Genomic DNA, 72,089 nt, shown 5'->3' with positions numbered 1-72,089 from the left:
CATCAGATAAGAAGAGGGTGCCTAGGATAAAGTCTTAACGAATTCCTACATTTAAAAACCAGGAGAAGGATGAGGTCAAGTAGGGTGAGCAGTTCGATTGTGCACTGGATTTAGAACAAGGAAGTGATTGGTAACGTTAGCAAAAGCTGTTTCAATGGAAGTATGGGAATGGCCAAAACAAAGATGACCTTAAAAAATGATCATATTCACTCCTTCATTATTTGTTAAAACCTATGATCTGGTCTGGAAATAAAAGGGTGAACGAGACCAAATGAGTCCTTGCCTCCATGGTGCTAACAGTCCAGTGAGACAAAATAATTGCAAGTTATTTGTTGTGTAGATTACAACAAACTGGAATATTCCTAAAGAGATGAGAATACCAGACCTCTTTACCTGCTTCCTGAGAAATCTGTATGCAGGACAAGAAGCAACAGTTAGAATCAGACATGGAACAACAGACTGGTTCAAATTTGGGAAAAGAATACATCAAGACTGTATTTTGTCACCCTGCTTATTTAACTTATATGCAGAGTACATCATGAGAAATGTCAGGCTGGATGAACCACAAGCTGGAATCAAGATTGCAGGGAGAAATATCAACAACCTCAGATATACAGATGATACCACTTTAATGGCAGAAAGTGAAGAGAAACAGAGAGTTTATTAATGAAGGTGAAAGAGAATGAAAAAGCTGTCTTAAAACTCAACATTCAAGAAACTAAGATCATGGCATCCAGTCCTACCACTTCATGGCAAATAGGGAAAATGTGGGAACAGTGTCAGATTTCATTTTCTTGGGCTCCAAAATCAATGCAGACAGTGACCGCAGCCACAAAATTAAAAGATGCTTGCTCCTTGGAAAAATAGCTATGTCAAACCTAGACAGTAAGCAGAGATGTCACTTTGCCGACAAAAGTCCATATAGTGAAAGCTATGGTTTTTCCAGTAGTCATGTATAGATGTGAGAGTTGGACCATAAGGAAACCTTAGTGCTGAAGAATTGACACTTTTGACTTTGGTGCTGGAGAAGATTCTTGAACTGCAAGGAGATCGAACCAGTCAATCCTAAAGGAAATCAACCGTGAATATTCATTGGAAAGATTGATGCTGAAGCTGAAGCTCTAATATTTGGGCCACCTGATGCAAGGAGCTGACTCATTGGAAAAGATCCTGATGCTGGGAAAAATTGAAGGCAAGAGAAGAAAGGGGTGACAGAGGATGAAATGGTTGGATAGCATCACTGACTCAATGGACATGAGTTTGAGCAAACTCGGGGAGATAGAGATGGACAGAGAAGCCTGGCATGCTGCAGTTCATGGGGTCACAAAGATTCAGACAAAACTTAGCAACTGAACAACAACAACAGCAATGTTATGTATTGGAGAGAAAACAAAAGTAAAATATATATGTAGGTACATACATAAATGGGAAGGAGGGTAAAGACAGCGGTAACAATTAAACTGAGCCATGAAGGATGAGAATGAGCTAGCTGTCCAAGGAGGTGAAAGTAATAAGGGAACATTGACTTCAGACACAGTGAACAATGAGCATGAAGACTCAATACATTAAAAAAGAAAAATGTCTTGTCATCAAGGAATTTCTAGAAGACGATGATGCCTAGAGTTTAAAGAGTAGCAGAAACTTAGGCTGGGTCAAATCATGAGCTTTGTAAGACACAATAAAATGTTTGCATTTTACTTACTATATTGGTTTACTAGCACTGTCATAACAAAGTACCATAGACTCGACGGCTTAAAAAATAAAAGCAGAAATCTGGAACTTCCCTGGTGGTCCAGGGGTTAAGACTTTGCCTTCCAATGCAGGGGATGCAAGTTCAATTTCTGGTGAGGGAGATAAGACCCCACATGCGTCCGGGCCAAAAAACCAAAACATAAAACAGAAGCAGTATTGTAACAAATTCAATAAAGACTTTAAAAATGGTCCACATCAAAACAAGATTTATTTTCTCACAACTCTGGAAGCAAGATGTCCAAGATAAATGTTGTGGGCAAGGTTCTTCTGAGGCCTATCTTCTTGGCTTATAGGTGACCAGGTTCTACTTGTATCTTTGTGGTCTTCCCTCTGTATCTGTCTCTGTTTTAATCTTTTCATATAAGGACACCAGTCATATTGTAAAAGGGCTCACTCTGGTGATTTCTCTTCATTTCGTAGATGTTCCCCAATTTATTCAACTAATACCATAACTGATGAATCCATTGACATGTGGATAATGCAATGATGAATATTGTTGCATGTGCATTTTTTCAATAATAAAATGATAGCTGAGGTATAACATAAAAATACAAAAATCATATGTGCATAGCTTGATAAACCATAAAAAAATCAATAGACTTAGGAAACATCTCCCAGCTGAAGAAAGAGAAGTATGTCAGCATCCCACAAGGCCCCCTTGAGTCCCTCCTAATCACTACCCTTTCCCTGTTCCCCAATCTTAACCATTATTTTGATTTCTAGCACCACAGGTTATTATTGTCTATTTTTGCACTTTGTATACATGGATTCCTATAATATGTATTATTTTATGTATAGATTCTTTCATTCAACCTTATAAATGTGTGATTGATTCATATTGTTGTAGCATTGATTCACTAATATTTATTGCTGCATACTATTCCACTCCGTGAGAATACCATATTTTTTTCATCAATTGGAAGACATTTTAATTTTATTTACTGAGGTATAGTTGATTTATAATGTAATATGAGTTTCAGGTGATAACATAGTGATTCAAAATTTTTACCTATTATGCTCAATTTAAAGTTATAAAATATTGGCTATACTCTCTGTGCTAGCCAATATATCCATGTAGCTTATTTATTTTATACATAGTAGCTTGTACCTCTAATCCCTTGTCCCTATCTTGCCCCTCCTCTCTTTTCTCTCCCTAGTGATAACCACTGTTTGTTCTCTATATCTGTAAGTCTGTTTCTACCATTTGTCCAATTTTTTAGACTCCACATATAAGTGATACAACCTACAGTATTTGTCTCCCTATGGTTTATTTCACTGAGCATAATACCCTCCAGGTTCATCCTTCTTATTTCAAATAGCAAAATTTCATTCTTATTTATGGCTGAGCAGTATTATATTGTGTATATATACTACATCTTCTTTATCCGTTCATCTATTGATGGACACTTAGGTTGCTTTCATATCTTGGGTATTATAAATAGTGCTGACATGAGCACTAGGGTGCATGTATCTTTTCAAATTAGTGTTTTCATTGTCTTCAAATATATACCTAGGATCACTAGACTACTATCATATGGTAGTCTATTCTTAGCTTTTTTGAGGAAATTTTACACCGTTTTCCATAGTGACTGCACCAATTTACATTCCCACTAACAGTTTACAAGGATTCCCTTTTCTCCGTATCTTCTACAACATTTGTTAATTGTGGTCTTTTTAATGACAGTCATTCTGACAGTCATGAAGTGGTATTTTGTTGTGGTTTCAATTTACATTTCTCTTATTATTAGCAATGTTGAGCATCTTTTCATGTACTGTTGGCCATCTGTATGTCTCCTTTGGAGAAATGTCTATTTAGGTCTTCTACTCATTTTTAATCTGATTGGTTTTTTTGATAATGAGTTGTTTGAACTGTTTATACATTTTGGATATTAACTCCTTGTTGGTCATATCATTTGCAAAGCTTTTCTCCCATTCAGTAGTTTGTCTTTATTTTGCTGATACCTTCTTTTGTCATGAAAAAGATTTTAAGTTTAATTAGGTCCTTATGCATGCACTTATGGTCAATTATTTGTTTATTTTTGCTTTTGTTTCCTTTGCCTTAGGAAACAGATCAAAAAAAAAAGTTACTAGGCTTTATTTCAAAGACTATTCTATGTTTTATTCTCTGGGTTTTATGGTTTCAGGTCTTAGATTTAAATCTTTAATCCACTTCATGTTTATTTTTTAATATGGTGTGAGTGAAAATGAAGTTACTCAGTCATGTCTGACTCTTTGCGACCCTATGGACTGTAGCCTACCAGGCTTCTCTGTCCATGGAATTTTCCAGGCAAGAATACTGGAGTGGGTTGCCATTTCCTTCTCCAGAAGATCTTCCCGACACAGGGATTGAACCTGGGTCTCCCACACTGTAGGCAGACGCTTTACCGTCTGAAAGTAGTCCAACTTGAATATTGTTCATGTGGCTCCAGCTTTCCCAGCATCATTTATTGAAGAAGTTGTCTTTTCTCCATTGTATATCCTTGCCTCCTTTGTCATAGATTAACTGACCATACGTGCATGCATTTGTTCCTGGGCCCTCTATTTTGTTTCACTGATCTATGTATCTGTTTCTGAGCCAGTTCCATACTGTTTTGATTACTGTAGCTTTGTAGTATAGTCTAAAGTCTGGAGTGTGATACCTCCAGCTTTGTTCTTTCTCAAGATTGCTTTGGTTCACCCTAGTGACTTTATTTTAATTATCTCTCTAAAGACCCTATCCCCAAATACAGTCACATTCTGAGGTTGCAGGAGTGAGGGCTTCAACATATGGATTTTGGGGGGACACAATTCAGCCCATAAAACCTAAGCAAATAGGTATACCATTAAAGGGATTTAAGCAAGAAAATAACATAATCCAATTTATATTTTAAGAGCAGTGTGGCTACAGTATACAGAAGAGATTGGAGAAAAGAAAAGCGGTAATAAGAAGACAAGTTAGCAGATTATCTCTGTAATCCAGACCCCAAAATAGACATTGTTAACCTGGAGCCTATAGATAGGCTTGGGAGGGAGTGATCCACAATTTCCTTGATGCTATATACAGAATCATATGAGGGTGCATATGTACCCATAACGTGATTTAGTCTCAAAGCTCTGTTACATCCAAGAATCACAGTGCAATGCCAAAAATAAATTTAAAAATTAAGAAACCCCATGTTTTACTCATATTACTTAAAGGGACTCAAATTCAATGCATAAAAGCACTTACTAAAATACCTTCCACTCTCCTGCCCATTTTAGTCCTCTTCTACAGTTAGCTATACCAGGATCTCTCTCCTCAAAACTCCCAGGGTAAAACATTCTTCCACCAACACTTCATTGCCCAGAGTGCTTTCTCTTCTCTACATCCCTGCTTCCCTCCCTCTTTAAGAACTTTATCAAGTAGACCAACATAGCTTCTATTCTGCAAAAAATTAATTTTTGAAGGAAGAGAAAGAAAAAAATCACTTCACTTCACTTAAAGGCTGAGGAATCTATTTGCAAGGCAGGAAGGTGGTGAGAAAAATATCTGAACATTCCAATATTAATCATTTTTGTCTTATGCATTTTCTAACAGTCTTGGCGTTCATCATAATCTGAAAGGTTTTGTTGAATTTGTTAAGAATTATCAAAAGAACAAGGGAGAGAGCTGGAGGGGCAGGGGTAGGGACAGCATTGTGATTCTCAGGAACTGAGCAAGGCCATGTGACTATTCTCTCACAGTCAGACTGGCCCATAAGGAGGCTACCACCATGACTATCCACTCTACCCATACTGCACCCCCAAACAACCAACTGGACCAACTCTGCACTGATAAGACTTCAAGCAAAGCTAACAGATTGGCTGAGTATTGCCTCAAAGGGCAAGTTCGTTGCAATTAAATGTATTCTGCTTTGAACATGATCCATTAGTAAACTCTGAGTAAACTGCCAATTTGGGTCATTCAAATCAGAAATAAGTGATCTTTTCATTCCAACCAATTAAAAAGTTAATAAAGATATGTAAACAGTGGTTCTATCAGACCACAAACCTGCTGTGTACACACCATAAAAAGACTCTGTGGTTAGACACAAAAGAAATGAAACACAGAGTATAAAAGATAGAAATAAAATGTGCCCTACCCTCACTTTCCTATCCCAGTTAATTTCTACCCAACCTTCAAGTCCCAGCTAAGGGTTTATCTCTTTTGTGAGCCCTTACTCCAGGCTCAAGTGAATGTCTTATCTGTTATTCCACAGAATCCTGTTAGCTCTGTCATTTTACTACCACAACATAATTAAGATTACCTGTCTTCTCTACTCAATTGTGAGCTTCTACAGATCAAGGACAAGATTTTCTTTTTTGTTTTATGAGCACCTAGCACAGTGCCTCGGAGAAGGCAATGGCACCCCACTCCAGTACTCTTGCCTGGAAAATCCCATGGACGGAGGAGCCTGGAAGGCTGTAGTGCATGGGGTCGCTAAGAGTCAAACACTACTGAGCGACTTCACTTTCACTTTTCACTTTCATGCATTGGAGAAGAAAATGGCAACCCACTCCAGTGTTCTTGCCTGGAGAATCCCAGGGATGGCAGAGCCTGGTGGGCTGCCGTCTATGGAGTCGCACAGAGTAGGACATGACTGAAGCGACTTAGCAGCAGCAGCAGCACAGTGCCTGGTACAAAGCAGGTAAATATTCACTGAGAAGGCTGGCATCAAACTCTATGCTGTTTCTAAAAGAGAAGCAGACTGACAGTTACAAAGAACAAACTAGTGGTTACCAGTGTGGGGAGAGGCAATACAGGGACTGGGGACTTTTTTTAAAGGGGTTATTATGGGATTATATGAAATCGTGTATGTGAAACTTTGGAAAACTGTAAAGCACTATAGAATTTTTTAATCAATTAAATTAAGAAATAAAACTACACATACAAAACATTTGTGCTGTTTCTACTCTATTACTCTGCTTCCTGGAATAAAAAGATCTAAATGATTTGCCTATCGTTTACCACCTGGGAAATTTTGCAGAGATGCTAGTTCTACACAGGAATTGGAGATATCCACAGCCCAAATTCCTGACTAAGGATTAAGTAGTTGAGCCCCATTTTCTTGAAAAGCAGTGGGAGACAAAAGCAGAAAGCTGATGGAAGCTAGTAGAGGAATTATGGAAGGGACTGTTCACCCATTCTTCAGTCATCTGTGGAAGCATGTTCTCATATTACTCAATCTTTTAAAGGGAACTTCCCAAACTGCTTCTAACCATATACCATCCAAAGTTTCCCTCTGAATCATTCAAGAGACATCCAGATGTGGGTTGAACAGCTCTAATTTATTGCAATAGTGTTTTTCTTAAGTATCACGTGTGTTACAACATCTCAATAAGGCTGTTTGCGGTTTGACCCTCTGAATCAGGATACAGAGAAGGTCCAACATCTGAGATTCATTTAATGGAAGCAAAAAAAAATTGAACCCTTCGATGAATCCACCTGCACTAGAATCACCTACCATGCTGTGCAAAATGCAGATTCTTGAGTCTGCCTCAGATCTCGTGAATAAGATTCTTTGAGGTTGGAGGTTAGAGATCTCCCTTCTTAATAAGCTCCTAGATAATTTCATCATCAAAACTCAGCTAAGAAATGGCATCATCAGGAAAGTCTCTTTTGGACCCTCACCCAGCTTACAAGTGACCCCAACACCTCTTATCATGCTTCCTGCATTATCTGTCTCCCCTGCTACAATGGGTTCCAGGAGGGCAGAAGCTTCATCTTCAGGTTCACTGCTGATCCCCAGGGCTTTGAATAGTGTTGGTGAACTAAATAAAGGATTCTTATTTACTCTAAAATGAACAGACAGATGCTAGGGTTAAAGCTCCTATCCAGAGTATATAAGGTTCTCTGGGATCTGGCCCCTGACTACCTCTCCAGGCTTCTCCTTCCCAACTCTTTGTTCACACTCAACACTCCAAAAACATTTGGTTTCTTTTTGTTCTTTGCACAACCCTTTTCTTCTCTATGCTTTTGCCCAATTTTTCTGTTCTTATCCTAAACCCCTATCACTATGTGCAGTCTCCTCCATTCATACCATCCCCCATATGCAACTCCTTGGCACTATCTGGATTATTCCCATTCTTTCCTAAGTTTCTACTGAGGCTGCTCCCCCTTGCAGTAACTTTCCCAACATCCACAACAGTCTTTCTTCTCTGGGATCAGGGACAGCTATGCATATTTCCACCTTTACCCTTACCACACGGTTTAGTAATTACCTCTCTCTCTGTTGGTCTTCTACATGAGACTATGAATTTCTTGAGGATGTAGCCCATATCTCATTAATCTATCCATCCATTTTTATTCCAGTTCTTGGCATAGAGTAGCTGTTCTACAAATTACTGTTTAATGAAGGAATGAACAGATTGAGCAGACAGAGCCAAATCCTCAGACATAACCGTTAACTGAAACAGGAACATGTGTATCTGAACACAGGCAAACTGGGAACTAGAATGGTTGATTCCATTAGGACACCAAGAGTTGAAGGCCTCTATGCAAAAAGTCATCTTATCAGATTGGCAAAAAATGTTAAAGACAGAAAGAGTCGATATGTATGGACCCTAAAAACCAGACAGAAGAAGTGGAGAATTCCAAGGTTTATTAAACAACTTACAGCCAGAAACTAACTCATAAGCCTGGATGCTGGTCAGAGCAAATTACTCGGCAAAATGGTGGCCAGGGAACACGGAGAGGGACTTCACTGGTGGTACAGTGGTTAAGAATCCACCTTCTAATGCAGAAGACACAGGTTCAATCTCTGGTCCAGGAACAAAAATCCCACATGCCTTGAGGCAACTAAGTCTGCATTCCAAAAACCAAGCCTGCACATCACAACTAGGGAGAAACCCATGCACCACAATGAAGATCTCATGTGCCACAACTAAAATCTGATGCAGCCAAAAAGAAAGAGAGAGACAGGGGGAAAAAAAAAAAAAAAAAACATGGAGGGAAGTAAAGAAGATGGGGTGAGAGTGGGTCCAAGAGAAAATCCATATGGTAATGAGTCAGTCATGATGCTTTCTGGGTGAGTTAGCTTTCCCCTGTGGCTCAGCTGGTAAAGAATCCACCTGCAATGCAGGAGACTGGGTTCGATCCCTGGGTTGGGAAGATCCCCTGGAGAAGGGAAAAGCTATCCACTCCAGTATCCTGGCCTGGAGAATTCCATGACTGTATAGTTCATGGGGTCACAAAGAGTTAGACTTTCCAGCGACTTTCACTAGCCCTCAGCTGCTCTGGTGAGCCTGCAATAACATCTTCAAGTGACAGTGCTCCCCTAGATAGGGTCTGAAATGACTTGTCACTAAATACTAGTTTAAAGGAATGAAAATCATATTGTGGTTTTTACTAAAAGCCCAGGGTTTTCGTTTCTCATTGCTGCTTCAACAAAGTACCACAAATTTAGTGGCTTAAAAATAAAAAATTCATTATCTTGCAGTTTGGGAAAAAGTTTAAGTGAGAGTCATACAGAGCTAAAAGTCAGGCACTAGCAGAGCTGCGCCTTCAGGAGGCTTCAGGGGATCATCTATTCCTCGCTTTACCAGCTTCCAGAGGCTGCCCCCATTCTTTCGGGGCATGCTCTTTCTAGCAATGGTATCACTCTGACCTCTGCTTCCATTGTCACAGCTCCTTCTCCAACTCTTTCACTCTGACCCTCCTGCCTCCCTCTTTTAAGAACCCTTGTGGTTATACTGGGTCCATGCAGATAATCCAAGATAATTTCCCTACCCCAAGATCTTAAACCAGTTATGATCTTAACATTTGCAAAGTGTCTCCTGTCATGTAAGGGAACATATTCCCAGGATTAGGACATGAACACTTTGAGAGGACAAGTATTCTACATACCACACTCATTCATAGAAAAAAAATTATTTTAAAGAATGAATCAGGTTTTGATTTTTTAAAGAAAAAACAGGAAATATACAGCTCTCAATTCCCTATCAGTGACAAGCAACAAAGAAAATGACACAAAAAACCTGTAAAGCAGAGGACAGAGGAAGGAAAATTATAATTGTGTAATAATGTATAGTTTCAAAAGGTTTTTCTCAATTAAAAATTCAGATATAAATGTGACACTGTCATTCCTAAAAGAAGATAACAATTGGACACCACTCCCTGCTTTTTCATTGGTTAGCATCTTTCCTTTTCACGTCCCCTCTCTCTGTGCGCAAGGACATGCTCCTGATACAGATGGTAACTGCTAAACGTATTGATGCCAACAATACATGTAGCACAGAGAATCAATTGAAAGACATGTAAAGGTGAGATAGAAAAGGAGTCAACCCAAGGCATGAAAAGGAAAAGAGTCTTTTTTTTTCTCCACAAAGGAATGTTTTAAATGCTTTAAAAGGGACCTCTGAATTTGATTAAAATTATGAATACTCTAGGATTTTGTATTTATAAATTATTGAAAATAAAAAGTAAAATTTTTAATGTCATACATATATGATCATAATTTAAATGTACATTTCTGACCAGTTCAGACAAAGGCAAGTAACAAATTTTTTAGTAAATAGTGGCAGATGGTGCTAGTAAGAGCCAGTGCTAAGGAAATCAGGACTGCAAGGATTGTCACCAAAAGCAATGTAATTTACCCTCCTTCCGGTCACAAGAAAAGGAAAGTTATTATCAGCAAATAGTTGGTAATGTTGACGGACACTCAGTATATGTCTTTAATTTGTCTAGTTTTCCTCCTTGGATATAATAAAAGAGAAACAAAAGAAAAGTTCAGACTACTTGTCTAAGTCATAATTGAGGGTCCACTACAATTTTTTTAAGATAGCTTAATTTATTCCCACAAAACTATTCTCACAAAATTTTGAACATATTGAAGACTGTTTTGTTTAAATCAAGAAAGATGCCAGCATGTTTATCAGCACTAGAAAAGAGCTAAAAGTATAATAGAAGAGGAAGTAATACTGACTGGAGACACAGAGACCATGAGGGAAATGTCACTTCAATCCAAGAGAAAGTTCTGAAACAGCAAAGGTAGTGTACTAGCTTCCTGTGGCTGCCACAACTAATTACCACAAACTAAATGACTAAAAACAACAGAAACGTATTATTTCACAGTCTCACATTTCTGGAAGCCAGAAGTCCAAAATCAAGGTCTCCGGAGGTTCCAAAGGAGAATCCTCCCTTGTCTCTTCCAGCTCCCAGTGGCTGACATCATTTCTTGGCTTCTTTGGCTTGTGGCCACATCACACCAATCTCTGCTTCTGTGTCTACCTTTTATACTACCTTCTCCTCAGTGGATCTGTGTCCTCTCCTCTTCTGTCACAATTCTCCTTCTTCTCTCTTATAATCTCATCTTAAGATCCTTAGTTTAATTATATCTGCCATGGCTTTTTCCATATACAGTAACATTCAAAAGTTCCAGAGATTTGGATGTGAACACATCTTTTGGGGACCACCACTCAACCCATCAACCCATCATAGGTAATAATTGTGAAGAGAGAGGTCTGAGAATTATTTGAGAGGTATAGTCAGCAGAACTTGATGATTAATTGTCTGCAGGGAATGAAGTGGAATAATGAGTTGGGAATAACTTTTAACTAAATACCGAGGAATAGAAAAGCTGGATGGAAGAACCCTTTTAAGGAAGAAGATGGCTTCTTTTTAAAATGTTGATTCTGAGGTGTCTAGATGTGCAACAGATAATAAGAGCTATGCATCTGAAACTCAAGAGAGAGAGCTGACTGGAGATAGAAACTTGGGAGCTTGTGAGCATATAAGCTGTCATTAAAAACCTCAGAGAGGATAATATTACTCAAGAAAGCAATAGGTAGCAAGAGTAATAGAAGATTGGCAATAGGCACTTAATGGTAAACAGGTATAAATAATTTCAGGAGAATATACAAGGAAAAAATTCTGGAAATGGAGAAAAATAAGCAATGTCAAATGGAATAGAAAGAAAAAGTGAGATGAGTAAAGTACTGAAGCAGATGATAGAGGAAGATACCACATGGGTCTCCAAATGAAAAACAGTCCAATCAGAAAAGGCCATGAACATAAAAAAGCCATGAACATTTCACGAATGCTCAGAGAACAGCAAGGTGGCCAGAGCGGTGTGGCCAGAGTGAACAAGAATATAAGTAAGAAAGAGGTTGAGAGCTAACAGGAGTCCTTTACCTTAACACAAGTAGAAATTTTCCAGCCATTCATTTTATTCTAAGTGAAAATGAAAAGATATCAGATGGTTTTCTGTAGAGGAAAGACATGATCTGACTTATATTTTAGCAAGATCACTTGAGAAACTGTGTGAGAACAAGAAACAAGGCTCAGAGGCTTCCCAGGTGGCTGATTGGTAAAGAATTCACCTGCCAAGAGAAGCCTCTGCAATGAGAAGCCCACAGTGAAACCAGACAGTAGCCCCCACTCACCACAACTAGAGAAAAGCCCAAGCAGCAATGAAGACCCAGTGCAGCCAAAAATAAACAAATAAAATTATTCAAAAGAAACAAGGCTCAAAAGATATGTTGGAGACAGAATGTGAAAGCAAAGATATAAGTAGGGAAATCAGTTAGGAGGTTATTGCAAAATCTCAACAAGAGATGATGGTAGCTTGGGAAAAAAAAGAAAAGTAGCTCTGAAGGTAAGATCAGTTCAGTTCAGTTCCTCAGTCATGTCTGACACTTTGCAATCCCATGGACTGCAGCATGACAGGCTTCCCTGTCTATCACCAACTCCTGGAATTTACTCTAACTCATGTCCATAGAATCGGTGATGGCATCCAACCATCTCATCCTCATCCTCTGTCGTCTCCTTCTCTTCCTGCCCTCAATCTTTTCCAGTATGAGTGTCTCTTCAAATGAGTCAGTTCTTCGCATTAGGTGGCCAAAGTATTGGAGTTTCAGCTTCAGCATCAGTCCTTCCAATGAATATTCGGGACTGATTTCCTTTAGGATGGACTGGTTGGATCTCCTTGAAGTCCAAAGGACTCTCAAGAGTCTTCTCCAACACCACAGTTCAAAAGCATCAATTCTTCGGTGCTCAGCTTTCTTTATAGTACAACACTCACATCTATACAAGACTACTGGAAAAACCATAGCTTTGACTAGACGGAACTTTGTTAGCAAAGTAATGTCTCTGCTTTTTAATATGCTGTCTAGGTTGGTCGTCAGAGAAGGCAATGGCAAACCACTTCAGTACTCTTGCCTGGAAAATCCCATGGACGGAGGAGCCTGGAAGGCTGCAGTCCATGGGGTCGCTAAGAGTCAGACACGACTGAGTGACTTCACTTTCACTTTTCACTTTCATGCATTGCAGAAGGAAATGGCAACCCACTTCAGTGTTCTTGCCTGGAGAATCCCAGGGACGGGGGAGCCTGGTGGGCTGCCATCTATGGGGTTGCACAGAGTCGGACACAACTGAAGCAACTTAGCAGCAGCAGCAGCAGGTTGGTCATAACTTCTCTTTCAAGGAGCAAGCATCTTTTAATTTCATGGCTGCAGTGACCATCTGAAGTGATTTTGGAGCCCCCCAAAATAAAGTCTCTCACTGTTTCCACTGTTTTCCCACCTATTTTCCATGAAGTGATGGGACTGGATGCCATGATCTTAGTTTTCTGAATGTTGAGTTTTAAGCCAACTTTTTCACTCTCTTCTTTCACTTTCATCAAGAGGCTCTTTAGTTCTCCTTTGCTTTGCCATAGGGGTGGTGCCATCTGCATACCTGAGGTTATTGATATTTCTCCCAGCAATCTTGATTCCAGCGTGTTTTTCCTCCAGTCCAGCATTTCTCATGATGTACTCTGCATGTAAGTTAAATAAGCAGGGTGACAGCCTTGACATACTCTTTTCCCGATTTGGAACCCATTAAGATGAAGGGATGTAATTACTGATATGCTTCAAAGTGGAGTCATAAAGATGGTTGAAAGATTAAACACAGAGTAAGAAAATGACAAACCAAAGATGATTTCAAGGATCTTAATCAAAGTTACTAGAAGCCTACTAGTCATCAGGAAGCAGTACCCCTTCTATGCATAAACATTGGTTTTACCATGCAAATGAAATCTCAAGGTAAGGTCCTTGATTCCTAGTCCGTTGATTCCTAGTCCTTTATTCCAACCAGATTGCCTATCCTAAACCTCTTCTATGTAGTAATGTTAGTGCAACCACTGTTATGATCCTTTGAGGGGCATATCAAACCGTATGTCACTGAAGTGCAAAGTGCAAAAGTGAGAGCAAGAAATAAGCCTCAAAACATATGATGAAGACAGACTGTAAAGAGCTAGAAAAGAAATTAAGCTACTTTGAAAAATCTCACTTGATTGTCTTACAGCCCACTGCACTGCACACTACAGACATGCAAATGCACACATGTTCCTCTCATAAGTAATCAGAAAGCCCAGTGATTCACTCCTCAGCAAGAAAGGTCCTGGAAAACTTTTGTTACACTGAACCCACTCATGCCACATCATTGCTGAAAAATTCACACTTGGGAGGAAGGAAAATTAACAGTGTTCTTCATGGAACTAGGAGCCAAGTGCACATGCTCAATATGCCCCCTATATCAGGAATCACAAGCTATTAATATCATGAAATAATACCAGCAAACTGAACAGGGCTGCTTCTTGAACTCTCTGGGAGTCCTATGAGACATTTTACAGGTCAGAGCTTGGCAACAGCTTGGTACTAAGGGGAAATGATGGAGGGGCAGACTCTACTTTCAGAGCCTCTCAGTCACTCAGGAAACTCCAAATTATGGGAATAAGCTATTGCATATGCAAATTGTATTCACTCTGAAATTTATTACTGTTGCTCCAACATCTTCTATTCAAAGGCAGCCAGATTATTTCCCATGGGCATATGACTCCCACCGAGTCCAGAAGAAACTGTGCCAATCTGAGAAGAATACATTGGATCCTTCAGAATTTGAAAGCAGAACTAACATTTTAGTGCTGAGAATAAATATGAGCATCCCAGCATCCTTTCCCCTGGGAACACATTGTACCTGGAGGTTAGATGAGCCCACAAATGTTTGTTTAATCTACAGAGTTTCTAAAACACTATAAAGAGTACTCTGGGACCTACCAACATGAGAACCTTGTTTCTGTTGATTTAAAGTGTATTTTTGGAACATTTGTTATGTACCAGGCATCTTGCTTTACTGGGGTTTCAGAGTTGCAGAACACAAAGAACAGGGTCCTTGCCCCTGAAATGCTCACAGGAATGGTACAAACAAGAAGAACATCAGATCCAGAAGAAAGCAGTCAGTGCTGTGACAATAGCATGGATAGGGTGGAGGAAGCATGGGTGTGGGTAATGGAGATGGGAAGGTGGGGACACCCAGTGCTGACATCTGAAGGAAGACAGGCTCTTTGAGGTAGATGAAAGGGCTGTGCAAAAGCGTGGCAGCAAAGCCCGCTCGAAGCTTAAAGTTGGGTCATATTAATACATCTCCCCTAGAGTTGTTACCACCTCTTGCTCACATGGCCTGTAGCCCATGAGGCTTTGAGCTGTCTATGGAGGCTCTGCTGGGCTAAGGTGAGATTTCTAGCAGAAGAGGAACCACTTAGGAGGGTGAGGACTCAGAGCAACTGCCAGAAAGCATGGAGCAGGCAGGGAAGGGCTAAGAGAAATGCAACATCTCCAGGAAACAGGAATGAGACACTTTGGGAGAGAGAGTATCATCAGTTCAGTTCAGTTCAGTCGCTGAGTCATGTCTGACTCTTTGCGACCCCATGAATCACAGCACGCCAGGTCTCCCTGTCCATCACCAACTCCCGGAGTTCACCCAAACTCATGTGCATCGAGTCAGTGATGCCATCCAGCCATCTCATCCTCTGTCGTCCCCTTCTCCTCCTGCCCCTAATCCCTCCCCGCATCAGGGTCTTTTCCAATGAGTCAACTCTTTGCATGAGGTGGCCAAAGTATTGGAGTTTCAGCTTCAGCATCAATCCTTCCAATGAATACCCAGGACTGATCTCCTTTAGGATGGACTGGTTGGATCTCCTTGCAGTCCAAGGGACTTGCAAGAGTCTTCTCCAGAACTGCAGTTCAAACGCATCAATTCTTCGGTGCTCAGCTTTCTTCACAGTCCAACTCTCACATCCATACATAACCACTGAAAAAACCATAGCCTTGAGAGTATCATAGATCCACCATTGTGGAGAAATTATTCTACTCCTCATGCTACGTAAGTCCTGGGAATATAAGGATCCATAAACTGTGTTCCAAGTGAAAAAAATTTTGAGATCTAATGGGTGGACCAATTTTAGTAATGTAAAATGGTGAACATGAGGGTATCTACTTCAGATGATTATACAAAAACTGCAGAATATAAGACATACATAGTATTTGGCACATTCTCTATTAATATTATCAAATGCAAGTATTACTGATGTTCATGAACAGTGTACAGGATGCAAGACAAAATGGCTCATTCTAATGGGACAAAGACAGAAAGAGTTTGGAGGCTCCAATAATGAGGGTGCTTACCACACAGACTATAACAGAGTCTACAAGACATTCAGAGAGGCCTGAGACAGAGGCAAAACTGGCCTGCTGTGTGTTGGCCTCAAGCAGAAATTCAAAACTGCTCTCTGTCCCCACCTCCCAACATCCATTTTCAAAGGAGAAATACTAATACAAATCAGTTAAGTTCAATGTTTATTAAATGAAAATAATAATAGTCATTAGAATTAGTAGTAGTACTGTGTCCCAGATAAAGTGCTGAAATCTTGACAGATATTCATGTCAGTTAATCTTCACAGTTAGAACACATGTGTGATAATGAGTCTCATTTTACACATGAGAGAGTTTCATCTTTGTAAGAGCCACACTCTTAACCTCTTCTCTGCTCTGGTACCACCTACTATAGATAACTGCTCCTTAAAAGCATCCTTGGATTAAAAGTCTCTTGCTCCTTGGAAGGAAAGCTATGACAAACCTAGACAGTATATTAAAAAGCAGAGGTATCACTTTGCCAACAAAGGGCTGTATAGTCAAGTGAAAAGTATTAGTCTAAAGCTGTGGTTTTTCCAGTAGTCATGTACAGATGTGAGAGTTGGACCATAAAGAAGGTTGAGCACCAAAGAATTGATGCTTTTGAACTGTGGTGTTGGAGAAGACTCTTGAGAGTCCCTTGGACTGCAAAGAGATCAAACCAGTCAATCTTAAAGGAAATCAACCCTGGATATTCATCAGAAGGACTGATGCTGAAGCTGAAGGAACAATAATTTGGCTACTTGATGCAAAGAACTGACTCATTGGAAAAGACACTGATGTTGGGCAAGATTGAAGGCAGGAGGAGAAGGGGACAACAGAAGATGAGATGATTGGATGGCATCACTGATGATGAGCATGAGTTTGAGCAAACTCCAGGTAACAGTCAAAGACAGGAAAGCCTGGTGTGCTGCAGTGGGGTCATATGAGGTTGCAAAGAGTTGGACACGACTTAGCGACTGAACACCACCACCACCAAAAAAAGATATACAGGTGGCAAATAAAGCATATGAAAGAGGTTTCGTATCATATGTTACCAGGGATATATAAATTAAAATATTGATGCAATATCACTACACACCTATTAGAATGACCAACATCTGGAACAGTGACAACAACAAAGGCTGGTAAGGATGAAGAGCAACAGGAACTCTCGTGGGAATTGCTGGTGGGAATGCAAAATGGTATAGCCATTTTGGAAGATAGCTTGGAGGTTTCTTACTAAACTAAGTATAGTCTTACCATAGAATCTGATAGTTGTGCTCCTTAGTCTTATTCAAAGGAGTTAAAACCTTGTGTCCACACAAAAATCTGCACAAGATATTTATAACATCTTTATTCATATTAATAATTGCCAAATTCTTGAAGCAAACAATATGTCCTTCAGTAACTGAATGGATAAATAAACTGCTACATCCAGACAGTGATTCAGTACTAAAAAATAAGTTATCTAGTCATGAAAAGGCACGAAAAAACCTTAAATGTATATTGTTAAGTGAAAGAAGTTGATCTGAAAAAGACTACCTAATTTATGATTTCCACCATATGACATCCTGGAAAAGGCAAATCTGTGGAGACAGTAAAATGATCAGAGGCTGCAAAGGACTGGGGGTGTGGAAGAACCAACAGGTGGAACACAGGAATTTTTAAGGCAGTGAAAACACTCTGCATGACATCATAATGATGGACACATCATTATACATTTGTCAAAACCTACAGAAAGTACAATACCAATAGTAAATCCTACATTAATTATGGACTTTGGGTGAATATGATGTGTAGGTCCACCAATTTTAACAAATCTACAATAACAGCAACAACCATTGTCATGAGAGATACTGATAATGGAGGTTATGCACATGTGGGGGAAGGCAGTAGAGGGAACGCTTTGCATCTCCACTCAGTTTTACTGTGAACCTAAAACAGTTCTAAAATAAATGCAATGTGATCAATAAATCTGTTTTAGTTCAAATTCACCAATAGTTTTTAAAGGCAAAGTCAAATAATAAGTCACTTTTGTCTCCCAGAGGATGAAAGGTAAGGGGAAATGAGCACTCCCATCCATTCTTAGTGAAAGTGTATATCGATGCAACATGGGGCAAGATAATTAAGCAAGTCAAATCAAAAACCTTCGTAACTCCACACTTCTTGACCCAGTGATTTTATTTTTAAAAATTTATCCTAAGTAAATTATTATGCTTATGTACATAAATGCATATACAAGGATTTTAATAGTAGAAATATGTGTGCTCAGTTGCTTCAAATGAGTCTGACTCTTTGCAATCCTATGGACTGTAGCCAACCAGGCTCCTCTGTCCACAGGATTCTCCAGGCAAAAAATACTGGAGGGGGTTGCCATGCCCTTCTCCAGGGGATCTTCCTGACCCAGGAAGCAAAATGTGTACATACATACGCCTGCACAATAAAATACTACGAAATCCTTAAAATTGCTGCACTGGAAGAAAATAATTGAAATGTACACTGAAGCCATAAGTGGGGAAAATATTACTAAAAGATTAACAGTGCTGTGATTATGAGGGGTTTATTTTCTTCTTTGCATATATCTGTATTTCATAAATTTTCTACAATAAACATGTGCTGCTTTTGAATGAAAACATCCTCACTGTTTGACCCACTCTCACAAAAAAGAGTTAAAAGAATTCCTACCCTGTGTTAGGAAAGGAAAGGAAAGTGAAGGCGCCCAGTCGTGTCCAACTCTTTGCGACCCCATGGACTGTAGCCTACCAGGCTCCTCCGTCCATGAGATTTTCCAGGCAAGAATACTGGAGTGAGTTGCCACGCCCTTCTCCAGGAGATCTTCCCAACCCAGGGATTGAACCCAGGTGTCCCACATTGTAGGCGGACGCTTTACTATCTGAGCCACCAGGGAAGTCACTTGGTGGCTTCCTGACCCTGATGGCTCAGATGGTAAAGCGTCTGCCTACAGTGTGGGAGACCCGGGCTCAATCCCTGGGTCGGGAAGATCTCCTGGAGAAGGGAAGGGCAACCCACTCCAGTATTCTTGCCCGCCCCCCAAAAATGGGCTCAAAGAAATATCCTGTGTTAGGCACTTTGAATACACTGTCTCTGATCTTTACTATAGTAAAGCAGTACCTTTACTATAACAAAGTAGCTATTACCTCTGTATTTTCAGTGAGGAAACTGAAGCACAAAGCAGTAGTAACTTTCACAAAGTCGCTCAGATATACAATGATGGTTAAGCCATACGGTGTCCAGATGAAACATTATTTCTGGGTGAGTCTGTAAATGTGGTTCAAGATGAGATTAGCATTTGAATTGATGGTCTCCATAAAATGGATTACCCTCACCCATGAGGGTAGACACCATCGAATCCCCTGAAGAGCTGAATAGAAAAAAATGAGTTCCAAAGAATAGGAAGGAGAGGTAAGAAAGCCTTCTTCAGTGATCAATGCAGAGAAATAGAGGAAAACAATAGAATGGTAAAGACTAGAGATCTCTTCAAGAAAATTAGAGATACCAAGGGAACATTTCATGCAAAGACGGGCGCAATAAAGGACAGGAATGGTATGGACATAAAAGAAGCAGAAGTTATTAAGAAGAAGTGGCAAGAATACACAGAAGAAGTATGCAAAAAAGATCTTCATGATCCAGATAATCACAATGGTATGATCACTCACGTAGAACCAGGAATCCTTGAAAGTGAAGTCAAGTGGGCCTTAGGAAGCATCACTATGAACAAAGCTAGTGGAGGTGATGGAATTCCAGTTGAGCTATTTCAAACCCTGAAAGATGATGCTGTGAAAGTGTTGCACTCAATATGCCAGCAAATTTGAAAACCTCAGCAGTGGCCACAGAACTGGAAAAGGTCAGTTTTCATTCCAATCCCAAAGAAAGGCAATGCCAAAGAATGCTCAAAGTTCCACACAATTGCACTCATCTCACATGTTAGCAAAGTAATGCTCAAAATTCTCCAAGCCAGGCTTTAACAGTATGTGAACCATGAACTTCCAGATGTTTAAGCTGGATTTAGAAAAGGCAGAGGAACCAGAGATCAAATTTCCAACATCCGTTGGATCATCAAAGAAGCAAGAGAGTTCCAGAAAAACATCTATTTCTGCTTTATTAACTATGCCAAAGCCTTTGCCTGTGTGGATCACAATAAACTGGAAAATTCTTAAAGAGATAGGAATACCAGACCACATGACCTGCATCCTGAGAAATCCGTATGCAGGTCAAGAAGCAACAGTTAGAACTGGACATAGAACAACAGACTGGCTCCAAATTTGGGGGAAGGAGTACGTCAAAGCTGTATATTGTCACCCTGCTTATTTAACTTATATGCAGAGTACATCATGAGAAATGCCAGGCTGGATGAAGCATAAGCTGGAATCAAGATTGCTGGGATAAATATCAATTACCTGAGATATGCAGATGACACCACCCTTGTGACAGAAATTGGAAAAGGACTGAAGAGCCTCTTGATGAAAGTGAAAGAGGAGAGTGAAAAAGTTGGCAAGTTGGCTTAAAATTCAACATTCAGAAAACTAAAATCATGGCATCTGGTCCCATCACTTCATGGGAAATAGATGGGAAAACAATGGAAACAGTGAGAGACTTTATTTTGGGGGGCTCCAAAATCACTGCAGATGGTGGCTGCAGCCATGGAATCAAAAGACACTTGCTCCTTGGAAGAAAAGTTATGACCAACCAAGACAGCATATTAAAAAGCAGAGACATTACTTTGCCAACAGAGGTCCATCTAGTTAAAGCTATGGTTTTTCCTGTAGTCATGTATGGACGTGAGAGTTGGACTGTAAAGAAAGCTACGTGGTGAAGAATTGATGTTTTTGAACTGTGGTGTTAGATAAGACTCTTGAGAGTCCCTTGGACCGCAAGGAGATCCAGCCAGTCCATCCTAATGGAAAGCAGTCCCGAATAATTCACTGGAAGGACTGATGCTGAAGCTGAAGCTTCAATACTATGGCCACCTGATTCAAAGAACTGACTCATTTGAAAAGACCCTGATGCTGGGAAAGACTGAAGGCAGAAGGAGAAGGGGACAACAGAGGATGAGATGGTTGGATAGCATCACCAACTCATAGGACATGAGTTTGAGTAGGCTCTGGGAGTTGGTGATGGACAGGGAAGCCTGCCATGCTGCAGTCCATGGGGTCGCAAAGAGTCTGACATAACTGAGTGACTGAACTAAACTGAACTGATAAAATGGATTGCCCTCTCCCATGAGGGTAGATACAATCCAATTCCTTGCAGAGCTGAACAGAACAAAATGAGGAGGAAAGAAAGATTTGCCCCCTTCCTGCCTGCCTTCTTAAACTGGGACATCTGTCTTCCCCTTCCCTTGGACTGAGATTTTCACCACTGACTCCTCTCATTCTCAGTCCTTTGGACTCAGACTGGAATTATACCACCAGCTCTCCCGGGCCTCCAGCTTGCAGATGGCAGATCATGAGCCAATTCATGGTAATTAATCTCATAGGTGGATGATAGATAGACAGAAAGACAGACAGACAGATTGTACTAGTTATGTTTCTCAGGAGAACCTGACTAATACAAACACTAAGCAGCAAAGCAATATTTCAGCCCAGGACTGCTAGATTTCAGTCATTGCTCTTCTCACTACATCCAGCTGCCTTTAAGATTACTGCATCTGTGACCAGCCAACAACACTTGTCTACAGAAGTGAAAGCACTGGCTCCTAACCACTATTGGTTACACTCCTAACAATTTTTAGTGTCTAAAATCTAAAAGTTGCTGAAGCAAGGTAATAATAAATTTTTAGAAATATTCATATGAAAAATAGGCTTCTATGGGACCATTATGGAGTCACTATAAGCTGCACAGAATCAAGAGTTAAATGAGGTTTCTTCCTCTGAAAACTTCATTAACACAATCATTCAGAGACAGAAAAAAATCCATCAAAATCCCATGATGTTAACTGTAATTTGGTACACTTGAGTGGAGAAAGAATGTATATGCTTCGGTTCTTCAAAAATGCTGATATAATGACAAGCATTCTACCCACTGCTTCACAGTCTTGTTTCCCACCTACACTTATAAGCATGAAAGTACCACAAGTCACAAAGTTGCTATTTTTTAAAACTTCCTTGGTGCATAAGACCAGTGGTCTGTCCTGGAAGGCTTCAGCTGACAGTGATACCCTGTTATACTGTACAGATTGTCCTTCACATTACCAGTCTCAGAAGCTTTGGGACCCAAATCATTGGCCTCCCTCAATAACCTTATTAGGGCCTCTCTGCTATATTCATATATTCAATTTTGAAATAATGACTTTTACAATTTATCATTGAATGAGCAGCATTATCCCTAAATAATTTTTTCCAAGCTATATATAAAGGGTTTCTTTTTGTTAAGTGTCAAGAGTACTGGAGAAAAAGTCTGTATATTATGTTAACCATTACTTCAAACTTCAACCTTAGCTTTAATCTTCCTGGAGTCATCAACCAAAAGAAATTATCATTATAATATACCCTGCCAGGCACATCTATGTTGCTTCTTAAACTGCTTACAGCAAATGGCATAAGATACATTATCTAGTCAACTTTATATTGGAATTCTAAAACTTATTACAGAAAAATTTATAAATGGGAAAGAAGAGCAAAAAAAACAAGTATTCTTTATTAATTTACCAAAAATCATTCATGTTGTTCCAAATCTTTACAAAAACCTTTCTCAAAAATGTCTACCAAATCGAACTGTGAAAGACTCTTTGTTTTTTTTTAATTAATTTATTTATTTTACTTTACAATATTGAATTGGTTTCGCCATACATTGCCTTGAATCCACCATGAGTGTACATGTGTTCCCCATCCTGAACCCCCCTCCCACCTCCCTCCCCATACCATCCCTCTGGGTCATCCCAGTGCAGCAGCCCCGAGCACCCTGTATCATACATTAAACCTGGACTGATTCATTTCACATATGATATTATACATGTTTCAATGCCATTCTCCCAAATCATCCTGCGCTCGCCCTCTCCCACAGAGTCCAAAAGACTGTTCTATACATCTGTGTCTCTTTTGCTGTCTCACATACAGGGTTATCATTACCTTCTTTCTAAACTCCATATATAGGCGTTAGTATACTGTATTGGTGTTTTCATTTCTGCTTACTTCACTCTTTATAATAGGCTCCAGTTTCATCCACCTCATTAGAACTGATTCAAATGTATTCTTTTTAATGGCTGAGTAATATTCCATTGTGTATATGTACCACTGCTTTCTTATCCATTCATCTGCTGATGGACATCTAGGTTGCTTCCATGTCCTGGCTATTATAAACAGTGCTGCGATGAACATTGGGGTACACGTGTCTCTTTCGATTCTGGTTTCCTCAGTGTGTATGCCCAGCAGTGGGATTGCTGGGTCATATGGCAGTTCTAGTTCCAGATTTTTAAGGAATCCCCACACTGTTCTCCATAGTGGCTGTACTAGTTTGCATTTCCACCAACGGTGTAAGAGGGTTGCCTTTTATCCACACCCTCTCCAGCATTTATTGCTTATAGACTTTTAGATAGCAGCCATTCTGACTGCCATGAAATGGTACCTCATTGTGGTTTTGATTTGCATTTCTCTGATTATGAGTGATGTTGAGCATCTTTTCCTGTGTTTGTTAGCCATCTGTATGTCTTCTTTGGAGAAATGTCTGTTTAGTTCTTTGGCCCACTTTTTGACTGGGTCATTTATTTTTCTGGAATTGAGCTGCAGGAGTTGCTTATATATTTTTGAGATTAATTCTTTGTCCGTTGCTTCGTTTGCTATTATTTTCTCCCGTTCTGAATGCAGTCTTTTCACCTGGCTTATAGTTTCCTTTGTTGTGCAGAAACTTTTAATTAGGTCCCATTTGTTTATTTTTGCTTTTATTTCCAATATTCTTGGACGTGGGTCATAGAGGATCTTGCTGTGGTTTATGTCAGAGAGTGTTTTGCCTATGTTTTCCTCTAGGAGTTTAATTGTTTCTGGTCTTACATTTAGCTCTTTAATCCATTTTGAGTTTATCTTTGTGTATGGTGTTAGAAAGTGTTCTAGTTTCATCCTTTTACAAGTGGTTGACCAGTTTTCCCAGCATCACTTGTTAAAGAGATTATCTTTTCTCCATTGTATATTCTTGCCTCTTTTGTCAAAGATAAGGTGTCCATAGGTGCATGGATTTATCTCTGGGCTTTCTATTTTGTTCCATTGATCTATATTTCTGTCTTTGTGCCAATATACTGTCTTGATGACTGTGGCTTTGTAGTAGAGACTGAAGTCAGGCAGGTTGATTCTTCCAGTTCCATTCTTCTTTCTCAAGATTGCTTTGGCTATTTGAGGTTTTCTGTATTTCCATACAAATTGTGAAATTATTTTTTCTAGTTCTCTGAAAAATACGATTGGTAGCTTGATAGGGATTGCATTGAATCTATAGATTGTTTTGGGTAGTACACTCATTTTCACTATATTGATTCTTCCAATCCATGAACACGGTATATTTCTCCATCTATTTGTGTCCTCTTTGATTTCTTTCACCAGTGTTTTATAGTATGTATATATATATATATATAGAGAGAGAGAGAGAGAGAGAGAGAGACAGAGAGACAGAGAGACAGAGAGAGACAGAGAGAGGGAGAGAGACAGAGAGAGAGACAGAGAGAGAAAGAGACAGAGAGAGACAGAAGGCAATGGCACCCCACTCCAGTACTCTTGCCTGGAAAATCCCATGGACAGAGGAGCCTGGTGGGCTGCAGTCCATGGGGTCGCTAAGAGTCGGACACGACTGAGCGACTTCACTTTCACTTTTCACTTTCATCCATTGAAGAAGGAAATGGCAACCCACTCCAGTGTTCTTGCCTGGAGAATCCCAGGGACGGGGGAGCCTGGTGGGCTGCCGTCTATGGGGTCTCACAGAGTCAGGCACGACTGAAGCGACTTAGCAGCAGCATATATAGGTATTTTGTTTTTTTAAGTAGGTATAATCCTAAGTATTTTATTCTTTTTGGTGCAATGGTGAATGGAATTGTTTCCTTAATTTCTCTTTCTGTTTTCTCATTGTAAGTATATAACAATCCAAGGATTTCTGTGTGTTAATTTTATATCCTGCAACTTTACTATATTCATTGATTAACTCTAGTAATTTTCTGGTAGAGTCTTTAGGGTTTTCTGTATAGAGGATCATGTCATCTGCAAACAGTGAGAGTTTTACTTCCTCTTTTCCAATCTGGATTCCTTTTACTTCTTTTTCTGCTCTGATTGCTATGGCCAAAACTTCCAAAACTATGTTGAATAGTAGTGGTGAGAGTGGGCACCCTTGTCTTGTTCCTGACTTTAGGGGAAATGATTTCAATTTTTCACCATTGAGGATAATGTTTGCTGAGGGTTTGTCATATATAGCTTTTATTATGTTGAGGTGTGTTCCTTCTATTTCTGTTTTCTGGGGGGTTTTTATCATAAATGGATGTTGAATTTTGTCAAAGGCTTTCTCTGCATCTATTGAGATAATCATATGGCTTTTATTTTTCAATTTGTTAATGTGGTGTATTACATTGATTAATTTGTGGATATTGAAGAATCCTTGCATCCCTGGGATAAAACCCACTTGGTCATAATGTATGGTCTTTTTAATATGTTGTTGGATTCTGTTTACTAGAATTTTGTTGATTTTTGCATCTATGTCCATCAGTCATATTGGCCTATAGTTTTCTTTTTTTGTGGCATCTTTGTCAGGTTTTGGTATTAGGGTGATGGTGACCTCATAGAATGAGTTTGGAAGTTTACCTTCCTCTGAAATTTTCTGGAACACTTTGAGTAGGATAGGTGTTAGTTCTTCTCTAAATTTTTAGTAGAATTCGGCTATGAAGCCGTTTGGTCCTGGGCTTTTGTTTGTTGGAAGATTTCTAATTACATTTTCAATTTCTATGCTTGTGATGGGTCTGTTAAGATTTTCTATTTCTTCCTGGTTCAATTTTGGAAAGTTGTACTTTTCTAAGAATTTATCCATTTCTTCCAATTTGTCCATTTTATTTGCATACAGTTGCTGATAATAGTCTCTTATGATCCTTTGTATTTCTGTGTTGTCTGTTGTGATCTCTCCATTTTCATTTATAATTTTGTTGATTTGATTTTTCTCCCTTTGTTTCTTGATGAGTCTGGCTAATGGTTTGTCAATTTTATTTATCTTCTCAAACAATCAGCTTTTGGTTTTGTTGATTTTTGCTATGGTCTCTTTTGTTTCTTTTGCATTTATTTCTGCCCTAATTTTTAAGATTTCTTTCCTTCTACTAACCCTGGGGTTCATAATTTCTTCCTTTTCAAGTTGCTTTCAGTGTAGAGTTAGGTTATTTATTTGACTTTTTTCTTGTTTCTTGAGGTAAGCCTGTATTGCTATGAACCTTCCCCTTAGTACTGCTTTCACAGTGTCCCATAGGTTTTGGGTTGTTGTGTTTTCACTTTCATTTGTTTCTATGCATATTTTGATTTCTTTTTTGATTTCTTCTGTGATTTGTTGGTTATTCAGCAGCGTGTTGTTCAGCCTCCATATGTTGGGATTTTTAATAGTTTTTCTCCTGTAATTGACATCTAATCTTACTGCATTGTGGTCAGAAAAGATGCTTGGAATGATTTCAATTTTTTTGAATTTACCAAGGCTAGATTGATGGCCCAGGATGTGATCTATCCTGGAGAAAGTTCTGTGTGCACTTGAGAAAAAGGTGAAATTCATTGTTTTGGGGTGAAATGTCCCTGACAGAATGTGGTCCACTGAAGAAGGGAATGGCAAACCACTTCAGTATTCTTGTCTTGAGAACCCCATGAACAGTATGAAAAGACAAAATGATAGGGTACTGAAAGAGGAACTCCCCAGGTCGGTAGGTGCCCAATATGCTACTGGAGATCAGTGGAGAAATAACTCCAGAAAGAATGAAGGGATGGAGCAAAAGTAAAAACAATACCCGGTTGTGGATGTGACTGGTTATAGAAACAAGGTCCGATGCTGTAAAGAGCAATATTGCATAGGAACCTTGAATGTTAGGTCCATGAATCAAGGCAAATTGGAAGCAGTCAAAGAGGAGATGGCAAGCATGAACGTCGACATTCTAGGAATCAGCGAACTAAATTGGACTGGAATGTGTGAACTCAGAACACCATTGTATCTACTACTGTGAGCAGGAATCCCTCAGAAGAAATGGAGTAGCCATCATGGTCAACAAAAGAGTCCGAAATGCAGTACTTGGATGCAATCTCAAAAAATGACAGAATGATCTCTGTTCGTTTCCAAGGCAAACCATTCAGTATCACAGTAATCCAAGTCTATGCCCCAACCAGTAATGCTGAAGAAGCTGAAGTTGAACAGTTCTATGAAGACCTATAAGACCTTTTAGAACTAACACCCCAAACAGATGTCCTTTTCATTATAGGGGACTGGAATGCAAAAGTAGGAAGTCAAGAAACACCTGGGATAACAGGCAAATTTCGCCTTGGAGTATGGGATGAAGCAGGGCAAAGGCTAATAGAGTTTTGCCAAGAGAATGCACTGGTCATGGCAAACACCCTCTTCCAACAACACAAGAGAAGACTCTACACATGGACATCACCAGACAGTCAACACCAAAATCAGATTGATTATATTCTTTGCAGCCAAAGATGGAGAAGCTCTATACAGTCAACAAAAACAAGACCGGGAGCTGACTGTGGCTCAGATCATGAACTCCTTATTGCCAAATTCAGACTTAAATTGAAGAAAGTAGGGAAAACCACTACACCATTCAGGTATGACATAAATCAATTTCCTTATGATTATACAGTGGAAGTGAGAAATAGATTTAAGGGACTAGATCTGATAGAGTGCCTGATGAACTGTGGTCGGAGGTTCATGACATTGTACAGGAGACAGGGATCAAGACCATCCCCATGGAAAAGAAATGCAAAAAGGCAAAATGGCTGTCTGCGGAGGCCTTACAAATAGCTGTGAAAAGAAGAGAAGTGAAAAACAAAGGAGAACGGGAAAGATATAAGGATCTGAATGCAGAGTTCCAAAGAATAGCAAGAAGAGATAAGAAAGCCTTCCTCAGTGATCAATGCAAAGAAATAGAGGAAAACAACAGAATGGGAAAGACTAGAGATCTCTTCAAGAAAATTAGAGATACCAAGGGAACATTTCATGCAAAGATGGGCACAATAAAGGACATAAATGGTATGGACCTAACAGAAGGAGAAGATATTAAGAAGAGGTGGCAAGAATACACAGAGGAATTGTACAAAAAAGATCTTCACAACCAAGATAATCATGATGATGTGATCATTCACCTAGAGCCAAATATCCTGGAATGTGAAGTCAAGTGGGCCTTAGAAAGCATTACTACGAACAAAGCTAGTGGAGGTGATTAAATTCCAGTTGAGCTATTTCAAATCCTGGAAGATGATGCCGTGAAAGTGCTGCACTCAATATGCCAGCAAATTTGGAAAACTCAGCAGTGGCCACAAGACTGAAAAATGTCAGTTTTTATTCCAATCCCAAAGAAAGGCAATGCCAAAGAATGCTCAAACTAGTACACAATTGCACTCATCTCACACACTAGTAAAGTAATGCTCAAAATTCTCCAAGCCAGGCTTCAGCAATACATGAACTGTGAACTTTCAGATGTTCAAGTTGGTTTTAGAAAAGGCAGAGGAACCAGAGATCAAATTGCCAACATCCTCTGGATCATCAAAAAAGCAAGAGAGTTCCAGAGAAACATCTATTTCTGCTTTATTGACTATGCCAAAGCCTTTGCCTGTGTGGATCACAATAAACTGTGGAAAATTCTGAAAGAGATGGGAATACCAGACCACCTGACCTGCCTCTTGAGAAACCTATATGCAGGTCAGGAAGCAACAGTTAGAACTGGACTTGGAACAACAGACTGTTTCCAAATAGGAAAAGAAGTATGTCAAGGCTGTCATTGTCACCCTGCTTATTTAACTCATATGCAGAGTACATCATAAGAAACACTGGGCTGGAAGAAGCACAAGCTGGAATCAAGATTGCCGGGAGAAATATCAATAATCTCAGATATGCAGATGACACCGCCCTTATGGCAGAAAGTGAAGAGGAACTAAAAAGCCTCTTGTTGAAAGTGAAAGAGGAGAGTGAAAAAGTTGGCTTAAAGGTCAACATTGAGAAAACGAAGATCATGACATCTGGTCCCATCACTTCATGGGAAATAGATGGGGAAACAGTGGAAACAGTGTCAGACTTTATTTTTGGGGGGCTCCAAAATCACTATAGATGGTGATTGCAGCCATGAAAGTAAAAGATGCTTACTCCTTGGAAGGAAAGTTATGACCAACCTAGATAGCATATTCAAAAGCAGAGACATTACTTTGCCAACAAAGGTCCATCTCATCAAGGCTATGGTTTTTCCAGTGTTCATGTATGGATGTGAGAGTTGAACTGTGAAGAAAGCTGAGCACTGAAGAATTGATGCTTTTGAACTGTGGGGTTGGAGAAGACTCTTGAGAGTCCCTTGGACTGCAAGGAGATCCAACAAGTCCATCCTCAAGGAGATCAGCCCTGGGTGTTCATTGGAAGTACTGATGCTAAAGCTGATACTCCAATACTTTGGCCACCTCATGTGAAGAGATGACTCATTGGAAAAGACTCTGATGCTGGGAGGGATTGGGGGCAGGAGGAGAAGGGGATGACAGAGGATGAGATGGCTGGATGGCATCACCGACTCAACGGACATGAGTTTGGGTGATCTCTGGGAGTTGTTGATGGACAGGGAGGCCTGGTGTGCTGCAATTCATGGGGTCGCAAAGAGTCAGACACGACTGAGAGACTGAACTGAACTGAACTGATGATCCCGTTGCCATTTACTGTTTGGGGCTCAAGTTTATACACCCTTTCTGTGTTTCCTGTCTAGAGAAGATCCTTTAGCATTTGTTGGAGAGCTGGTTTGGTGGTGCTGAATTCTCTCAGCTTTTGCTTGTCTGTAAAGCTTTTGATTTCTCCTTCATATTTGAATGAGATCCTTGCTAAGTACAGTAATCTGGGCTGTAGGTTATTTTCTTTCATCACTTTAAGTATGTCCTGCCAGTCCCTTCTGGCCTGAAGAGTTTCTACTGAAAGATCAGCTGTTATCCTTATGGGAATCCCCTTGTGTGTTATTTGTTGTTTTTCCCTTGATGCTTTTAGTATTTGTTCTCTGTGTTTGATCTTTGTTAATTTGATTAATACGTGTCTTGGGGTGTTTCACCTTAGGTTTATCCTGTTTGGGACTCTGGGTTTCTTGGACTTGAGTGATTATTTCCTTCCCCATTTTAGGGAAGTTTTCAACTATTATCTCCTCAAGTATTTTCTCATGGTATTTCTTTTTGTCTTCTTCTTCTGGGACTCCTATAGTTCGAATGTTGGGGCATTTAACATTGTCCCAGAGGTCTCTGAGGTTGTCCTCATTTCTTTTAATTCTTTTTTCTTTTTTTCTCTCTGTTTCATTTATTTCTACCATTCTATCTTCTGCCTCACTTATCCTATCTTCTGCCTCCGTTATTCTACTGTTAGTTCCCTCCAGAGTGTTTTTGATCTCAGTTATTGCAGTATTCATTATTGATTGACTCTTTTTTATTTCTTCTAGGTCCTTGTTAAACCTTTCTTGCATCTACCTTCTCAGTCTTTGTCTCCAGGCTATTTATCTGTAACTCCATTTTGTTTTCAAGATTTTGGATCATTTTCACTATCATTATTTGGGATTCTTTATCAGGTAGATTCCCTATGTCTTCCTCTTTTGTTTGGTTTGGTGGGCATTTATCCTGTTCCTTTACCTGCTCGGTATTCCTCTGCCTTTTCATCTTGTTTATATTGCTGTGTTTGGGGTGGACATTCTGTATTCTGGCAGTTGGTGGTCCTCTTTATTGTGGAGGTTCCTCACTGTGGGTGAGGCTGGACAGGTGGCTTGTCAAGGTTTTCTGGTTAGGGAAGCTTGTGTCGGTGTTCTGGTGGGTGGAGCTGTATTTCTTCTTTCTGGAGTGTAATGAAGTGTCCAGTAATGAGATGTCAATGGGTTTGGTGTGACTTTGGTCAGCCTGTACATTGAGGCTCAAGGTTATGTTCCTGTGTTGCTGGAGAATTTGCGTGGTATGTCTTGCTCTGGAGCTTGTTGGCCCTTGGGTAGTGCTTGGTTTCAGTGTAGGTATGGAGGAATTTGATGTGAGCTCCTTTCTATTAATGTTCCCTGGATTCAGGAGTTCTCTTGTGTTCAGAATTTGGACTTAAGCCTCCTGCCTCTGGTTTTCAGTCTTACTCTTACAGTGGCCTCAAGACTTCTCCATCTATACAGCACTGATGATAAAACATCTAGGTTAATGATGAAAAGTTTCTCCACAGTGAGGGACACTCGGAGAGGTACACAGAGTTACATGGAGAAGAGAAGAGGGAGGAGGGAGATAAAGGTGACCAGGGGGAATCGAAAGGGGCTAGAGCAAGCTAGCCAGTAATCACTTCCCTATGTGCTCTCCACAGTCTGGATCCCTCAGAGATGTTTACAGAGTTACACGGAGAAGAGAAGAGGAAGGAAGGAGACAGAGGTGGCCAGGAGGATAAAAGGGGAAATCAAAAGGAGAGAGATAGATCCAGCCAGTAATCAGTTCCCTAAGTGTTCTCCACAGCCCAGAACACACAAAGAGATTCACCGAGTTGGGTAGAAAAGAAAATGGGGAGGGGGGAGATAGAGGTGACCTGGTAGAGAAAAAGGAGAGTCAAAAGGGGGAGAGAGCAATCAGGCCAGTGATCTCGCTCCCAAGTAAAAATGGGTATTGAAGATTGGGTTCTTAAAGGTACAAAGTTGAAAACAAATACCAAAAAGCAAAGATTGAAAATCTTGAGTAGAGGTTAGATTCTCAAAAATACAATATTAAGGGAAAAAAAAAACACACAAAGTCACAGAAATTATAAAATATATATATACAAAGTTTGCTTTAAAAATAGGGTCTTTCCTTCTTTTTTTCCTTTTTTTACAAGGTAATAGTAGGTTATAAGGAGAAGGCAATGGCACCCCACTCCAGTACTCTTGCCTGGAAAATCCCAAGGATGGAGGAGCCTGGAAGGCTGAAGTCCATGGGGTCGCTGAGGGTCGGACATGACTGAACAACTTCCCTTTCACTTTTCACTTTCATGCATTGGAGAAGGAAATGGCAACCCACTCCAGTGTTCTTGCCTGGAGAATCCCTGGGATGGGGGAGCCTGGTGGGCTGCCGTCTATGGGGTCTCACAGAGTCAGACACGACTGAAATGACTTAGCAGTAGGTTATAAAAATGAAAAAGGAGTAATGGGGACTTTTTTAAGTTATAAAAAATGATAATAGTAAAAATAAATCTAAGACTTTCTCTGGAGCTGTTGCAGACAGTGTGGGGTCTGTTCATTTTCAGATAGTTCCTTGGTCTGGCTTGTACTTCTCACGGTCTATAGGCCCCTTCCTATGCAGTCAGTGCTATCTACAGGGTTTTAATCTATTGCACCTGTCACCTCCAAACCAGTTCCCTCTGCTTATTTTAGCTTCTTCTGTTTGCTTGTCTCTTCACTGTCTAATTTCCGCCCTGACACAAGGGGAGCAGTGGTGGTCATTTTTTTTTTTAGACTCACTTGTTCAGTCATGCTTTGGGGAGGGAGGAGCACTGCAAACAAATATCACTGGCATGTGTTCACAGTGATTCAGCCGCACTGGGTTTGCCCCCGTTCACGGTATGTGTGCTTTTCCAGTCTACACTGCTCAGATTCTAAGTTGCTTTGCCGGAAACTGTCTGATGCGGGCCCTGGTTTGCATGCACTTCCCAGGTCTAAGCCACTCAGGTTCAGGTTCTCAGGTACTTCACAAAGGCGCAGATTTGGTTGGGCCTGCGTTTTGCGCCCATCCCAGGTCCAAGCAGCTCAGGTGACCAGGTCCCTGGCGTGCATAGTTGCCCCTAGTTGAAGGCTGCAACTTATCCCCTCCCTTGTCCCAGCTGCTAGGTTTTCTGGGTGTACAATGGGTATGCCTTCTCAGGTGTCCTGTGTGTCTCTTCTGGGAAGCTGATCTCTGGCTGCGACCCTCCCGGCGGATGTTGACCATCCAGAATCCCAAGAAGTCTTGGTTAGCAACGAAGTCTGCTTGGAGTTTGGTATAGGTTACCTTTCTGGGGCCGAGATTGCCCCCTTCCAGCTCTGGCTGCCCTCGCCTGCCTGTCTCTGGTGGAGGATGGGCTGGTCCTTAGCCAGCTAGCTCTGCTCAGTCCTTTGTTCTGTGAGCGTGCCTGGCGGTGGTGATAGCTATCCCACAGTCTGGGTTGCTGTCTCAAGCTAGGTCCCTCAGATTGCCCTCAGGGCATTCAGGCCTTATCCTTATCCTAAGCAATGCGGCCTGCTCCTCCCTGTCCCTCCCCCGCTTGCTAGTGGGGAATGGGAGCCTCTGGGCTGTTGCACCGCTGGGAGTTGCTGTTAAGCACGTAATCTGTGGGTTTTAATTATTTATTTATTTTTCCTCCCAGTTATTTTGCCTTCTGAGATTCCAAGGCTTGCCACAGACCCACCGAAGAGAGTGTTTCCTGGTGTTTGGAAACTTCTCTCTTTTTTAAGACTCCCTTCCTGGGACGGATCTCCGTCCCTACCTCTTTTGTCTCTCTTTTTATCTTTTATATTTTGTCCTACCTTCTTTCGAAGACAATGGGCTGCTTTTCTGGGTGCCTGATGTCCTCTGCCAGCATTCAGAAGTTGTTCTGTGGAATTTGTTTGGCGTTCAAATGTTCTTTTGATGAATTTGTGGGGGAGAAAGTGGTCTCCCCATCCTATTCCTCCACCATCTTAGGACCGCCTCCAAGACTCTGACTTTGAAACAGACATCTTTCTCTCATTCTAGCTTTATGCAAAGAGAGAAATGGATGAATTATAATGTAAGAATATCTATGAACTATACTTTCTTGTTGTTGTTTAGTCGCTAAGTCATGTCTGACTCTTTTGTGACCCCATGGACTGTAGCCCACCAGGCTCCTCTGCCCATGGGATTTCCCAGGCAAGAATACTGGAGTGGGTTGCCATTTCCTTCTCCACATTGCTAGGTGAATTCTTTAATAAATGCTTTAAGGTGTGCCAGTGGTAAAGAATTCTCTTGTCATTGCAGGAGATGCAGGTTCCAACCCTGGGTCAGGAAGATCCCCTGGAAAAAGAAATGGCAACCCACTCCAGTATTCTTGCCTGGAAAATTCCCTGGACAGAGGGGCCTGGTGGGCTACAATCCATGGGGTCACAAAGAGTCGGACATGACTGAGCACATGCCCACAGAGCATGCAGTTTACTGATTTACCTTGAGTTTAGAAAATGATACATAGTAAGGAGTATAATTGTGTCCCATTTATTGTGGATTAGATATGGTTTTTAAAAAAAATAGTCATCTGATACTGGAAACTAGGCCCATTGTCAGGAGTCTAACATGCTCTTTACTGTAAAATAAGGAAAATTCATTATTTCAATTTTCTTCTTCCCTTTATCATAATAGCAATCTATATTCAGCCATATTGCCTATACTAGTTCTATTTTCTTTTTCCGGGATCCCAGCCCATAGGAGTTAACTGGGTTCCCCTCAAAAAGAGGATATTCTAACAATAAAACAAAATTATCTCACCTCTGTAGAAACTCTTTTTTTAAAGTTATAGTCAGTAATATTGCATTAACTTTGTATGGTGACTAATGATAATATGACATGGTGGTGATCATTTTGCAATGTATACAAATATCAAATCACTATGCTGTACACCTGAAACTAATACAACACAGTATATCAATTATACCTCAATAAAAACTATTTTTAAAAGGTTGAAGAATTTTCCAATAAGTATAAAAGATACCAGCAGCTGCTCTATTTCATAAGACAATATTCTTATGACAAAACTTGGGTAACAACAGCCCGGGAAACGTCTACAGTGATTGTCTCTCTGAAATAAACATCTGTGTCGATGGGAAATGAAGACACACACACATCTGTATTCAGAATTCAAACACAATTCCCAAGTGAAGTGTAAGAATTTCACTGATTTTTATGGGAAAGAAAAGAAAAATCTTCTACACTTTGTAAAAATTTTATATAACAGCAACCAAATTCAACTACACAAGACCATATCCTTCATCTGTGTTTGGGGGAACAATTAGGAAAATTAAAACTGTGTTGTTGTTTTTTTTAATAAGCTGAGTATGTCCAACAGTCTCTACCTCAACCCTATGATCCTCCTGTCCCGTTGATGCTAGCCTGCTATTTGTCTATGATGACGGTTTCTTTCCTAGTCTAGTCATTGATTTTTCCATTCTACAAAACACTTAGTCATGAATGTTATGTTTACAGGCTCTGTTGCAGAAGCATTTCTGTAGACCACAGGCAGCAGGGGCTGTCAGTCATGTGCCACTACCTTGAAAAAATACATGTTCCTCCCTTGTATTCCCATTCTTCCTTCCAAGGGTAGCTCACAATGGAAAGATTACTTCACTGGTCTTAAAAACACACTAGAGCAATCCCACTTGCTAAAGGAACCACACCCTGCTTGTCACAAAAGAGAGAATACTAGGGAAACACAAACATGAGAAAATGATATATGTGAGCTCATCCTGTCTCCTTTTGAATGTCAGCCCCCTGAGGGCAGGAAACATTTCTTCTTGGGGCTCCTTATGGAACCAAGTGTCCTCTATAGACAAGTGAATTTATAAAAGAAACTGAGGATGAAACCCAAGAGGCTTTTCTTACTGTTTACTCTCCATTGTTTATTTTTTGTCTCTATGTAAAACCAAATTTTTAAAAAGAAAAGGATAAAGGAGTAAGGATAAGTGAAGGAGAAAGCCTAAAGGAGTAGTGTAACACTTTATATACACATCTGCCAACTTCAGAGACAGCCCACAAGATGGGCACTATTACACCCATCTCAAACGAAGAACTTGAGGTTCATAAGGTGGTATGTAACTTGCCATACCACACAACTAATAGTTGGCAGAGCCACGTTTCAAGCTCTGATGAGTACCCAGAACTCAGGGTTTGTGTACTGCCAGGTAAGTGCAGAACGTTTGACAATCAGCTGAGCTAATAGTCTGAATGAAAAAAACACTACCATGATCCTAAAATCTGACAAAAAAAAAAAAACAGTAAAATTAAAAAATTTATCTTGGGGACTTCCCTGGTAGTCCAATAGGTAAGACTCTGCATTCCCAGTGCAGAGAGCTTGGGATCAATGCCTAGTTAGGGAATTAGATCCCCCATGTCCAACTAAGAGTCTAAATGCTGCAACTAAGAAGCCCATTTAGAAAACTAAAGAAACTTAGAAAACTAAGATCATGGCATCTGGTCCCATCACTTCATGGCAAATAGATGGGGAAACAATGGAACAGTGTCAGACTTTACTTTGGGGAGCTCCAAAATCACTGCAGATGGTGACTACAGCCATGAAATTAAAAGATGCTTGTTCCTTGAAAGAAAAGTTATGACCAACCCAGACAGAATATTAAAAAGCAGAGACATTACTTTGCCAACAAAGGTCTGTTTAGTCAAAGCTATGGTTTTTCCAGTAGTTATGTATGGATGTAAGAGTTGGGACTATAAAGAAAGCTGAGAGCCAAAGAATTGATGCTTTTGAACTGTGGTGTTGGATAAGACTCTTGAGAGTCCTTTGGACTTCAAGGAGATCCAACCAGTCCATCCTAAAGGAAATCAGTCCTGAATATTCATCGGAAGGACTGATGCTGAAGCTGAATCTCCAATACTTTGCCCAGCTGATGCAAAGAGCTGACTCATTTGAAGAGACCCTGATGCTGGGAAAGACTGAAGGCAGAAAGAGAAGGGGACGACAGAGGATGAGATGGTTGGATGGCATCACCGACTTGATGGACGTGAGTTTGAGTAAACTCCAGGAGTTGGACAGGGAACCCTGGCATGCTGCAGTCCATGGGGTCGCAAAGGGTGGGACACTACTGAGCAACTGAACTGAACTAAACTGAATAGCCAAAACAGATACATATTAAAACAACAAAAATATATCTCCACCAGAAAGCAAGCTTAGGAAAGCATCTATAAAATTTCTACTTTTAAGAAACATAACTTCATGAAGAGTCCTCTGTAACAAAGTAGCTACAGAATGCTTACATAATGAGGCAACTTGTCTTATGGGATTACTACCTACAAAGGAGCTAAGAGTTGGGTACCACACTCTCAATACTTTTCTATAGCTAAGTAGCAAACTGCTACAAATTCAGCGGCTTTAAAAAAATACCACATATATGAAGGAGGGGATATGTGTATACATATAGCTGATTCACTTTGTTGTACAGCAGAAACACACCTTTTCAATTAAAAAATAAGAATAATTTTTCAGAAGTACCACTTACCAGCACACAGTTTTGTAAAAATCCAGCATGGTATGGCTAGGTTTTCTATTTTCAGTATTACAAGGCTGTGATTAAGATGTTGGCCACCTTTTCCGGGAGCAAATCCGGTTCCAAACCCATTGTCGTTGCCAGAATTCAGTTCCTTGCAGTTGTAGGACTGAAGTCCCTATTTTCTAGGTAGCGGATGCCAACCTGGGAAGATTCTGCATTTAAAGTGGCTACATGCGGTGGTTTTCAGCTGGGGGTGGGGGGAGGCGTTGGGGTGCGCCGATGCTGGCCTTGGACACTGGACCCCAGCCCTTCTCCCCGTGAGTAAGAGTCCAAGCAAGCCCCCAGCGAGCCTAGGGCCTTCAGCCATGGGTTCTTTGCTTGCAAAGGATGCCTACCTGCAGAGCCTGGCCAGAAAGGTCTGCTCCCAGCTCAACCCAAGCCACAGAAGCACAAGTCTGCTGGCAAAACTCGAGTCTCAGAAACTGTTAGGGCCCCAAAAAAGGAAGAAAGAACAGGAGAAAGCATGGGAGGAGAAGGCTGCGGAGCCAACGACACGGGTCCCTGCAGAAAAGTCTCAGACCAGGAAGACGGCCTCAGCCACTGCAGACGGCCTGGCCCAAGAGCCGGACTCAGTCTGCCTTGGATGTCCTGTGACAGCGCCTGTGTGAGAAAATACAAAAGGCGGGAGGCCAGGGCAGCGCCAAAGAGCTGTCTCCCCAGCTTTGAAGAAAAGATGGCGGAGAAAGGAGCAGGACCCAAAGAGGAGCAGAAGGAAGGAGAGCAAAGGCGAAGGCAGCCCAGGCCTCGGTGGGAACTGAGGCCACAAAGACACCCGTGCCTGGGTTGCTCTTCAAGAAGGTGGAGGTGACCGAGGAGTAGCCCGCCAGCAAGAAGCAGGGCTGGAAGTAGAGGCAAAAACCGAAGGGGAACCTCACGCCGCTGATGAGCAGGAACTACTGACAGCGCCCGCAGGCGCCACGGGCCAGGCTGGAAGGGCTGTGGGACCTGGACACGGGCAAGGCCGGGGAATTAAAGGGAAAAAGCGGTAAAAAGATCATGATGCCAAACGCCTGCTACTGGAGGCCCCAAGACATCAGGTGCATGTGGGCGAAGCGCCCTGGAGAAGATGCCGAGTAGCCAGGACGCGCCGAGGCGGGGCAACACCTAGACAAGGCCCCCAAGAAAGGCCGATTCTGTCCTGGAGCAGACCGGCCTGGCTTGAGGGCCAGGCAGCCAGATCCAGTCCCGCCACGACCCCAGCCTTGACCCAGGCCGAAAGTGGGCATTTGCCCTGCTTGCCTCTCCCACTTGTGGAGAGGGCTCAGGCTGCACGTGTAAAAGCACCTTCAGATCTGGGGGAGGGGTGACCCAGATCCGGCTTCCAGCCTCCTCTGGTGAGGTAGAAGGCTCCCTGAAAGTTGCGGGGTGGGGGACAGGAAGCAGTGAGGAGAGAGTGGGCACGTGGGAGGCACTTCCCTGGCCCAGTTTTCCTCTCCCGTGTCCATAGGATCAGCAGCCTTTGTGACTGCTCTGTCAGTCCAAAATTTGGTTGGAAAGGACAAAAATCAACTCCTATAAGGCAGAGCTGAAGATGGAATTGACCGGTGGGTAACTGTGAGTAGGTAGGATCATCCTCAGGTGTGCCTGAAAGTGAATTATTCTATTTGTGGGCTTTCCTAGTGGCTCAGTGGTAAAGAATCCACCTGCCAATACAGGAGCCAATGCAGGAAGCCAGGTTTCCACCCCTGGGTTGGGAAGATCCCCTGGAGAAGGTAATGGCTACCCACTCCAGTATTTTTGCCTAGAGAATTCCAGGGACAGAGGAGTCTGATGGGCCACAGTCCGTGGAATCACAAAAGAGATGGAGCAATTTAGTGATTAAAACACAACATACAACAGAACCACATTTATCTGTAAGTTGGGTAAAAATTAAAATTTAAGACAAGCATACACATTAAAAATATCCTAAGATAACTACTACAAGACAGAAACAATGTTACCAAACAATGAAGAAAAATGGAGTGGGATGGACGATATCAGTCTAGAAGAGAGGGAGAGTAGAACCTAGAACTAACCGAGGATTAGCTCTAGGAGGATGCAGAGTATGAGGGCAGAGTTAAGTCCAAGCCCACAGGCAATCAGAATGAATGCAGGACAAAACTCAGATGAATTTTATGGTATGTGGATTATATTTCAATAAAACTGTTAATCAAGAAAATAAAATAAAATGGTTATGTGATTAGGTCAGGGCTACCTGAATAATCTCTTTCCAGTCACATGCATCATATAGCATGACCTAACATGCACAGAGTTGGACACAACTGAAGCGACTTAGCAGCAGCAGCAACATGACCTAACCACAGGAGTAAAATCCATCAAACTCCCAGTCTGGGGAACTAAGCAGAGGAGGAGGTAGGAAATCTTGGAGGCTTTCCTAGTACTCTGGTAGGAAGTGATATAGACTGAAAATATATGGTACACGTGATACATTGAACAAAAGAAACTAACACGAAAGAGTAAGTGCTGTTTGATTCCATTTTTATGAAGTTCATAATAGGCAAAACTAGTCTGTGCTGCCAGAAATCAAGATAGTGGTGACCCTTTTGGTCAAGGAGGGATGGAAATAATAGCGCAGGGGAAGAAAGACTTACTCATTCAATAACTACACATTGAACACACCTACCAGAGGCTAAGTTAAGGGGATTCCATGGCAATCAAAATAAGCCTCTGTCTTCATGGAGCTTTAAAAATCTATCAGGGAAGACAGAGACCATTAGAAAAATGTCTACCATAACTTGTGATAAGCATCACACTGGGGGAAGTGGGAGGTCCTCTGAAAGCGTATGGCAAGGGGACCTAAATAGTTTAAGGGCTCCAAAAATGACTTTTAAATGGAGACCTGAATTAGGCAGGCAAATAAGGGAGTAATGGTTAACATAGTGACTTTGGTTGACTGTGAACTGACTTTGGTTGACTGTGAACTGACTTTGGTTGACTGTGAACTGATTACTTACCTGTAAGATGTGACTAAGAAAGGCCACGTGGTCTGCCTCTCCATCGTTGTGAGAATGGTCTCAAGGTGAGTAGAAACACCAGTCCTGCTCTAAACTGCACTGGTCAAGCAGTTCCCTTCTTGCTATGACATTTTGTGCTCTGGATATTCTTCCATAAAATGAACATTGACAAGATAGAGTTACTTGAAAAATAACCACCACATTGACACAGGAGCCTGAGTCCCTGTGAAAAGGAATACAGAAGAATGCACAGTGGCTTCTGGCTCAGGCTCTGGAATCAGACTGCCTGAATTGTCATCCTGTCTTCACCACCAGCCACATGTCCATGGTCATTTACTGTCTGTAAGCCTCCACTTCATCAACTCTAAAGTAGAGGCAGTATTGCTACAGTGCTAAGAAATCTTTAGAGGATAGCTTTTTTAAAGAAAACAGAGGGACTATACAGATATCTTAAGGTGAAAGAAGCATAGTTATACAGCACAGTGCTGATAGATTGTAAATGCATACAAGAAAGAACACTCTGGCCACACTTTCAGACTCACTAGCCATACGTACTTGTCGCAGCCCAAACACAGAGAGCTCTTAAATGCTGTGCATTTGCACATCTCAGTCCTTTCTTCTGGCACATTTTACCCACCTTTGTTTTCCTGAAGAGCTTCTTTTCATCCTTCAAGTCTCAATTCACATGTTGCCCCATGGGGGAAGATTATCTTGACTGCACAAGCCAGAAATGAATGATCACTTGTCCATGCTCTCATAGCACTCTGAATATCTCTAAAGTAACATATATCAGGTTATACCAAAATTGCTTATTCATATATTTATCTCCTCTTTATGAGCCTCTTGAGAGATGAGACCATACACAGAACTTGGCACATAATAGACAGCAAAAAGAGAACTGTTCTCTGAATGAATTAAATGAATGAATACTGATACCTTAAGAGGCAGCAAATTCCTGCCACCAGGTATATTTAAGCAAAGAAGAGACATTTGTTTAGCAAAAATGTACAGAAATGATTAAAGCATCTGATACTGAACCAGCTAACCACTAAACAGGACCCTCGAGTCCTTGGGTTTAGGTAAAGAAAACTGAGAATCACAAAAGCACAGAGAAGGAGCAGATGTATATTTGAGGAACAGCAAGAGGCTCAGTTTGGGTGAAAGAGGACAGGATGGAGATAGGACTGTAGTAAAAAAAAAACAAGGTGATACACCCCAAATGGCAAAGGAACATCATTTAATAGGGGTACTGTCTAAGAGGAGTGGGGAGACTTCCCTGGTGGTCCAGAGGTTAAGAATTCACCTGTCAATGCAGAAGACACAGCTTCAATTCTGGGTAGAGTAAGATCCCACATGCCACAGGGCAATTCATTACTGAACTGAGCTGAACAATTAACACCACAACTACTGAAGCCCGTGTGCCCTAGAGCCCGTGCTCCACAACAAGAGACACCATTGCAATGAGAAGTGCAAGCAATGCAGCTAAAGAGTGGCCCCCGCTCACTGCAATTGGAGGGAACCCATACACAGTAATGAAGACCCAGTGAAGCCTTAAATAAATATCTTTTTAAAAAGAGGAGTAGGCAAGGTAAGGTATCCCTCATGGAATGATAAAGCCTACAGGGCCTAACAAGAGCAGGCTGCAGTTCCACAAGCACAACAGAAAAAGAAGTGGAGTTAACAGAACCCTGTGAAAGGGAGGTGTTGGGGTTCCTCCATTTGAGTCTTGGCCTAAGTAGAGGAATGGGATTTAGTCACTGTCAAAATCAGGGATATACAGGAAGAGCGGGGAGGAATAAATATCCAGGTACTTCATCTCCCTCTGCTGTCACCCTCCAGCACCCTGCCAGTGCCTGTCAATGGCCACATCCAATGACAAGCCAGACAGCAAAGGAACTGGGGAAGGTAATCCACAGAAGGCAGCCTCCTGAATCCCAGAGCAGGACAGAGAAAGAGAAGCAGACTAGTGATTTTGGTGGGTAAAGCCAGAGGGGTCACCAGGTGATGCATTTTACCCAGTGAATAGGAAATAGCTCCACCCTATTTCTTGTTTTCTGTTCAGAATGAGACTTTTTTTAATTAATATTTTCCTGAAATAAAAGAGTTGTGACTGTCTGAGTCCTTCACTGTTTCCTGACACACAATGCAACAAAGCTTATTAGGTTGAGATTTACTTTTTTCTCCACTGCCTAATTAGAAGCTTAGCACCTCTAAGAGGATTATTTACAAAGCATTATCGCTGAACACATGGAGCCTTTAAAGATTTTTGACTCTCACAAACTCCTTGCCAGACTTTTCAAAATTAAGGTGTAGAAGGAAAGAATATCTGAAAAAGGAAAAGGCTGAGTCACCACATACCTAAAAGCCCTTCACTTGCTTATGGCATTATGTACATCATCAGCAACAGGATTCAGCAAACCCTGACACTTCCTATTTTCAGACTGAAGGAGCAAATGATACAAAGCAGCAACACCATGTGTGTGAGAGTATGCTCCCCCCACCCACCTGTGCTTACACACAAACACACACACACACACACACTTATTCTTTCTAACCTGTCATAAAGCAATCCTCTTTTCATGATTAGAGGCTGCATTCATGTTTAACTTCTGAAAATGAATCAAGTGTTCTTGAAAGTCTTGCCTGATTCCCCCACTCCACCAATACATCCACTCCCAAGGACAGCAGGAATACCAATTGGTCAACGCATGGGCTTTTGCTTAGACTCAGGGCTGTGGTGCAGACAGATGCCCTCTGTGGAAAACAGCAAGGCCAATAAAGGCCAATGAGGTAAGAAACCACATGTACCCCTCAAACAGTAAATAACATTGTGTGGGTTTAATAAATCATTCTGTTATGAATCCAGTACACAGTATTTATCTTGCTACAAATATGTTTTGTTTCCTGACATCTTTTAAAAGAACAGTTTGATGACAGCAAACACTTTCTTTAATCTTCCTGATAGTTGTACCCAGAGCTGTTTTTGATACTGAGAACTGCACAAATAAATTGCCCACATCATATCCTGGTGCAATCTAAATCTCTGATTTAACTATGCTGTTTTCTTGTCTTTCAAATAGACACGCTACAGCCGCTTTCCCAGTGAAGTCCAGTGCAAAGAGGGAGAGGTGTGCCAAAGAGGCCCGAGAGATGGACGTTTCCTCAGTGTGGGTAAGAGAACAGGCTGGAGGCAGGGGAGGGCGGCTGGAGCCCTGTGGATCCACACGCTGTGACCATCATTCAGGTAACTGCTCTTTCTTCATCTTCTGAGGGGGTGGTTCTTGGCTGCTGGCTTAACTTTCAGAAAGTACCCTCCTTCTCCAGGCTTCCTGGATCAACTTCTACTTTTGCATATTCTTTTCATTAGTAAAAGGGAAAGGAGTCACCACTGGAAAGCTCTGAGATTCAGAGGAAGTGAGTAAACAGCATTTTTATTTTTCCTTCAATGGAATATAAGTTCCTCAAGAGAAGAAGAAGAGTACAGGTAATTATAATATAATTATATCTTATCAGTGTATTACCAATCAGAGGAGTGTAAGGTTTCTTATCAAATCAGATTTGCTGAGAAAAAAGATATGAAGGGTCTGGACTTTTTTGTTTTTCCAACAGAACCTTGTTTTGGTTTGGTTTTGTGTGTGTGTGTGTGTGTGTGTGTGTGTGTGTGTGTTTATTTCAAGGAGACATGATTTTCCTGGCTGTGACATGTAATGCTCCATTTTACCAGACTGCATTAAGCAGTTCAGTTTATGACTATAAACACTCTCTGGCTTTTGTCATTAGGATGAGTTGTTCAAATGTAAGGTACTCAAAGATAATGTCCTCAAGCCATTTAAGCCAAGTTCTTTTATTCTTCATTCGAGTAAACATGTCTTGGATAACTTCTACGAGTTCTGGCATGGACAAGAGTCATTTGAGTCATATTCCAAGTCGAGATGGGTACTAATCCCCTCTTATTACCCTACCAATTAATAATGTCACAGGCTAGAGACACAGGTGGCCAGGGTCTCACCTATATGATCTGTAACAGGGAAAGCTAACTGGCATTAAGGCATGTGGGAGAAACCATAGAGCACAGCATTTATACACAGTGATGCTGAACTTGGTCCGGGTTCAGTTCCCACATCTGCCACCTTTTAGGTCAAATAGGATAAACAATTTAACCTGAGAGTAATAAATACAAAGGACTTAGATGAAGACTTAGCATGTGGTAAATACTATACTAAATGTTAGTTACTTTTAGGACCCTGGCTTTAACCAGGCTCTGTCACCATCAAGAGGCATGATTAGGGATCAAGGCCTAGCCTTCCTCCTACTGAAGTGGCCGAGTCATTCCCTACCTTTTGCACCAGTCCCTGCTGATGCTGCTCTTGACAGCAGTGCCACCACAGTGACATGAATGTCCTTCACCACCATCCTCTCCAGCCTCTCAGTGCTGTCCCACCACTCTCCTGGGCTGACCCTGTTGCTCTCACAAATATAAGGAAAGATTCTCTCTCCACTCTTGTTACATCTCTGCCGCTGCTGCTGCTAAGTCACTTCAGTCGTGTCCAACTCTGTGCGACCCCAAAGACGGCAGCCCACCAGGCTCCCCGTCCCTGGGATTCTCCAGGCAAGAACACTAGATTGCTAAATGTGACCCTGCTCTCTTTTTTTAGTAAATCTCCTGTAAAGGGTAGTTTCACCTTTTTTTTTTTTTTTTTTTTTGGGGGGGGGAGGGATGGAAGCAGTCCTTGATGGAGCAGACAGCTCAGCGCCATGGCAGGAGCTCTGGTTTCCTCTGCTGAAACGCTTCCTCTCCACTCACGAACTCATTAATTCAGTTTCACCTTTTTAGTCTCCTGTAGGACAGTCTTTCAAATAACATGATAAAAGCTACCCCCTGAGTTGTCAGAAAACATTTGGGTGACAACTCCAATAACCTATTCAAAAAGTTCTTTCCCAGTGATTATAAAGCACTGTTCCAAGCAAGGAGTTAAATCATCTTGGTCTGTGCCTATATGTCAGTATCATTACACTTTATGTTTGCTGCCCCACAGCAACACACACACACACACAGTCTTGCATCATACCTTACTGGATATTTTTAGGACTTCCCTGGTGGCTCAGAGGTTAAAGCGTCTGCCTGCAATGCGGGAGACCTGGGTTTGATCCCTAGGTTGGCAAGATCCCCTGAAGGAAATGGCAACCCACTCTAGTATTCTGGCTGGGAGAATCCCATGGATGGAGGAGCCTGGTAGGCTACAGTCCACGGGGTCGCAAAGAGTCGGACACGACTGATCTACTTCACTTTCACTTTCTAAGGACTGATCAACAAATTATCTTTACAATATTCTCAGGGAACCTATCAAGTTCACATGCAAAAGAGATCTGAAGCATGTTTGGGACATGCTGAGGCTCTTGATATTATAGATTGGTTGGTATTATATATTAGCCCTTTTCTGAGGCTATATATTAGGTTTCCTCAACTCTATTTTTCTTTCCTGATGTTTCCATATTAGTGTTTCTTAAACTGTGGTCAAGGACCATTGACATCAAAGTCATCTGACTTATTAAAAACTTAATTTCCCCACATCAGCTGAGCCAGGGTCTCTGGGAGGAAGGCTCAAATGCTTGAAGTTCTACAAGCTGTTCCTTCTATGCACTCTAAATAAAGTTTGAGAACTTCTGTTCTACATCATTTTGAAATACACATTGTTTTGAAACAAGCATTATGTATCTATCTTACCAGTTACATTGCTGGAAGTATTACAGTGACCTTTAACATAAAACCTTATATTCCATCCTTTGTTATTTAAAATATGCTCTTGCTATTGCCAAGATAAAGAATATCTGCAAGGCAGGACAGCCACTGGTCTCAGGAATCAATGAAATCAAATCAGTTTGCTTTCTTTAAGATAAAAAAATTGGCATAAATATAAAACAAAGCCCGTAATAGGAACTCCAAACAGCCTAGGGGTAGCCTAGTTGTTGGTGGATAAGCTTTTCAGTCAGTGAGACTAGGGTTCAAATTCCAGTAAGGATACTAACTAGCTGTGTGACCTTTACTTTTCTTAATCAGTCTGTTTTGATTTTCTCACCTGTAAAATTTTAGACAATACTGATAATATTAGATTTATTACTGATAATATTTATTATCTGATAATATTTATTTACTGATAATATTTATTACTGATAATATTACTATTATTACTGATAATAATAGATTTGTTGTAAGAATGAAGTGAGAAAAAGGTAGGTAAGGCACTTGGTATAGTACATAATAAACGTGTTAGAGCAGTTATCATTTCCAAATGAGAATTATTCCTGATGGATTCTGAAATAAAGCAGACAGCTCTCATCTGAATAAAATCTTCAAGATGGTTAGTGAACTACTGGCCAGATGCTATCTTTCCTCTTTTCCAGATATCTAGAAACCTCAAAAGTGTCTTCTGCAAAGCACCAAAGAGCAGGACAAACAAGGCAAAAGAGTCAGATATCCTACCAGACAACTCCAGCCCTAGAGAAGAGTCTAAGGAAAGCATGGCAAAACCAGCGTATAAGATGGAGCTTTCAAAGGTGGGGCAGATTCACTCAACAAAATAGTTCTAGGACACGTGTCAGGCGCAGTTCCAAGCTGAGAATACAGCATAGAACAAAACAGACAAAAGCTTTTCCCTTGTGGGGTTCATACTCTAGTGAAGGGAAGCACACAATAAACAACTCAATTAATAAAATATACAATATGTCTGATAGTGAAATGTGCTTTGAGAAAAATCAAGCAAAAAATGGGAATAGGGACTTCCCTAAGGATCCAGTGGTTAGGACTCTGCACTTGCACTGCTGAGAGAGAACTAAGATCCCACAAGCCTCACAGTGTGGCCAAAATAAACTAAATGTGGCACTACAAAAAATAGGAATAAGCAGAACCAGGGTAGATAATAGTTAATCATGGTAAAGCAGAAACACCTATGTATTACCCCCTCAATGTCATCTCCCTTTGCCCTAAATCCACATGTGAAAGGTGACCACTTCATTAATTAATACTCAGCAACTATTTTCTGAAAAAAGGATATGCCTCAAGAGGAAACCAAAATCTTTGAAAATAAAGCAACCTTTACATACCTGTTTCAGCTGGGTAGAATTAGTATCTGGCACATTTAAACACTCAATAAATCATTGTTGCAGAAATCAGTGGCTCAGCAAATAAGTGGAAGGATTACCACCTTTCAGGAAGGATGATTCCAGCTCCATCCACAGAGCCAGGCTGCTCTCTGTAATGATCACAACCTCCATAATAAGCAACAAAAACATGAACCTGATTGCTCACTAATCCTTGGTATTCTCCCAAGCACTTTATATGGATTATCTCATTGGAACCTTTCAATAATACTGGAGATTCAGGGGAGGAATTGCCCAGTACAGGCCTGTGGACACCATCTCTGTTGAGTAGTGTCCTTCCTGTTGAGAAGTGCAAATCCTTCTCAGTCAGTAAGTCAGGTCCTAAGTAGACTTCAGAGCAATGATTATGATTATCAATCAATAAAGATTATCAAATTATCAAACACAGGTGTTCCCATTTTCCAACCCAGCTGTCAGTGTCTTCTCAGCAAATCACTGTTTCTGATAACCATCCAGTCCAGACTAGAACTTTTTAATGTCTTTTCTCTTTCAGTCATTCTACTGGTATTAGCCAGCATTCACTATATACAAAGCTCGAGATGCAGTCAGAGGTCCCTGCCCTCCAGGAATCTACAATCAGATCCTGAAAGAAGGCTCAACCCCGTAGAGCAGTGGTCCCCAACCTCCAGGATCTAATGGCTGAAGATGTGAGGTGGAGCTGATATAATAATAATAGAAATAAAGTACACAATAAATGTAATGCACTTGAATCACCCCAAAACCATCCCCCCCCACCTGCAGTCAGAGGAAACCAGTTCCTGGTATCAAAATAATTGGGGCCACTGCTTTAGTAGAAGGAAACAAAGCAAAGCAATGTGTTTGCCCTGGGGTGCATACAACAGGTGTAAGAGGGGACTGAAGACTTTGATTTATACCTTCGGAGGCTAATTCGGATTTCTGGTATGGAGAACCATTGGAAGAACCAAGGACAGAGATATCTGTGAGTCAGAAAGGGTGGTCACATGCCTCGGAGATACAAGCTAGGTATGCTTTGGATACACCAAAGACCCAAAACAGGGCCACAGCTTGAACACATGGGCAGCTTCTTTCCAAGGAAAGCCAGTCACTGACAAGGCCAGAAGAGTCTGTGCCTGCCCTGCTGGACCCCACTGTGAAGATTTAAAGCTGAAAATCAGTGCTGAATTACAGGTCACAGCAACCAAACACCCAAACCATAATTCAGAAAGGGAGAATTGGATTTACCAGGAAAAACAAATTGCCTACGAAGGTAGTGCTGTAAGCAGTTCTGGAAACAAACAGTGCCCAGTTTATTTTTTTCAGTGTTTTAAAAGGAAAGAGACAACAATTAGAGAGGAAGTAGAGGTAACAGTGCAGAGGCACAGAGGAGCAGGGCTAAAAGGAGGGCCCTTAGGACCCTGCGCCACACGTGGTCCAAGTTGGATGCCAATCTAGTTCTCTTGCTTCTCTGCTTAAACCCACCAGAAGCCTCCCTGCTGCTGCTGCTGCTAAGTCATTTCAGTCGTGTCCGACTCTGTGCGACCCCAGAGACGGCAGCCCACCAGGCTCCCCCCGTCCCTGGGATTCTCCAGGCAAGAACACTGGAGTGAGTTGCCATTTCTTTCTCCAATGCATGAAAGTGAAAAGTGAAAGTGAAGTTGCTCAGTCGCGTCCGACTCTTAGTGACCCCATGGACTGCAGCCTGCCAGGCTCCTCCGTCCATGGGATTTTCCAGGCAAGAGTACTGGAGTGGGTTGCCATTGCCTTCTGACTAAGCTACTATAAAAGTATTAGAGGGAACAATTGCGAGAGTTCACACAGGGCCATGAATACTGCCCACTCTCATTAGTCTTTATCACCACTGGGAAGAATAAGCAGGAGAAGGTGAAATGGTGAAAACAACAAGTTGGGAGGTTCTAATAAAAGTAGTTTCCTAGTCTAATAGTAGTGACAGATGAACTGAAAAGTGAAAGTGAAGTCGCTCAGTCGTGTCCGACTCTGCGATACCATGGACTATAGTCTACCAGGCTTCTCTGTCCATGGGATTTTCCAGGCAAGAGTACTGGAGTGGGGTGCCATTGCCTTCTCCAAGAAGCCTCCCACTCTCCTTTAAACAGAGCCCCAACTCCTTCACTTGACCTTCCTTCACCAACTCCTTCGAAGACTTGCAAAACGTAGTGCTTCCCTTGGATTTATCTCACCATTCCCCTCTTCCCTTCATCTATTCTGAACTGCCCTCAAGTCTTCCCTGGTGTTTCTATCCCAGCTTTCATTAGGTCATCACATGGAACACATTTCCCCTGTCCATCTTCATCTGACTGCCACCTACTTATTCTTCAGATCTCGGCTTAAATATCATTTACACAAAGAAGCTTTCCTTACCCTGGTTGAGGTTAGGTCCCTTTGCTCTGTTCGCATAATTCCCAATATTTCCTCTCTCATAATATTCATCAACTTTGTAATCATTATTGATTATGAGTCTTTGCTACTAAATAGTAAACTTCATGAGTGCAGAGATTGTTGCAAGAACCATAAAACACCCATTAAATTAATCAATAGACTCAATTGAAGCAAAATTTATTAGGGGACTTTAGGTCCTTCTTTCTCCCTGAATTGTAAATTGCAAGGGAAAAAAAGAACATAACATTAAGCAACATCTCAAAGGAGAAGAGAAAGGATAGTTCTTGCCTGTTGTGGCCCAGCAGCTTAGCTTTATGATCTCGCATACCTTTCTTCATTAGCATGTGCCCCCTACCAAGAAAAGTAATTCTATAAAATAATTTTACCCGCTTCCCAGTCCAAAAAATACTATCTTTTCTTTTAATTTATTCTCACTTCATTCATTCAACATTTATAAAGCAACTTCAGTGTGCCAAGCACTGATTCTTCCTACATTTTTGTTGTTTTCAAATTTTCACGGGTAGAGATTTAGGAGTTGGCTATAATAAAAATTCAGAAATGAGCAAGATTTTAATTTCAGGGGGTAAAAAGCTTAATAGTCAGGAATACATTTAGTATTGAGTTGCTGGCAACAGAAAAACTAGTGTGAATTGGCTTAAATCCATGACTTCATTGGCTCACAAGTCTTTTAAAGGCCAGAAGTTTTAGGCAGGTTTTTTCTCCAGAACTTCACAGAGTCCCTAGGCTTTGGCTCCTTTAGGATTCTCTGGGCCCTACCCTCTGAATGACAGCTTGCCCTTCTCAGTTTCCCTTGTAATAGCAGTTATCCCACATCTCACCTCTTCCACCTTGCCAAAAGAAAAGGAGTTCTTCACCTATTTCCCACAAATGAAAATGGAAGCCTGCTTCCCAGGATCCTCCAGCAAACAGGGGAATTTCCTCCCCATCACTGTCTTGAATCTGGCCATATAACCATCCTGGAACCAATTGCCTCACCCAGGGAATGAGATACACTGGTTGGTTTCAGCCCTACAGGATCTACCAAATATGTTGTCCATTCCACACCAGATGTGTAGCTGAGCAAAGGAAAACATATCCCTAAAGGGAAAAAAGTTTGAAGACTGTTAGAGAAATGAAGAAATAGACATTGATGAAGCAGTCAACAAGTGTTCATTACACAGGTATGTGGTCAGGCCACCCAAGATGGCTGTTCTCTTGCTCGCTGTACATCCCCTGATCAACCAGTACCTGCTTCACCTACACCCTACTCACCTGATCAACCTTCCCTCTTAATCATAGAGCCTAATAGGTAACTGCCTATGTGCTTGCCCCCTGCCCTGGCTGCTGATTTCCCTAGTAACTGAGGAACCAACCTGACAACTGGTAGCCTCCTTCTCCCCATAGTAGTGAAAACTGCTGCTATGTCCTGCCTGCCATCTGCTGTACATGGTGGGATACTCCTTCAGAACCTTTTGCTTCAGATGCATAAGATTCCCTGTCCAGTAAACCATTGACGTCTCTGCTGTTGTTCTGAGTTCTTTCCTAGGTCTCACAGCCAGGGAATTACAAGGTTTACAGAGTTTTCCAGAGCAGCATTCCAGTTTCTCTATATAACACTCAAACGCTCAGAAATGTTTGACCCTTTGCGACCGCATGGACTGTAGCCTCCCAGGCTCCTCTGTCCATGGGATTTTCCAGGCAAGAATACTGGAGTGGGTAGCCATTTCCTTCCCCACCCAGGGATCGAACCTAGATCTCCTGCATTGCAGGCATATTCTTTACCAACTGAGCCACCAGGGAAGCCGGTTTCTCCACCTCACATAAAGAAATATGTCATCACTGCTGGGTAGCTTATAGAATCCTTGATTCTTAGGATTAAAAGGAATTACACATAGAGTCCAATCTAACCCTTCATGTTATAGTAATTAAGGCTGGGAAGATTGAAGTAATTTGCCCCCAAGTTACACAATTTAGTGAGCAGCATCAAAAAGAACATAACTCAGATGTTTTTATTTTTGATCTAACATTCTTCTTGAGTGTCATTACAACACAACAAAATCATACCATATGATAAGTCATTTCTGTTATTCTATAAACACTGAGTTTATTGGCAGAGAATATTTTTTGTTGGGTTTGTGTAACGGTAGGTAGGAAAAAGTGAAAGAATGGAAAAAGAGAACAGTTTTGATGTCTTTTTAATTTTAATTCACACAAATTTCTAACACATTTATTGACTGAGAAAATATGACACTAGGACTTTGATAATAAGAATCTTCACGGTAAGACTTCTAAGTCCTGATCCCAGGGCTGTACACCATTTGGTGAAAAGACAAATTCCAGGCTCTGCTCTCAACAATTGGTGTGTTTGAGACCTACGAAATAATGCACATTTATAATGCTTTTGATCTGAGGAAGAACTCTTCAGAGTAGAGAAAATGTTCATGCTAGTCAATAGATAAACATCACAGACCCACCTGTGCTCTGGGACCTGTGAACTTTCCTCCAGGTCACAGAACTGCATTGCATTTTCAGGGCAGACCAGCTAGCAAGGGCCAGCTGTGGGTGAGGGAAGAATAGACAAGAGAAAACCAAAAGTGCCCTCCCTGAGCCTGGAGAATCTCTTCATTAGTATTCACACACCTTCTGGATATGGAGAGCCTACTCAAAGGCGAAGAGTTTACTCAGATGGTACTTATCTTAAACCCTTATTTATCACTAGTATCTCTGCAGCAATTAGTTGTTTGTTTTTTTTTTTATTAATTGGAGGATAATTGCTTTACAACGTACAACAACATGAATCAGCCATAAATATATTACACATATATCCCCTCCCTCTTGACTCTCCCTCCAAACCCCTGCCCCCATCCCACCACTCTAGGGCATCACAGAGCACTGGGTTGAGCTCCCTGTTACACAGCAACTCCCCACTACCTATCTGTCTCACGTATGGTAATGTATATATTTCAATGCCACTCTCTCAATTCACCCCACCCTCTCCTTCCCCGGGTGTGTCCACAAGTCCGTTCTCTACATCTACATCTCTTTTCCTGCCCTGAAGATAGATTCATCAGTATGCTTTTTCTAGATTCCACACAAATGCATTAATATACAATATTTGTTTTTCTCTTTCTGGCACACTCCACTCTGTATAACAGGCTCTGGGTTCATCCACCTCAGTTCAACTGACTCAGACTCATTCCGGAGTAATATTCTATTGCATATATGTATGTCAACTACAAGTTGGCACTAGCCAAGGGCATTTGCCATCTGCTTCTGTGGAGATTGAATCCTGTGCTGCTGCAGCTGTTGACCTTTAACACCCCTAAAAGGAATTCAGTATCCTCTGTAACACTATATTTTGGTCCTTTCTTATCTCTTAGTCTCTTCCAGCACAAGGACTATATTTTACTCACAATTGAATTTTCATCCATTGCACAGAGTAGATGCCAAATTAATGTTTAGTGAGTTGGATTGAACTGAGTCATATGATGTCTGTCTTGCCTTCAAAGCATATTCAAATCACACTTTTCTTCCAGAATACGTCCTAAACTATCCTAACTGTAGGTTCAGTCTATGTCTTGAGTCAACATAGTTGCTTCCTCTATCCAACTCCAAAACTTCAAGTGCAGCCCCACCTCAACTCCCAGGACCGTGTATAAACTGAGCCAGGAGACTGAGTAACTAGTCCACATTCCAGAGCTCAGCATTAAATCGTCTTTGCCACTAGTCCAATCGTCCATTTATTTGTTTCTTTAATAAACATTTAAAAGCCAACTTGGTGCCAGGCCCTATGCTGTCATTGTTGTTTAATCCCAAAGTCACGTCTGACTCTTTTGTGACACTATGGACTATAACCTGCCAGCCTCCGCTGTCCATGGGGTTTCCCAGGCAAGAATATTGGAGTGGATTGCCACTTTCTTCTTCAGAGGATCTTCCCAACCCACAGATGGAACCTGCATCTCCTGAATTTCAGGCAGATTATTCACCACTGAGCCACCTAGGAAGCTCAGGCCCTATATCAAGTGCAAAAGAAATAAGGATGAAGATGTTATGAGCTGGGCCCTCAGGGAGCCCACAGCTAGTTAGTTGAGGGGCAGGGGGGACATTAAACAGGCAACCCTGTGTCAGACCCTGTATCATATTTTGCCCAATCTCCAGTCTCTGTGCTCTATTTCGTTTTCTTGGTATTCTCTGTCTTCTTTCTTGTTCCAGAAACCCCAACTCTCCAGACTGGAAATTGAAATCCTACTTGCAATCCTACTGTCAGGACAAAAGACTTGTGCAGTTTTCTTTTCCATATAACCAGCCCTTCTGCACACCGCTTTCCATTGAGTGAGAAAAGTCTGACTTCTTCACAGGGTCTCTGATTCTTTGTTTCAGGACTCTCTGACCTGGCTCTCAAGTTTGGCATCTAATATGAATTATCCAGTACTCTTTAGGATTAAAGTACATAATTCTCTGTGTATCCTATTTAGAACGGATATCCTCAGGATCCATTCCCCCAGATGTTCTAAATATCTGTATTTATTACAAGCCTCCCAGGCAATTTTAAAACAGATGGTCCAGAGACTTTAAGAAGCATTGTCCTAAGATTCACATATTCACTTAAATTTTAGAATTATCTACACTGTCTCTATCTCACCCCACCATCACAATTTGGACCCTGAAAACCTTCAAGGATTGGGATAATTCCCCAATTCTCCTGCCGAAGGAAGTGGAATTCAGTCAGCAGAAGACTTACTGTGCATGACTATGTTCTTTGACTTTTGAATATTATCTTCCCCAAAGTCCCCATCACTGGGCAGCGTACCTATTGGGACAGCTTAGATGCTTAATCTTGACCTCCTGGCCAGTTATGTGCTTGAACTCTGATCTATTTCTATTACCCCTGAAACATCATGCTTTGTCCATCAATACCTGAAAGTCAGTCAGTCTCTCACCTCTCTATCTGCTGTCACTACCTAGCCAGGTTTGGCTCCAGATTCCAGAATTCCCCACCTGGCCTATCCAAGTGATAATTATTGACTGTCTGTGCAAGTTCTCAGAAATCCCAGGCCATGGTCATATTTTCTTAGAAATCCCATGCTCTTTGAGGAAGACTCAGACACCGCTGTAGCAGAGCCCTGTGCCACCCACTCCTGCTCCTGCCTCCCCAGTGCTCGCTCTCACTGAGGAACAAGTTGGTCAGGAAACCACGCCACAGCCATGCCCTTTAAAGACACTGGTAATCCTCCACTGGAGCCAAAGGTGGAGGATCACCCTCACCAGCCGCAATGTGAAGTCTCTGAAGAAGGTATGTGCTGACCTGATGAGAGGTAGGAAGGAAAAGAATCTGATAGTGAAAGGACCTGATCAGACTCTGAGGCCCACCAAGACAGAATAACTATGAGAAAAAATTCCTTGAGGTGAAAGTTCTAAGACTTGGGATCAATTTCAGATGAGGATCCACAAGCGACTCATTGACCTGCACAGTCCTGAAATTGTCAAGCAGATCACTTCCATCAGTAATGAGCCAGGAGTCGAGGTGGAAGTCACCACTGCCTATGCCTAAGTCAACCTTTTTAATAAACTGATAATCAGTTGTTAAAAAGAAAAATGAAATCCCATAGCACCAATTGTCTGTATCACTCAGTTCACCTGTTATGCCTAGATCTGTTACCAACATCCTATCTCACCAGCAAGATTGTAAATTAATATTACTGAGTATTCGTGGGTTAAATAATCACATAGGCCCTAACTATGGAAGACACAAAATAAGATATTTATAGTAAAAGTAAAGGACCAGAGGAACTGACATTACCAGAAAAGTCAGGCTTAGAAGAGATGCTGGAGTTCACACTGAGTTACCAGGGAAAAAAGTGATTTTTAACCATCGTAGTAATATTTTCCATTCACTGAGGACCAATCATGTGTACCAGGCACTGTACTAGATATATTAAATGTCATTCTTCTAATCCTTACAACTATCATTTGAAGAAACCTTTGACGCTCAAGGAAGTCTATAAACTTTCCCATGATGACACAGCTAGAAAGTGAAGGAGTTGAGATAATTTAGGTTGACTCCAAAGCCCATAGTATATCTGCACACATGTGTGCTAAGTTGCTTCAGCTATGTCTGACTCTTTGTGACCCTATGGACTGTAGCCTGCCAGTCTCCTTTGCCCATGGGATTCTGCAGGCAAGAATACTGAGGTGGGTTGCCACCCCCTCTTCCATGGTATGTCTACTACACTACAAACCAAGGAAATAAGTATCACCAGCTCCTCAATTTGCCAGAGCTATTGCTAGAGCACATTATTCCTGTAAAACTCTAATATCACTTGAAAATTTTCAATGAGTTCAAAAGATTGTAAGAAAGAAATTTTTCCAAAATAATCAGGGAATAGTGTATAGGTGGGAATACAGAGCATTACCGGAAAATGTCCTGCCCAACAGCTGTGTTCATTCCTCCATTCAACTCAGTGGTACTAAACATAAAGCCAAATGAACTCTGGGCATTTTAATATTGTTTTCTCTTTGGGGAACCTAACTTCTCCTTAATATGACAGGAAAAAAGCCCACCTAGCTGACTGTTGCTTGGTGCCTCATTCTACTAAGGCTTTATGGCTGAGCTTCTGTAGTTTGTGTCTGCTTGAAAGAGCCTCTGGCCTCTTTCCTAGTTTTAAAGGCTGTCCTCAGCAGGAACACTGGATTACTAGCCCTAGTTAAAGAGCACTTAGAGCCATGCTGGTTAAAACACTTGCATGACTTCCAGGCAACTGCAATAGAGGCCAAGAATTAATTAATTGATGCCAGTGGGAGTTGAAAGCTTGGGATAAGGGCACTGCAAAGCCTGGGAGCATCTGCCTCACACCACAAAGCTCACATTCCCAGCATTCCAGCTGCTGTGAGGAGTAGTGCTGAGAGCATTGCATTGAAGGAGTTACAAGCCCAGGTCTGGGTCTATGGGAACTTGAGTCTTGCTGATCTTTCTGAGGCTAATTCCTCATCTGTAAATAAGAAGAGTAATCCCTGTACTACTCATTGCAGAAGATTTTGTGAGGCTCAGATGAACTATCTGTATGTGAAGCCTCCATAAAGACTGTGACTGGAGTAAATGCCTCCCTCGAGTGCTCCCAGAACAATCCGTGCTTCCCCAACAAGCACTTGTTGTATTTCACAGTTATTACTTCTTTGTCTTGTCTTTCTCTTATGTACTGTACAATTCCATAAGGACAGGGATGGTATCGATATTGCTCAACACTGGCTCCTAGAATCTACCACAGTGCAGACTGCTTGGTTGTTGCTCAAGAAATGCCTGGGAGATGAATGAATAGTGCACAATGAATAATTGTAGTCCTATGTAGTGTTCTTTATTTTGTGGAAGCTTCATGCCACATGGTAAAACAAATCCCATGTCACCATCACTGTCAGCTACAGGCAACTTTTTTTTTTTTTTTTCACTTTATAACTGTTGTTTCATACTCAGAAGCAGTCCTCAAGAAGTGTACAGTCCAAAGAGAATAATACATGTAGAGATGAAAAATCAAATTAAAAAAACACAGTAAATGCCATTTCTAATAAGTTCTCACTTTCAATTCAACTTTTTCAAAGAACTAACCTCTGGGGTAATTCCAAACATCTTAAAATTACAAGTTTCTCTAGGACTAAAACTACCATATGACCCAGCAATCTCAATATTATGCATATACCTTGAGGAAACCAAAACTGAAAAAGATATATGTACCCCAATGTTCGGGCTTCCCTTGTGGCTCAGCTGGTAAAAAATCCACCTGCAATGCAGGAGACTTGGGTCCAATCCCTGGGTTGGGAAGATCCCATGGAGAAGGGAAAGGCTACCCAATTCAGTATTCTGGCCTACGGAAGTCCAGGACTGTACAGGCACAACTGAGTGACTTTCACTTTCACCCCAGTGTTCACTGCAGCACTATTTACAATAGCTGGGACATAGAAGCAGCCCAATGGCAGCCCACTCCAGTACTCTTGCCTGGAAAATCCCATGGACGGAGGAGCCTGGTAGGCTGCAGTTCATGGGGTCGCTAAGAGTTGGACACGACTGAGCGACTTCACTTTCACTTTTTACTTTGATGCATAGGAGAAGGAAATGGCAACCCACTCCAGTGTTCTTGCCTGGAGAATCCCAGGGACGGGGGAGCCTGGTGGGCTGCCGTCTATGCGGTCACACAGAGTCAGACACGACTGAAGCGACTTAGCAGCAGCAGCAGCAGATGTCCATCAACAAATGAATGGATAAAGAAGCTGTGGTGCACATATACAATGGGATATTACTCAGCCATAAAACGGAATGCATTTGAGTTGGTTCTAATGAGGTGGATGAACATAGAGACCGTCATACAGAGTGAAGTCAGAAAGAGAAAAGCGAATATCACATATTAGTACATATATATGGAATCTAGAAAGATTATACTGATGAACCTATGTGAAGGGCTGAAGTGGAGACACAGACATAGAGAACAGACTTATGGACAGGGGCGGCGGGAGGATGGAAACATATACACTACCTTATGTAAAATAGATAGCCAGTGGGAATTTGCTGTATGTCTCAAGGAAATCAAACCAGGGCTCTGTGACAATCTAGAGGGGTGGGAGGAGGTGGGAGGCGGTTCAAGAGAGAGGGGACATATGTATACCTATGGCTGATTCATTTTGCCGTATGGCAGAAATCAACACAATATTGTAAAAGAATTATCCTTCAATTAAAAATATTCGGCAAAAGTAATACAATTATATAAAGTTTAAAAATAAAATAAAATAAAATAAATCATGTTTGTAAAGCATATTTAATAAAACAAAGCAAATGCTCATATGAAAAAATAAAAATAAAAAAAATAACTACAAGTTTTTATATTTAAAGACCATAGACTGCCTTGTGTGTCCAGATGGAGTATTTTAAGTATAAATTCAATTGTGTAGAAATCCCAGATATTTTTGTGGAGGAGTAACTATTTTCTGAAAGCACTAATCACCAGAAGTAAACATGTGTAGGAAGGTGTGGAGGAGCGGGGCAGAAGTGTGTCAGAGGATGTTTCTGTAGATTCCAGTGAAACCTTTTTGGAGATAAATATGCAAAGACTCAAAACACAAAGGTAGGCACTATCATTTGCAAAGACCTACACGCAGTGAGAAGAAATTGGAAAACCAATGTACATTGCTTCAAAGCCCCAATATTTTTAGTACCTTGAAATTATTAAATTTTTATCTGCTTTTATGTGAAACAAATATGCAAACTAACCTAACAACTTGAGCAGAATGTCAAGGGATTCTTCTGAAGGTTATTTTCTCTGTGATAGGACTACAGAAGAGACTTGGGTACAAGAGCATCACATTATACCAGGAAGCCTGGCAACACTTTTGGCAAGGAAGTGTTTGGTGAAGTCTTTATCACCACTGGGAAGAGCAAGCAGGAGAAGGTGAAATGGTGAAAACAAGTTGGGAGGTTCTAATAAAAGTAGTTTCCTAGTCTAATAGTAGTGACAGATGAACTAAAAAGTGAAAAGTGAAAGTGAAGTTGCTCAGTCATGTCCGACTCTGCAACCCCAGGGACTGTAGTCTACCAGGCTCCTCCGTCCATGGGATTTTCCAAGCAAGAGTACTGGAGTGGGTTGCCATTGCCTTCTCCAAGAGATCTTCCCAACCCAGGGATTGAACCCAGTCTCCCGCATTGTAGGCAGACACTTTACCGTCTGAGCCACCAGGGAAGTCCCTACAGGTGAACTGGTGAGCCCCAAAACAATTAAGTTTGAAAAGACAGATTGTAGAGTTTCCTTTGTTGTTCAGTTCCTAACTCATGTCCAACTCTTTATGACCCCATGAACTACAGCACTCCTGGCTTCCTTATCCTTCACTTTCTCCCAGAGTTTGCTCAAATTCATGTCCATTGAGTCAGTGATTTCTTAAACATTTTTAATACCTCCCTTAGAGAAAGCAAATTTTTGATGAGTAAAAGTCCCCCTGAATTCATTATACAACAAATAATTCTGAGATGGGATCTCAGTATTTTTTGTTGTTATTCAGTCACCAAGTTGTGTCCAACTATTGGCAACTCCATGGACTGCAGCACTCAAGCCTTCCCTGTCCTTCACTGTCTCAGTATTACTTACTTGCAGGAAGTTCATTTTAAGCTTTTACCTGGAATTGTGCCTATGGGAGACACTTTGGGGAGTATAACACACACAGAGTTGTTCCCCAATATCTGTGCTCCCTTCTAGCTATGGCTGAGCACAAGAGCACCAAAAACAAAGACTTCATTTCCACCCTCCCCTGCAGCTAGGCATGCACATGACTAAACTCTACAAAGCGGTTTCCAGGAACCTTCCTTAAGGACTGGTGCTTATTGTTCGTTATCTCATCTTTGCCTCTTTCTCCTTTCTTCCTCCTGAGAGAGATGCTGCCATTTGGAGGCTGAGGACCACATTCTTGGTTGAAGCCTGCAATCTGAAGACTTTTAGAGCATAAGTCACTACTCCAGCCCTGGATGGCCTATGTTTTGACTTAAATGAGAAACAATGCATTTTTATCCTGATGAAACCACTATTATTTAGAGGTTTTCTGTTATTGCTGAACTTAAGCCTTGTTGATACAGGGAAGGTTTGTATTCAAAGTAGGTAAGAAGCAGTCCCCAACTTTAAGAAGTTTCATAAACCTAAGAAGAACATGAGTGGTATACACTAAACTGCAAATTTGTACAAAGCATAAAATTATTATAAAATTTAGAGTGTCACAAGTTCAAAATATTATCGTTGAGCCTGGGAACAAAAAAAGGAAGACAAGTCACCTCTGTTAGAAGATAAAGAGGGAAGGAATAGTGTGGCTCAAGTGGCATTTGAAATGGGCCTTAAAGAAGAATAGAATTTTGATAGATAAAAGTGGAGAGAAAGACAAAACAGGCAGAAAGAACAGCATTTCAAAGGCTAGAAGGAGAAAAGCATGAATTGTGTTCAAAAAAGTTTAAGTGATTCAGAGCACAGGTTGTAGACAGTGATCCTTACTGATCACCCAATTGACCTATTTCCTTTCCTTGCTGCATTTTTTTCATGACCTTTGTCATGATCTGATTGTGTCAACTCTGATATCTGTTTATTTTCTAGAATAACCAGAATTTCAGTTCTCCAACCTTTTGGTTTCAGCAACTCCTTTACATCCTTAAAAATTATTTAAGGCCCCAAAAAGCTTTGGTTTATGAAGGATATATCTATAAATACAAACTGTATTAGAATGAGTATAGAGTTTTAGTTATGTAAGATAAATAAGTTATAGAGATATGCTGTATAACATGTCTACTATTAAGAACACTACACTGTGCACTTAAAAATTTTTCAGAGTATAGATTTAATGTTAAGTATTCTTTCACTCTTCTCTTTCATGCATTGGAGAAGGAAATGGCAACCCACTCCACTGTTCTTGCCTGGGGAATCCCCGGGACGGCACAGCCTGGTGGGCTGCCGTCTATGGGGTCGCACGGAGTTGGACACGACTGAATCGACTTAGCATAGCATAGCATTCTTACCACAAGACAGGTGCCGAGAAAACTTTTGGTGGTCACAGATATATTTATTACCTTGATTGTGGTGATGGTTTTATGGGTGTATGCATATATCCAAGCTCATAAAATTATATACATGAAATATATGTGATATTTTGTATATCGATTACACCCTAATAAAGATGTTTTAATTTTTTTAATTGATAAAATTTTTAACATTTATGTAATCACTTTAAAATAACAAAAATAAACCCATTCCATGTTAATGTAAAGAACATTTTTATGGAAAAACTGTTCACAAAAAGTCATTAAAATATAGCATTGTTTCACATTTTTGCAATTTTCCTTAATATCTGGCCTAATGAAAGACAGCTAGACTCCCACATCTGCTTCTACATTCAATCTGTTGTGATATCACATATCAGATAGCCTCTGGGAGACTTCACTATATACACATAAGAAAAGAAAATGAGAGTGAAAGTGACAAATAACATCTTAGTATTATTATGGAAACAATCTTTACTTTGCAGACACTCTGAGAGAGTTCCGGAAGCCCCTTAAGTTCCCTGACTAACTTTGAGAACCACTGAACTGGAATATAAACTCAGTGATGACAGAGATTATATTTAGTTCACTGTTACATTCCCAGCATCTGGACCTGGCAGATAGTATGCACTCAATAATGCTCATTGAGTAAACGCATGAACGTGAGGCTTTATTATGAAAGACACTGAATGCCAGGCTAATGAGTTTGCTATAAACTTAGTAGAAAAGGGGGAGCCAGAAGTGAGAAATCACTGGATGTGGTGTATTATCCCCCAACTGGAAATCCATGAATCTATTCCTGACTTAACTGTCTGTGTGATCTTCCTCAAGACAATCAACTCCTGTTCAATTATATTTTTTTCATCAGAAAAATAAAGTATTACAATAAATATGGACTGTCACTTTCAACTCTCTTAATCTGCAGATTGTAGAATTATGTCACAAAAATATTAATTTTAAAGGTCACAAAATCAAAATTCCTTACTGATAACTATTCTCACATTTATTGATGCTAAGACTGGTCACTGTGACTTCCCTGGCAGTCTAATGCTTAAGACTCTGAGCTTCCATTGCAGGAAAAACAGGTTCAATCCCTAGTCAGGAAAGTAAGATCCTACATGCCTCACAGTATGGCCACCCCACTCCCCCCAAAAAGAAGACTAATCATTAACTAGGGTCTTTAAAAGTAAGATTAGAGAATCAACATTAAACTTCAGTATAGCTAAAAGTGTTTACTTGGAGGAAAATATTTACTAAGGGAGGTCTCTTAACTTATTTAAATCTCAAATAATTCCTGTGATGTAGCAGTTTCTTTCCTACATTTTGCTAAATCAGGAGATACTAAAAAAGACATTCCTAGCCCCACACCTTGGAGTAACTAACAAAGTTAGGAGTTAAGTCTCCTGTGTGATTATGACTGCGTCTAAAACTTACTGTCTTAAAAAGGTATAACACTACCTCCTAGAAATTGAGATACTGCTCAAATTGGATATGTTGCTTCAATTTGGAAGAATGGATTGACAAAAACAAAAATATGGCACTTATGGAATCCAACTAATTACCACATTAGTTAATCTAGAATTATCCAAGAGAATTAGACTTTATCAGGTTAACATGGCAGGGAAAAGTGACTATATCCAGTTAATTAAAATGTATGAGACACTACGGACAAAGGTGGAGAAAAGAGGACAGAGCTTGGAAAATTTTGAGGCAAACATAGAAGAAAAAAAAAAAAAGACATCATCTCATTTTATTTTCAAACCTGAACGTACCACTGAGAAAGAAACAGGCTCTGTTCTTCATCATTTCTTTGTTCGTTTTTGGCTGAAACAAATTAAGGTCATCCACCCTGGGAATAAATGAGATTTGCTCTGAGGTCGTTACCAAATCAGCAGTGGCACAAGTAGTCCTGCTAATGAAAATTATCCCAACCGTCTGACTCAGACATCATCTCAGTTTCAATTCCCTGCAGCCATTTGGTTGAAAAGATTTCATAATGATTTTTGAGAGACCATTTCAAGTTTGTATTTTATCTTAAGGAAAGAGGGGATTTGTTTGTTCTCTGTTTCGAATAAGAAATAAGCTTGACCTCATAAAGACTACACAGTGAGAACATTCACCCGTAGTTCCTTTCTTTCTTTTTTCTTTCTCTCTTTTTTCTTTCTTTCCTTTTTAGGTAAGAAGTAAGTTGATTGAGAGAGATACACAGTCCATAGACGGAGTGTGGACCATCTCAGAAAGGGAGAGGTCACACCTGTGGCTTCTTAAAAATTATTCCTCATTGCATCTTTCTTCCATTCAATTTCCCAGTAATTGGAAAACCAACCCGTCAGCCTTTCCTTACCTACGTCTATGGTACTCTACTCTTCAATTATAACATCAGAGCTTATTATTCTTCTGCAGTGTGGTAAGACACATCAGTAAACCTCTAGTTATTATTGATTTATTTGGTACAGTTTGCTTCAGAACTTCTATGTGCCAGGTACTGTGTTGATACTAGGGATCCAAAAATGGATGAAATAGATCCTTACCTTCAAAGTGGTCACTGTCTAGTGGGAGTTAGGCAGATAAGTAGATAAATATTTCTTTGATGTGTTCATATTATCAACAATATGAGCAGCTATTGCATTCTAGGTGTTCATGGTAGGTGCTGGGCATCTGTTCTTCACCAAAAAAAAAAAAAAGTATTATGACCCAAGTTAAGCAAAGATAAATTCAGAAAAAGAAGTAATTTAAAAAGTAGGAAATGAGCATTCTGATATGAGCTATGTGAAAATGAGACAGACTTTGTCTGAGATAGTCCTAAGCCTTTGAAAATGAGACAAAAGAACATGAAAAGGGCAGTCAGGAAGAAAGAATGAGAAAGAAAAGTCAATACCCCAGAAGCTCTGCCTGGTGAATTAGTAGCCTGACAAGGTGCCCCCATCTGGCTTTAAGGAGGCAGGCCAACCTAGGTTCTCCTTTGAGATTTTTCCATCAGTTGCATTAATGCAGCAAATTAGCATATTATTTACACTACAATCAAACCTGGGTATTGAGGGGTGGGGATGGAGGGAATTGGTGGTTAGTAGTTGAGTGTAAAATTATCCTAACACTACTATTCTGGTGAGAATTATCAACTGCTTTTTAGACACATCCTATTACCCATTTACTTTTATTCCAATCCAGCACCATTCTTTATGTTTACTAAGCTTTGGGGCTTATATTGACTTCCAGTTATTTCACTTGAGTAATACCCTTAATTAGTATAAGCATGAGTCCTTTATTTTCTCTGAAACACTGCCAAATTCAGTTTTCCCCTCAGCAAGGGGAAACTTAATTAACATTTTGTTAATTTCTAGAACCATTTCAATTTTCCCTTCTCTGGGATTTCCACCTGCTTAGAGAAGGAGGAAATGTTCATAGATAAAGAAAACAGTAGATGAGGCATAAAAATTAACATGGAACTAATCCAATTCTCAAGATGATTCAGAAAATCTAGACTGTTTTGAGAACTATTGTGTATATGAAGTATTAATTCATATATAACAGGGAAAGGGGAGCCTTGAGACACTCTTGCAATCCCTTTGTTTACCCTATAGCTCCCACCACCTCTTTAAACTAATCCTGGCCTCTGCTGCCCTAGGAAATCTTAGACCATCATTGAAATTCAAATAGGAACAAAAGAAGTTAATTTTTAGCTTTTAAACTTACAGAGTTGAGGTCCTGCCATAAGCAATAGATTTGGAAAACTATTTAACCATCCACCTCTTCCATCCCTTCCCCATTCACCAATGAGGAGAACAAATAAACCTTTGCGGATTGGAGAGGGTGGCAAGAGTTTGGAGAAAAGTCAAAAAAATAAAAAATTAGAAATTATATGAGAGTTCTGTTCTTTGTCCTGCCCAGCCAGGGACCTGTGGGATAAAAGGGATGTGGTTCTTCCTTTAAGACTAAGGATATGAGACAGACCTCAGTAAGAAACTCCCCTGCTGCTGCTGCTGCTGCTAAGTTGCTTCAGTCGTGTCGGACTCTGTGCGACCCCAGAGACGGCAGCCCACCAGGCTCTGCCGTCCCTGGGATTCTCCAGGCAAGAACACTGGAGTGGGTTGCCATTTCCTTCTCCAATGCATGAAAGTGAAAAGTCAAAAGGGAAGTCGCTCAGTCGTGTCCGACTCTTAGCGACCCCATGGACTGCAGCCCACCAGACTTCTCCATCCATGGGATTTTCCAGGCAAGAGTGCTGGAGTGGGGTGCCATTGCCTTCTCCAAGAAACCCCCCAGGTAAAATTGTGGGCTGTCTGGAAAGCCTGGAAAGAGCCCTAAGTTTCCTCCCAGTCCTTGAGTGGCATAGCAAAGCATCTGAACTTCCTATGCCTCAGATGCCAAGAGACACAGAAGTTAGCAGAGAGAATTACAGCCCTGAGGGTCCCACAGTGTAGCTGGCAGAATTCTGATTAATCCCAAGATTCACACCCGCTTGTGTCTGCCCTGTATTCTCTCCTTCCCTTGAGTGTCGGGAACATTTGTGAATATAATGAAATTTTACAACTGGAATTATGCTATCTCGTATCATAAAAGTGAAGGTAATTTGAAGATGTAATTAAGGTGCCTAATCTGTTGACTTTGAGTTAATCAAGAAGGAGATTAACCTGCATGGCCTTGGCATAACCAGGTGAGCCCTTTAAAAGGCCTTCCCTGTAGGGAGAGATTGGAAGTGAGAGCTTCTTCTATTCACCTTGAAGAAGAAAACAGCCATGTTTGAGGAGGACCTGTGAGAGGGCCACATGGCAAGGACACCCAGGGCAGCACTAGATGCTGAGAGTGGCCCCTGGCCAGCAGCTAGCAAGAAAATGAAGACCTCAGTCATAACACCACAAGAAAATGAATTCTGCGAACAGCCTGAATGAGCATAGAAGCAAATGTTTCCCCAGAACCTCCAGGTGAGAATATAGCCTGGCTGACCTCTTGAGTTCAGCCTTGGAAGACATAGAAAAGCGGACCCAACTAAACTGTGCCTGGACTTCTGAGTCATAGAAATTGTTGGATAATACATGGATCTTGTACAAACAGGCCACTCAAGATGGCTATTCTCTTGCCCTCTGTACACCCCATGCTCAACCAGTTCCTGCTTCACCTACACCCTACCCTCCTAGCTGACCTTCCTTCTTAATCATAGAGCCGCATCAGTAACTCCCCTCCACCATCTGCCCCTGCTGGTGGTTGTTCTAATCTTTGATCAGAACGTCTCCACCATGATAGTTTATCAAAGGGGAAGTGAGGGACATGCCCCTCTGCTGATTTCCCTGGTAATCAATGAGCCAGAAAGTGTTATGTCACTCAGTCATGTCCAACTCTTTCCGACCCCAGGGACAGAGCCTGCCAGGATCCTCTGGCCGTGGGATTTACCAGGCAAGGATACTGGAGAGGGTTACCATTTCCTTCTCCAGGAGATCTTCCTGACCCAGGGGTCAAACCTGCATCTCCTGTATTACAGGTAGATTCTTTACCATCTGAGCCACCCGGGAAGCCCCATCCTAATGTCAATCCTACCTGTAAGTGGTAACCTCTCTTTCCCCCAGCTAGAGAAGACTGAGACTGCTGCCGTGACCTGCCTGTAATCTGCTATAGATGGTGGAGTGTTGCTTCAGGAACTTACTTCAGACATGTAAGAGCCCCATCCAATAAACCATGATGTCTCCATTGCTAACTCCCGGCTCTTTTTTCAGTCTTACAGCTGGGCAGTTCTAGGGCTTGCGGGCTTGCAGGGTGCAGTCCATATGCCACTAGATGTGTGGTCATTTGTTATCCAGCAATAAAAAGCTAATTCACATAGCCAGGTATGAGAGAATACAGGCTTGTACCATGAGGCTAAAGACTGGATGGGTAACAACTGGGTAACAATTCTGTGGATGCTGGCCAGGATGGGAGAGCCAGAGACTCCACAGGAAAAGCCCTTTCTCGGGGGATAGCAACAAAGACCTAGACACGCAGAACTCTCCTACCTATTTGGGATGGAATTTGAACCTCTCCACAAGTAAACCTTAGTGGTAACTCCAGGGACAATAAAGTTGTGGAAGGTGCTGTTAAAAATCCTAAATTTTCAGGTTAACAAGGAAATCAAAAGAAGAACTCTAAGTTGTGTGTACCTAAATGACAAATTCAATATAAAACCCTGAAAATTATATCCAAATTTATAACACTCATATTAAGAAAATTGTAAGAATAAAAATAAACATAAATATTTTAAAATAAATAAAATTGTTTTAATTTTTAAATAAATTTTAAAAATAAAAATCCTAAATTTTACTGAAATGTGTAAGAAAAATGTCAGAAGTATCTGAATTTATTCCTAAATGTTGGGAGTAAGATATCTGCCTTATAGTAGGGATTCAGGCTAGAAATTCTCAGTTGTGGGGGAGGGAAAAGTTTCATTTTTGTGGCATGTGCTAAATCCATTTCCAGCAGGGCTCATCTTGCTACAATGGGCCCTCCTAGAGAAACACAGAGTCAAGGGTAGATAAATCTTTTCTCCAACATTGTTACCCTGAGAAAATCAGTTTAAAATGAATGCAAGGGCAGCCTTTAAAAGTTGCCTTGAAACTCCCAGGGTAAAATGGCAGAATTAAGCCAGAACACAGGCCCTTGCCCACTCCAAACTTAACAAGGAGAATAGCAGACACAGATTAAGAACCAGCAGCCCTCAAAGGAAGGAACACAGCTTCAACGCAACATTTGAAATAGTGACTGGACGATAGAGAAATAGAAGATTCCAGGGATCAAGGTATGGAGTGTGCCTCTCCCTGCACACTCTCACCCTCAGCCATCCCCTACCTCCACTCTTCAAGCAACCTATGGGACACATGGTGAGGTGAGAGTCCTGGGCAAAGTTCACCAGTTTTCAATGATGCAAGAGGTTCATGGAGAGGGAAAATAGCAGCCAGAGAAATATCCAGGGGACCCCTTGATATGAGAATCTTCTTCACATAAGCTCACCATTTTCCTTCTAGCCAAAAGAAAGCAAGCAAAGGAGGGTTCTACCGAAAATACAGAAATAGCATCAAAAGAGCTTTAAGAAAAATGTAAAAACCCAACAGAAAGATATATAATATTCAGACACAAATGTCTCAAAAGAGAGGAAACAAAAATTATAAATATGTAAAAAAGGTTAACCTCATTAGTAATTAGTAAAATTGCATTAACATCATAGTGAGATTTTCTTTTATATCTAGCTGACTGGTAAACACTAAAATGTGTGACAATAATGAGCATAGGTATGGATGCAAAGGAATGAGGATTCTCATAAACTTCCAGTGGGGATAGAAATTATAAGCCCTGGAAAGCAGTTCAGCTTTGTTTTGGATTGGAAGAACTCATGCCACATTTGGGTGTGTGCTCTGATCCACTGACCAAATAACCCTTAGGCTACCAGTTTTGAGGGGAGCCCAGAATTAAAGAAGTCTCTGCAGCAACTGCTATGGAAAATAGTATGATGTTTCATCCAAAAAATTAAAAACAGAACTACTCTATGAACCTGTAATTCCACTTCTGGGTATTTATCCAAAGAAAACAAGAACACTAATCAAAAATATTTATGTATCCCCATGTTCACTGCAGCATTATTCATAGTAGCCAAGCTATGGAAGCAATCTAATTGCCTATGGATAGATGAATGAATAAAGATGTGAGATATATGTATACATATGAATACTACTCAGCAGTGAAAAAAGAATGAAATCTTGTTGTTTGTGACAACATGAATGGATTTACACTAAGTGAAATAAATCAGACAGAAAAAAATATTGCATGATCTAACTTATATGTGGAATGTAAAAAACAAACAAACTCATAGGTACAAACAGGTGGTTGCCAGAGAAATTGTGTACAAAAGGTTCAAATTTTCAGTTATAAAATAAATTGTGCACAAAAGGTTCAAACTTTCAGTTATAAAATAAGTAAGTCTTGGGACATTAATGTTCAACATGGTGACTACAGCTAAATGAAAAGACCTCCTCTCTGCAGGAGGTCCAGGTTTCTATGCACTGCCACCTTCCACTCACTGCTCATCATCAGTAAATTCAGGGAGCTCCAGGATTAATAGAGAAACGGTATGGAGTCACTGGTAAGCCCTAATAAAAGAATGACAGCAAAGACCCTTAGGGTCCTCATCTGTTGCTAACTACTCACCTTTTTAAAAATAACATCTCCCAGCTTACTCCTGGGCCAGTTGAGACTAAATGCTCAACAAGACCCCGTTGCCCATCATCATCTGTTAGATCCACTGTTAATGGTACCTATTGCTGCAAAACAAATCACCCCAAAACATACTGGCTTACAACAAGAACCCAGATTAACAGAGTTCACCATGCAACAATCAGAAACGAGAAATGTGCTCAAATGATTCTTAAATCCCCTGATGATTTTTAAGACAGTCACAGATTTTAGTAACTTTTGAACTGTGGTGTTGGAGAAGACTCTTGAGAGTCCCTTGGACGGCAAGGAGATCCAACATGTCCATTCTAAAGGAGATCGGTCCTGGGTGTTCTTTGGAAGGAATGATGCTAAAGCTGAAACTCCAGTACTTTGGCCACCTCATGCGAAGAGTTGACTCATTGGAAAAGACTCTGATGCTGGGAGGGATTGAGGGCAGAAGAAGAAGGGGACGACAGAGGATGAGATGGCTGGATGGCATCACTGACTTGATAGACGTGAGTTTGAGTGAACTCCGGGAGTTGGTGATGGACAGGGAGGCCTGGCATGCTGCAATTCTTGGGGTCGCAAAAAGTCGGACACGATTGAGCAACTGAACTGAACTGAACTGAACCAGTGAGAACTTTCTGCCTCACTCTGCAAATAATTTCCAGACTTTCATTGACTTAAACAGTTATGTCTATGAACTGTGGGAATAGGAAACTGTAGGAACAATAGGTAGTGTGAAGTAGGTAAAATATGTCCTATATAAATCCTCACTTTCCCATAGTACAGTGCTTGAGAAAATTTTGGAACATCATTACTCTGAAATCATAATGTCAACAAAAGACACTGTTGCTGCTTATTCTCAAATGAGTCCTTACTAGGAAATCAATCTTGGCTTGCAAACCTTGGCTGCAGAAAAAGATGGCAAATACTTCTAGTCTCTCCAGCATAACTCTCTCAGCTGCATCTTTTCCCAAACAGTCACAGAAATGGGTCTTCTGAGAGTGCATTTTAAAGAAAAAGGAATTAATACAACACCAATAATCAGGGCTTCCCAGTGGCACTAGTGGTAAAGACTCTGCCTGCAAATCCAGGAGACACAAGAGATGTCGGTTCAATCTCTGGGTTAGGAACTCTGGGTTAGGAAGATCCCCTGGAGTAGGCAATAGCAACTCACTCCAGTATTCTTGCCTGGAAAATTCCATGGACAGAGGAGCCTGGCAGGCTACAGCACACGGAGCCACAAAGAGTTGGACACAACTGAGCACACAGACACAAACACACAAAACACAATAAGCAGAACTGAACAAATGACTGTCTCCAGCTCCTTAGATGAGCTATGTGCTCTCTGACAGACATATCAGCATCTGGAGGCACATTCATGCTATATCTGTACTGTTAGAAATTGCCAGACACGGTGAACAGAAGAACCCAATCTGTATAACTTCTGAGACCCCAGAACTACCACAAAAAAATCTTTGGTGAGATTTCCAGCTAAGATTTAGAATACTTAGCCAACTTTCAAAACTATTCCCAAGCACAGCAGTCCACTGGAATTTCTGGGGTAAAAAATAAGTGGCTCACTGCCATTTCTCCTGTTCCATAAAATCAGCAAAAATTTTGATTAAAAGGTAAATCTTATCCTGCTTGGGGCCACATCCAACAGAAATTACATATGAACCATTTCAGGTCACTAGAGTCATTCATATCATTTCTACTTCAAGTTAATGAAGACAAGGTCAAGTTTTCAGCCCCCTGTTGGATCAGGCAGCATCTCTGTTCTCTGAGCAGTGTTCAGCCCTCTAGACGGCATCCCACAGATATTATCAGAACCAACCTAAGTATCTTGTTTCCTTGCTTCCTTGCAAGGTCCCTTTAAGAACCAGAAACATCATTTGAAACTATTTCTCACTGTCTGACCTACAACTTACCTTCCCATCATCATTACTGTTAAACTACTGATTTAATTCTTGGCTCAGGTGTGAGTTTCTTAAATTCTGTGCTTCCTATACCTCTCCAGGAAGTATAACTGGTCCTATCTCCTTCAAACTCCCAGACCCTTGCACACTTTTCCTGCTTAGCAACATTATGCTAGCACTTACCTCACTGCAGTATCATTGTGGGGCTCCCCTGTACACCAGAAGACCCTGAAACTGTGTTTGGATCACTGCAGTGAATTCACTGCTTAGCACAGGGCCCAACACATGGCAGTTTCTAGTCAGTGTTTTTTGAATGAATGATCTGGTTTCTTGATTATAACCCTGAATTGCACTTTTGAATTTAGCGTCCA

At 41.0% G+C, this 72,089-nt stretch overlaps 1 long non-coding RNA gene and 2 pseudogenes across 4 annotated transcripts; all 3 read left to right on the top strand.

The window, feature by feature from the left end:
• Positions 1 to 37,911: 37,911 nt before the first annotated feature.
• LOC147375653 (surfeit locus protein 6 pseudogene) lies at positions 37,912 to 38,506 on the top strand (annotated as a pseudogene).
• A 4,962-nt stretch (positions 38,507 to 43,468) lies between these two features.
• Positions 43,469 to 48,428, top strand: LOC147375652 (uncharacterized). 4 transcript variants are annotated; one of them, XR_015160332.1, is made up of 4 exons: positions 43,469 to 43,804; positions 43,885 to 44,044; positions 46,963 to 47,115; positions 48,212 to 48,428. It is a non-coding gene; the product is annotated as an uncharacterized LOC147375652 (long non-coding RNA). The 4 variants fall into 4 exon arrangements; XR_015160333.1 differs by having other exon boundaries at positions 43,470 to 43,731; positions 43,928 to 44,044; XR_015160331.1 differs by lacking the exon at positions 48,212 to 48,428 and adding an exon at positions 47,725 to 47,860 and having other exon boundaries at positions 43,470 to 43,804; positions 43,928 to 44,044.
• A 6,853-nt stretch (positions 48,429 to 55,281) lies between these two features.
• LOC147375651 (small ribosomal subunit protein uS10 pseudogene) lies at positions 55,282 to 56,155 on the top strand (annotated as a pseudogene).
• The last annotated feature ends 15,934 nt before the right edge of the window (positions 56,156 to 72,089 follow it).

Source organism: Bos grunniens, chromosome 3 (assembly GCF_055505025.1).
Source record: "Bos grunniens cultivar Pamir isolate PY7600 chromosome 3, Bosgru_T2T1.0, whole genome shotgun sequence".
In the NCBI taxonomy this organism is placed as follows: domain Eukaryota; kingdom Metazoa; phylum Chordata; class Mammalia; order Artiodactyla; family Bovidae; genus Bos; species Bos grunniens.
Note: the sequence above shows the minus strand (reverse complement) of the source record. Positions and strands in the feature narration are given on the sequence as shown.